Source organism: Dromiciops gliroides, chromosome X (genome assembly GCF_019393635.1).
Source record: "Dromiciops gliroides isolate mDroGli1 chromosome X, mDroGli1.pri, whole genome shotgun sequence".
Taxonomy (NCBI): domain Eukaryota; kingdom Metazoa; phylum Chordata; class Mammalia; order Microbiotheria; family Microbiotheriidae; genus Dromiciops; species Dromiciops gliroides.
Genome location: NC_057867.1, coordinates 44,796,517 through 44,868,605, shown reverse-complemented (window position 1 = coordinate 44,868,605; position 72,089 = coordinate 44,796,517).

The window sequence follows — 72,089 nt, the reverse complement described above, 5'->3', positions numbered from 1 at the left end:
TCAGGAACTTGGTCTCCCCTAATTCTAATAGGGGAAGACAATACATGGAGGAGAATGGTAGCCAAGAGGAGTAGTTTGATCAGGAAGTCACAGAGATGATGAGTGGGGTCATCCGGCAGTTGATTGCCTTGCTTTTTCCAGGAATGATAGTGTTGATTTGATTACTGTTCTGAGAGCTAGAGGTGGAAAGGGATAGGGAGTAAGGGGAGAACATGGCAGAGAAAGTGTCTGCAGAACAGTGTGGTGTGCCTGGAGACAACTACATGTGGCAATCTCTCACGAAGCAGAACAAGACCCTGGAGGTCAGTAGCTAGGGCACCAGGAAGGAGGTAGAGGTTGACACAGGTACAGGGGCATAGCTGGAAAAAAGCCTGTGTGTCACATACTTCATCTGAATCTTTTTGTGAGGGCACTAATGGCCTTCCATTAAGCTGGTTGAAAAAAATAGCTCACAAGACAGAAAACATTGGATTGAGAGGGGGTGGTTTGTTCATCAAATTCCTAGAACCTTGTTTTTTTTTTCTGAATCTGGGACATTTCAGCCCTGGTCCTCCTCCTATTCCTCAGCCCTCTCCTCCTTTCTTCTTTTTCTTCTGTTTCCTTTCCTCCTATTCTTCCTCCTGCTCACTCATTGACATCCTCATTTTATCCCTCTTCTCGCTTCTTCCTCCTTCTCTACTCCTCTCTCTCTCTGTCCCCTTCTCCTCCATTTTCTTCACCCTTTTCTCTCTTACTGATCTTCCTATTTCCTTTCTACACTTCCTCCTCTTCCTCCTTGGCATTTTTTCTTTCCCTCTTCCTTCTCTTCCTTCTTTCCTCTTCTACTCCTCTTTCTTCTCCTCCCAATTTTCTACATTCTTTCTCTTTTTCCTCCTCCTCCTCTTTTCTTTACTTCTCTTCTTTTTTCCCCTCCTCCATCTCCCCTTATTTCTTTCTTTCCTCTTCTCCTATTCTCATTCTTTTCCTTCTTGTTATTCTCTTCCATCCCCCTCCTTCCCCTTTTCCTCTCCTCTCCCTCCCCTTCTCACTCTTTTCCTTCTTCCTTTTCTCTAATCCTTCTCTTCCCCCCTTTTCTTCCTTTTCCTTTTCCTTCTCTCCCCATTCTGCCAGGCCCTCCTGCAGCCCAGTCTCAGGGCCATGTGCAGCTCCCCAGGGGGAGCTACTCAGATGCCTGAGGCACTCAAAAGGAAGACAAAGGCCTGTTAACCTTGGCAGAATGCATACTTTCCCAGAGAAATGCTCTCCAAGCCACTCAAGTGGCCTTCTGCTCATCACAAAAGCAAGCCTTTGATAGAGTCAAATGAAAGCGTCTGGCTTGTCTATTGTTCAAAATAGGGCCCTTCTGCTTGAGGTCACCCCCACCCCCATCCCCGCAGAGTCTTGTGCTTGTCAATAGATGGTACCATGTCAGCTGGTTTGCATCAGAGATGTTGTGGGCCCAAGTAGAGTGAGATAGGAAAACAGGAGTAAACAAGAAGCCATGGCCATGAGGCCTATGGGAAGGACATTGAGCACATCACAACTGTAAGCGTGTCTGCTCCAGGACACTTGGTGAGTATGGGGCAGTTGTCACAAACTCACAGAACTCAGAATGGCTCCATTGGCCGGGCCAATGTGTGTCTACCTATGTGTTCAGCAAGGTGACTGTCCATAGCTGGGGACCATGGAGGGATGGGGGACACATACATGACTGTTCCTCCCTGGGGAGTGTGACTAGGTTCAGGGCACAGTAGGAAGGAGAGGTAGGAATCAGGGAGTCTACAAAAGTGGACTGAGAACCATGGAAATCAAAGCCAAGCAGGGGACAAAGAACAGGGCTCAGGAAAGCTGGATGTCTGAGTCAGAAGGCAGTGTTAAATCAGGAATAGCAGATGGGACAGGGGGTCATCTGTTGCAGCTGAGATCAATTTCATCTTACTAAGTATTCTGCATATGCTGAGTATGAGCCACTGAGGTGATGTGACAGTGATGCCAGTAGCATGGCTCACTGGTGAGTGTAGTGTGTCGTACTGGGAGTCAGAGCACCTGAGTTTGAATTCTGGGTCTACCTACTAGCCATGCAGCCTTGGATAAGTCACCATTGTACTTCATGACTCCTTGATCTCTGAGATCCCTTTTATCTCTAGATCTATGATACTACAAACTCAAAGCCGCTGTTTTGATGGACTTAGATTGTTAGCACAGACAAGGAGGCAGAGCAGTTGAGCTAGGGCATAGGCAGGAAGGCAGCAGATGCTGCCAATGGCCATGATGATGGCAGTGGCTTTTTGTCCTCTTTGAGGCTGCCTCTAGCTTAGAATCCAGACTTCCTGGCTGTTGGCCTCAGACTGCTCCTTAAATTGTAGCTGTTCAACTTGAGTATTCTGAAGGTAGGTGAGGATGAGGGGAAGGAGCAAGGGAGTGAACTTAGTGCTCTTTGTGGCCAACAAGTGAGGATTTCAGGTGTTTGGTTGCCCAGATTGTGTTCTCTGCAAGTGTTTGTGCTCCCCTGGCCTTTGTGTATCTCCAGGGATGTCTTGTTTGCTAGGCCGGGCTGCCAGTGGCACAGAAGGGTTGGACAGTGATGACTGTCTGCCACACAGTCAGTGACAACTGTGTTTTTGACAACATCCTTTGAGCAGATAGGTTTGGCCCAATGCAAGGAGAAAATTCCCAACGAAGGTGAGTTATCCAAAAGTGGGATGGTAAGAACATGCTGAACGGACGTTAATATGGTGCCTTGTATTCATTATTTCACTTGAGCCCCAAGAGGTATTCATGAAAAGGCTGGGTGGCCACTGGTCAGAGTTTGTAGGACACACTGACCTTACTTGCCAAAGACCACTCTGCTGCAACGCCTGAGCTGTGGCTGAACAAGAACACAGGAGAATTCAAATAGGATGAGTCGGCTGTTATTTGCAATGTTAATGGAATTGGAGAAAGTAATATTAATAACGGCAGTAGCAGTGACACAGTGGACAGGGCCTGGCTCCAGAATTATTGATTCGTCTCGGAGACCCTCCATTTGTCTACCCTCGTCTGGCTTTGTCCGGGTTTTGTCTGTGCCCTTTACCGTGCTGCTTCAGCGTAGGGTGGGGGCTCTGCCCATTAGAGATAGGTGCATTGTGAATGACTGATCCCCGAGCCAGCAGTCTGCATTTCTTTCTCTGACCCAGTGGAACATGTCCCTCTGTTAGTCTTCTGGTTTTTGACTCTCATGGTAGATTGGGTTTGAAAGAGAGGTGCCTCCTCTACTTGTGAGGGAATTCTGTTTTTGGGGGCCCCAAACTAGACATCAGGAGACCTGATGTGAAGTCCAGGCTTGCTGTGTAGCCTTAAGTCATTTCCCTTTGCTGGGTTTTCTCAGCTGCAAAATGGGGATCATGACCCCGGCTCTGATGGTCTTCCATGCTCTTGGGAGGATAAAATGAAATGTTGGTTATCAAGGTGGCTTGAAGCACATAAAGGGTTATAAGTGGTAGAGTGGGGAAAAACAACGAAACATTAAACTGATTGGGAATCAGGGAAACTGAGTCCAAGTCTTCTCTGACACTTGCTAGCTACGTTTTTGTTTTGTTTTGTTTTGTTTTTGTTTTTTGTGGGGCAATGAGGGTTAAGTGACTTGCCCAGGGTCACACAGCTAGTAAATGTCAAGTGTCTGAGGCCATATTTGAACTCAGGTGCTCTTGAATCCAGGGCTGCTGCTTTATCCACCGTGCCACCTAGCTGCCCGCAACTCTGTTATTTTGAGCAAATAGCTAAGCCTCTAACTGTTAAATTCCCTAATCTGCAAAATGGGGAGAGGGTAGGAGTTGGACTCCATGGTCTTTAAGGTTAGCTCTGTCTATCATGTTATAGTTGTCATTATAGTAATATTCTTAGAGTTTCAATAGGAAGTAGCATGAGACTTGGGCACAAGCCCTGCCTCTGCTACTTACTAGTTGCATCATCTTAGGCAAGCTTTAGTTTCCCCTCTGTAACATTTGGATTTTAACTTGATGGGCTCTAAGTCCTATGATCCTAATTTACTTTACCTCAGTGTCCTCATCTATAAAATGGGGATAATACCCATACTACCTAACACACTTCAACAAAAAGGAAAGAAAAATAGTTCAAACAAACAAACAAACAAACAAACCAGTTTTGCCCATACAAGGTGGATGCAGCATGATTCAAGAGTAATTTTTCTGAAAAAAGAGCTTTAATGGACTGCAAGCTCAATATGAGTCAACCATATGACATGGAAGCTAAAAAAGCCGATTCAATCTTAGGCTGCATCCAGGATTAGGGAGGAGTGAATCCTACTGAGTAATGTGTTCAGTTCTGGGTGCAGCCATTTAGGAAGAACATTGGCAATCTGGAGAACATTAAGAGGAAGGCAGCCAGGTTGCCTTTCATAGGAGAATCAATTGACAGAACTGAGAATGATGAGTTAGGTATGTTTAACTAGGAGAAGACTCAGGGGGAACATCACAACTGTCTAAAATACTTCAAAAGCTGTCTCATGGAAGAAGTGTTAGAAGTTTTCTGCTTGGTCCCAGAAGTCAGAACTAGGAGCAGTGAGTGGAAGGCAGAGAGAAAGAGGCAGATTTTGACTTGAAGTAAAAGGACTTCTAGGAAATTAGACTATATCTAATCAGCAATGTATGCTCTCGTGCTGATGAAGTCACTGAGCAGACCAAGCAGGGTGGTGGTCTGTGATGAAGCTTGACTCTTCTCCATCCTTCCATGCCTTTTCCCCAACCCTCATTCATTCTTTAATTTCTTCAGCACCTTGCCCTCTATTATCCAAGGAGACTGTTCATTCTCTTCTAAATACTGTGTTCAATTAATAGCCTGGGCAGCTAGGTAGTACAGTGGATAGAGTGCTAGGCCTGGAGTCAGGAAGATTCATCTTCCTGAGTTCAAATCTGGCCTCAGACACATACTAGTTGTGTGACCCTGGGCAAGTCACTTTACCATGTTTGCTCCAGATTCCTCCTCTGTAAAACAAGCTGGAGAAGGAAATGGCAAACCACCCCAGTATCTTTGCCAAGAAACCCCAAATGAACCCCATTTGGAACAAAGGATCAGACATGATTGAAAAGACTGAACAAAAACCTAATATCCAATGGTGTGTTAATGGCTAAGGTGTTTCCCCTCCCCGAGGTGGATGTATTCAACAGGGCCTTTGGGAGACATAGTGCTTTAGCATCAAAGGAAGAATTATCTTATGGTGTCAATCTTCTTTTGGCAGGCCAGTGGGGAAAATGGTTTGGGGATAGGTGGGCTAATTCCCATAAGATATCATCACAGTGTTTCCTCTCCACTTTCTCTATTCTGAACAAAGGCAGAGCTGACTCTACTTCCCTTGGGAAGTAACAGCATGGCATTGTAGACTTGAAGTCAGAAGACCTGGGTTCAAGGCCCAGATCTGTTGATGACTAATTTTGTGACCTTCATTTCCTGCCTCAAAACCTCAGTTCTCATCTGAAAAATGGAGACAATAATAATGACCCTATTTCACAGACTTGAAAATTTCTTTGGAAAAATGTAAAAAGCCATATAATAAAAAAACCAATGATGATGATGATGGCCATTTAGAAAATTTCAAACTTTGCAAAGTGCTTAATATAAATGATCTCATCAGAGCCTCTCAACAACCCTGTGAGGTAAGTAGATACTAGTATTATCCCATTTTATAGGGAAGAAACAGGCTCAGAGAGTGACTTGTTCACAGTCACATTGCAAGTAAGCAATACTTCTTGTGTGACTCTGGGCAAGTCACATCATCTCTCCAGGCCTCAGTTTCCTCATCTGCAAAATGAGGTGATTGGCCTAGATGGGCCCTGAGGTGACTTCTAGCTTGAGATCTGTGATGGTTTTCAGAGGCAGGTCTTCCTGACTCAATCTAGTACTTCTCCAATATAGAAATCATTATTAATCAATTAACTCCCCCAAATTCTTGGCCTCTGTGGCCTTAGGCCTATGTGCTTCTCTTGGTATGGGCTCTGCCCCAAGGCCATCACACATAACTTGGGCCTTTGACCCCCACCTCTCCCTCCAGGCAATCCAAAGTGTAAACAGGACAAATCATGTGAGCACCCTTACAGGGGCTCTTTCTCTTTCTTTCTTTCTTTCTTTCTTTCTTTCTTTCTTTCTTTCTTTCTTTCTTTCTTTCTTTCTTTCTTTCTTTCTTTCTTTCCTTCTTTCTTTCTTTCTTTCTTTCTTTCTTTCTTTCTTTCTTTCTTTCTTTCTTTCTTTCTTTCTCTCCTTCCTTCCTTCCTTCCTTCCTTCCTTCCTTCCTTCCTTCCTTTCTTTCTTTCTTTCTTTCTTTCTTTCTTTCTTTCTTTCTTTTTCTCTTTCTTTCTTTCTTTTTCTTTCTTTCTTTGCTTCCTTCTTTCTGCCTTCCTTTCTTTTTATTTAGCACTCATTTTCTTTTCTTTTTTTGTTTTCTTAATAGTATTTCATCTTTTTTCAGTTACACGAAAAGATAGTTTTAAACATTTATTTTTATAAGATTTCGAGTTCCAAATTTTGCTCCCATCTTCCGTTCGCTTCTCCTTCCTGAAGATGGCAACTACTCTGATATAGGTTATATATGTACAATCTCATTAAACATATTTCCACATTCCTGGAGAGGGTTTCCCTGACCTTCAGCCCAAATCTGCATTTTTCAACCAGCACCTGTTGTGCCTCATTCTGCCCTCTAGGGCCAAGCTAAACAAATCAACCTACTTCTTCAGTGGCTGCTCTGGAAGCACTTGGGCTCATGTCTTCCCTGCCCCCAAGTCTTCTCTTCTTTAGACTGAGCACCTCCAAGTTCTTCAAATAGTCCTCATATGCCATGATGTCCTATCCCTTCCCAGTCCTCTTTTTGGCCTCTAAATGTCCTCTCTAAAACGTGGTACCCAGAAGTGAACACAAGACTGCAGATGAAGTCTGATTGGGACAAAGGACAGGGAATGCCCAACAACGTGGTCCTGGTTATCCAAGATTGTCTTGAACCTTAAGGGACCCATCACTAGTTCCGCCACAGCAACTGTGGAGAACTCTGTTATGCCCCAGAAGGGTCACAATCTGTATTGCCCATATTGATGAAATTCCAGGTACTAGCATGTGACTGTTAATCTTTTTAAATTTTACTTGGGGGTGGTGGTGGTGGTGGTGGTGAGGCAATTGGGGTTAAGTGACTTGCCCAGGGTCACACAGCTAGTAAGTGTCAAGTGTCTGAGGCTGGATTTGAACTCAGGTCCTCCTGACTCCAGGGCTGGTGCTCTATCCACTGCGCCACCTAGCTGTCTCTTGACTCTTAATCTTGTTGACTACACAGACCCTGAAGCTATTCCCAGTCCCCAGCAAAAATGGAAATGATGCACTGAGTGTTGTCCTGTGTGGGCTTCTTCTATTTTCATGCAAATGTTGGCTAAGCTAGATCCCCTTATCTCCTAGAGGAGTCAGTCTTAACCTTTTCCCATCTGTGGTACTTCTCTGATTTTCCTGGAAGGCTCACTCCCCTTCACACTCCTTCTTTATGGGCTCATCCTGTTCCCTCTGCCAGGAATGTTCTCTCCCACAATCCCCTCCTGTGGTAAAATTACTCATCCCTTCAGGCCCACCTGCTCTGTGTAACCTCCCCTGAGCCACCCCTCCCACAACATGGTTTCTAACTCTTTCTAGTAATCCAGAAATCAGCATATTTTTATAAAGCCTCTTCAAAGTCTTCTATCCTGGTGTTAATCTCTCACTCAACAACTAGCTACATTATTCCTGGCTAAATTCCTTTTCTTTTTCTTTGGGCCGCCGGTTCCCCATCTGTCAAAAGGGGATAACATCTGCCTCAATCATGTCACTAAGTAGCCTTCCTTGACACTGCCCACCTCCCCGGTACTTTTCTCGATTCAACATATATCTGTGAAATGTCTTCACTGTGTTCTATGCCCTCTGCTCTATGTTAGGAAGACAGAGGTAAAAAAAGGACATGGACTCTTCCCTCAAGGGGTTCACAACATGTATCCAAATAATCAGCCAACCAGTTAAGTGGTTAAACACCTACTCTATGTCTAGCACTGAACTAGGATCTGGGCATACAGAAACAAAAGGGAAATCAACACTGCCCTCAAGAATCTTACAATCTAATAGGAGAAAATAAGTACAATATTAGGTACAGTGTGACATGGACAAGGAGAGATCTAGTTAGAGGGTTCTGGGAAAATTTGATATGTGCCTTGTCTACCCCCTTAGAATGTGAACTTCTCAAAGTCAGTAACTGTCTCTGTAACCCAATGTTTAGCACAATGTCTGACCCAGAGTAAATGCTTTTCATTAATTTGAAAGTGAGAGATCAATCTCTTAAAGCTGGGGTGGATCAGGGAAGGCTTCTTGGAAGAGGTGGTACCTGAGCTGATTTCTGGGCAGCATTGTGGAGAGAGCATTCCCCAGACGTAAGTAATGGCCTCATGAATGGCTAAAGACTGGAGATGGCATGAGGAAAATAGGGATAGTTAATAGTTCACTTTGGCCAGAATGTAGAGTACATAAGGGATGGTAATAAGGTAGATGGGAACCAGAGCGTGAAGGCTTTTAGAGGCCAGGCTGAGGAATTTGCATTTTATTCTAGAGGTAATAGGGAGCCACTGAAGTTTTCTGAACAGGAGAGGGCCATAGGCTTTAGGAAGACTGGTTTTTGGCTTGCCCTGAAGAATGGATTAACAAAGGGAGAGACTAGATGTAAGGAGAGTAATTAGACAGTCAGAGGTGGAGAGTCACAGGAAAGGGGATGGAAGGAGGTCATGTTGTAGAGGCTGAATGGATGGTAAAAAGCATTTATGTAGTACATCAAAGTTTGCAAGTGCTTTAAAGTAGTTTTGAAGTAGTTGCTGTTATTATTCCCATTTTATAGGTAAAGGAACTGAGGCTGAGAGGAGTTAAGTGACTTTCCCAGAATTACACAGCCAGTTAGTGTCTGAAAGAAGATTTAAACTGAGGTCTTCCTGCTTCCAAGTCTAGCATTCTAGTCACTATATAACCTAGCTGACCCATCTAGAAATTGAATGGACATATTCTTTTTTTTTTCTTTTTTTTTTTTTAGTGAGGCAATTGGGGTTAAGTGATTTGCCCAGGGTCACACAGCTAGTAAGTGTTAAGTGTCTGAGGCTGGCTTTGAACTCAGGTACTCCTGACTCCAGGGCCGGTGCTCTATCCACTGCGCCACCTAGCTGCCCCTGAATGGACATATTCTAATGTACCAAAAGAGAGTTGGTACAAAGAATACCAGAGCTAGAAGGGACCTCAGATCAAAGGCCTCCAGGGAGAGAGAACCCATTAGTTCATCATTGGTTCATGAAAACAGAGCTTGGGCAGTGGCTCTTAGTAACTCTAACGAGGACTTGTGGCTCCCTCCCACTCCGAGGTTGTCTGCAGGTGTAAGGTAAACGCAGCAAGAGCCAGGGTCTACAGGTTGGTGTTTCAGGCTAGCTTGTTTATAATTACAGATATTGGACTGTATATGTTAGAAGGAAAGAGAAAGAGAACCATGATAAAACCTCTTCACAAGAGCATTGTAACTCTTGGCTTTCCCTACCTGTCTGTATGTAGATTGTGCTGTGTTGAGTGTGCTCATGGAAACCTCATCCTGTGCTGTAGGATGCCTGAGGTCTTGGGCAAAGTCTATTATACAAGTCTTATGATCATAGGGTCATAGCATTTAGAGGTATGCTCAGGGACATACACATGCATACACGCACACATACACACACACACAACATAGGGGGACATAAACAAAGACAACCACAGAAAATCACTTAAGAAACACTGCTTCTTCCTTACTTTTGTTTCTTGCTCATTCAGTGTTATCCAACTCTTCATGACCCCATGGACCCTACTGTCTATGGGGGTTTCTTGGCAAAGATACTAGAGTGGTTTGCCATTTCCTTCTCGAGTGGATTAAGGCAAACAGAGGTGAGGTGACTTGCCCAGGGTCACACAGCTAGTACGTGTCTGAGGTCACATTTGAACTTAGGTCTTCCTGACTCCAGGCCCAGTGCTCTATCTACTGATCCATCTAGCCGCCTCTTGAGCCTTATTACTCTACCATAAAGAATTCCTTCCTGACTTTCTTGGTCTCCCTACTTCCCTTATTTCTCATACACTATCCGCAGCCACCTTACAGGGAGCAATTTAGGGAACACCACCGGGGAAGAGAAACCTTGCATGTGATAGAGGGGCTGGTGCCCTCATCAGAGCTATTGGCAGCAGCTGCTGCCTTCCTGCCCCACCTTAACTGGTCTGCCTCCCCATTTTGGGTAATCAGTAGTCTCACTGCAGTGTCTAGGCACGAAGTGAGGAGACAAGATTTAGTAATCTGGGGGACAAGGATGGAGGAAGGAGCAGTGACCAGCTGTCGCATTTAATTGTAAAATTCAATCACATCAGGAACCCTTTGCTTGTCCTTGAGAGCATCCAGCCACAGATGAGTGACTCCTGCTCTTCTCCAAACAGCCCTTTAAGAAACTTTGCTGCTATATTTGGCTCCCCTTGGAAAGCTGAGGTGAGTCCCAAATGCATCACTCTTGATTATTTTGTGAATCGTTTTCGAGGCACCAAAATTCCTCCGTCACATCAAGACCAGTTTTGTTCTGGTGAAACTTTACAGCTTCTGGATGGTCGAGAAAAGGTTGACTCTTCGTCCTCTTCTACTGGTGTTGGAGCAAAGGTGTCCTATGTAGTAGATTCTACTTCCCTCCTCTCTTCTCAGTGTGTTCAAGTATCTAAAAAAATGTCCCATGCCCCAGTTGCCTTTTCCTAAAAGCTTTGTGCAGCTGGGTGAAGGACGGAGCTTTTCAATGTAAAGGGTAGAGATGCAAGGTTTTTCTTCCCCAATGACAGAATTCTCTCCTTAATGGGCCAGGAAGTTTGTCAGTGACTTGAAGCTTTTGTTCCCAAACCCTCAGAGAATCTGAGGGAGAATTCAAGGTTTACATACTACTTCCCTCCCAACCACCTTGGAAGGGGGCTTAGCAGAGGTGTGTTTATCCTCACTTATAGAGGGGGAAATGAGGCCCTGAGAGCTTAAGGGAGAGGCCCAGGAATCAAACAACTAAGAAAGGTGAAAAGTGGCTTTCCAACCCAGGGTTCCTGTCCCTGACGCCAATGATTCTTCTATTGCTCTAAGCTGTCTTTATTTTATGGGGCAATGAGGGTTAAATGACTTGCCCGGGGTCACACAGCTAGTGGGTGTCAAGTGCCTGATGCCAGATTTGAACTCAGGTCCTCCTGAATCCAGGGCTGGTGCTTTATTCACTGTGTCACCTAGCTTTCCCCTATGCTGTCTTTCTTAATTGGTGCCAATAATGTCTGTCCCCTGTGGTCAATATGGTTGAATATGGCAAGGAATTCCCTAAAGGACTGGAGTTTCTTAAAAAGCTCCTTTGTTTTTACATGGCTCTCACTTTCTCCTGACTTCCCCCACCACTCCCCGCCATCCTCTGCAATAAACAAGTTCAGGTAATCAGAAGGAATCAACACATAGGTCATATTTGGCCATGTGTGCCTCATTCTGTGAGGCAGCTGGTGGTTCAGTGCGGGTTCTGGAGTCAGGAAGACCTGAGTTTAAATCTGGCCTGAGACACTTACTAGCTATGGGGCCCTGGGCAAGTCACTGAACTTCTGTCTGCACTTCTGTCTGCCTCCGCCTCAATTTCCTCATCTGTAAAAATAGAGGTAATAGTAGCCCTTGCTTCCTGGGGTTGCTGTGCTTACTTAGCACAGTGCCTTGGCACATACTTAGTAATATAGAAATGCTTATTCCCTTACCCTAAAAACTCAGTGAAGTACATAGGTTCTTGGGTTGCCTGTCTGAAGGTGAGGAAACTGAGGCCCACAGAGAGGAAGGGACTTAATGGCATGCTTTGTTTTGGTGGAATGTTTCCCACTCTACTTTGTTGCTTTATGCCTGCACTGGCTAGTACTATGTGCTAGCAATCCCTATTGAATTGAATTAAAAGATGGCTTTGTGGGTATTTAAGAAAAAGGGAGGGGCAGCTAGGTGGCACAGTGGATAAAGCACCAGCCTTGGATTCAGGAGGACCTGAGTTCAAATCTGGTCTTAGACACGACATTTACTAGCTGTGTGACCCTGGGCAAGTCACTTAACCCTCATTGCCCCACCCCAAAAAAGGAAACAAATATCTGCAACAAATGAATACATTAGTGGGTAGTTATTCACATTTGAAGAAGCAGCTTTGCCTTACAGGAAGATTGACAGCAGGATTCCTTTAAGTCTCATCTCAAGTATTTAAATGTTTGTTTAAAGATCATTAGCTTACTTGACAGGCTGGGGTAGAAAGGAGAAAGACAAGAAGTTGAAGAATTAAAAGACAGTTTCTATTCAAGAGAGGCTGCTCATTAGAGTAGATGTACAGGGTTTGGGAGTCTAAAGCAGAGTTGTAACTAGGGTGGGACAGTAACGGTTTTGTCCAGGGGCACTGAAATTCAGAGGGTGCTAAAAGCATTTTCAGTCCTTCAGCAGAAGATACAACAAGCAGGCCTTACCAGTTAGCCAGCAAGAAATACTTAAGATGGGAAACTATCGGGTAGACCACTTTTTTCCATTCCACACACCTGGTGAGATCCCCTTGTCCTAGGAATGTCTTTTGGAGGCATAAAAATGGCTAGTTACATATCTGGCAAAAAGATCCAGGCTCTCATTCTGGCTCTACTACTTTTAAGCTGTATGATGTTGAGTAAGTTATTTTACCTTAATTAATCTCAGTTTCTCTTCTGCAAAATAGAGCTAATGCTATCAAGGGAAGATGAGAAAGACTTCTTTAATCCCAGATTCCCAGCATGATGGGTAGCCCTTTGTGGTGAACTTAGGGGAAGACATATAATAGATTCACATAATGATGGGCAAACATGGATGGGTTCCAATCTGCATTGTTGGGAGGAATGTCCATATGAATAAGATCATGGATTCTTTTGGTATCAGAGTGTGGACAGATCCTCTGCTCAGGAACAAGTCCCAAGAGCAGCCACTTTGAGAATCAAGTTTCCCATCTTTCTCTCTTGCAATTAAAACAATGCCCAATGGGGGCAGCTAGGTGGTGCAGTGGATAGAGCACTGGCCCTGAATTCAGGAGGACCTGAATTCAAATCCAGCCTCAGACACTTGACACTTACTAGCTGTGTGACCCTGGGAAAGTCACTTAGCCCTCATTGCCCCACCCCCAAAAAACAATTAAAAAAACAATGCCCAATGAACTTAGCATCCCCTGATCCCCCTGCCTTCCCAGTGGTATTAGAGTCTTATTGTAGGACTCTAAGCTGTTTGTAGGCAACATCCGTTTCCTGCCACTGCCTTGAATGTTGCCCAGCACCTGCCAGCCTAGTGAGGCAAGCTTGACCAGCAGTGGTGATGGTGCCTTCATTCTGGCATGATGATACCATCAGCACAGCTCTTCTACCCCCCCACTTCCATCATGAACTCCCTCCCCCAGTGCTGGCTCATGCCCCCAAGCTGTGAGGCTACTTGTGCCCTTGCTCCCTTGCCCCAACGTGTTCTCTTTTCTCATGAGAACACAAGAGGGAGCTCAGAAATTTGCCATTCAGATGTAGAATCTGTCAGGACACCCTCCGCACAGTTCCCAGTACCGGGATTGATGCATTGGGGGAACACTAAGACTCCGAACACTACCCAATACTGACACATATATTCACTCCCACCAAATCACAGTGTGCCCTCTTTGACTGCTAACCCCAGCCTTCACATGCACTGACTCTCTCATCCATCACACAGGTTAACTCTCTCAATCTTCACACACTGAAATTGTTGGATGTTGGGCTCTATGCTTTTTTTGGATATCTCATCTCTTTTTCTTTCCCCCCTCCCTCTCCCCTCTTCCTCTCTCCCTTTCTCTCTTTCCTTTATCTCCCCTTTTTTCTTCTCCCCACCCCTGCCCACTTCACCCACCCAGTGTGATACATACTCTCTATTCATTCTCTATTCTAAATTTCAAACTGACTAATTCTTCCCAAATCACTCTTTCCTCTTGAAAATGTGCTCTTCTAGGGGCAGTTAGGTGGCACAGTGGATAGAGCACCGGCCCTGGAGTCAGGAGTACCTGAGTTCAAATCTGGCCTCAGACACTTGACACTTACTAGCTGTGTGACTCTGAGCATGTTACTTAACCCTTATTGCCCCACAAAAAAAAAAAAAAGAAAAAAGAAAATGTTCTCTGTTTCTTGCTGTTCCTTCCACTCCCTCAGGGGCTGGTTTTCACTAAGATACTTCCAGCATCGGCAATGAGTGTGTGCCTTGCTATGTCTGAAAAACACTTGGAACCTATGTGGTGTCTGTAAGCACCGTGCACAGCTCTCTGCCTTCCTTGGAATGCTCAGAGCATACCTTGGGGACTTCATTATTAACACCCCCACCCCCTCCTAAATGTAAAAGCTTTGGGCAGCTAGGTGGCCCAGTGGATAAAATACCGGCCCTGGATTCAGGAGGACCTGAGTTCAAATCCAGCCTCAGACACTTGACACTTACTAGCTGTGTGACCCTGGGCAAGTCACTTAGCCCCCATTGCCCCGCAAAAAAAAAAAAAAGTAAAAGCTTCATTGAAATGAAATACCACTCTGCCTCGTGAAACAGTGAGATTTGTAGGTGACCTGGGTTCAAAAGTTGGCTCTCTTCTGTTTATTAGCTGTATGACTTAAGCAAGTCACTTAACTTTCCAGGCCTTGATTTCCTCATCTCTTAAAGGAAAGGGGGTTGAAATAGATCATCTCTAAACTCCTTTACAATTCTGAGATTGTTCCATGTTCCAAAGTGCCTTTGAGATTTAATTGTCTTTATTCTAAGTTCTTATGTTCCTTAGCCTATGTTTTAAGGTTCCACCCACACCTGCCATTCTGTGTTCTAAGCATCCTTCCAGCACTGACATTCTTTGTTTAAACTTCCTTTCATCTCTTACAGTTCATGTTCTTTGTTTTAAGTGTCCCCTCCCATGTTCTGAGGTTCCAATGACCCTTGAGAGTCTATGTACTATGTTCTAAGGTCCCTTCCCTTACATTTTGTGTTCTATTTTCCAAGTTTTCTTCCCTCTCTAAGAGTCTTTATGTGTTGAGGGCCAGCTAAATTTTGACATTTTGTATTCATAGGTTGTTTCCATCTCTATCTCTGACATTTCTTGGCTTTCCACAATCTGGCATTCTGTGCTCTAAAGTATTTTCTACTTCTGGCACTTTCTTGTTTATGTTCTAAGGTCCCTTCTAGGTCTATAAATTGGTGTTCTATGTTCTTAGGACCCTTCTAGCTCTGATATTCTATGTTTTGTTCTCATTCTCTGTTCTAAGGGCCCTCCTAGTTCTTACAAGCTCTATTGTTTTTATTCCAAGAGCCTCCTTAGCTTGGACAATCTATGTTCTGGGGCCCCTCTCAGCTCGGGCAATATATGTTCTCTGCTCTGATATTCTATTTTCCGGAGCCGCATCTAGTGTTCAGTCTGTTCTTTGTTCTAGGGCCCCATATACCTCTGACAAGTACAGATTCTCTGTCCTGAGTTCCCACTGACCTCTGACCTATGTTCTAAGGTCTTCTTGAGCTCTGACATTTTCTGATCCCATGTTCTGAGAAGAGCCTTGTCCCAGGAATTGGACTGTCTAGTTCCATTTTCTACAGTCAGACAGATCTGGATCTGGTGCTGTTCTCAAGACAGGAGCGATTTCCATGTGTCTTTCTTCTCCTGCTGTCAGGAGAGGTAGATGGTTATTGCTGTTCAGACACATCCCTGGCAAGAGAACCAAATTTAATTTGGTTTAAATGTCTTCCCCGATGAGACAAAATAAATAACAAACTCAAAGGAAAAAAATAATCAGACTATGTCAATCCAAATCTCCCAATGTCTAATAAAGGCCTGGCTAACGATTGGCTTCCGTAATGAGTTTGGGGGATGGCAGTCTGCCGATTAATGTAAACTTTATTTAAAACAACTTGTTTTGAGGCAAAGCAAGTTCTAATAATGATTTTCTTTGCCTTTACTCCAGCAATTCACAGCAAGTCAACTGGAGGAAGGTTTAGCATAGTGGTAATATCCTTTCTATTACCTCGACACAATGGGAAATCCAGCTCTTCCAAGAAATCATTTTGCTCGGCAGTTGGTCCATAATTTCTTATAGATCTGAGGGACAAATGGATAAAATGCACATTTTAAGCAGGCAAAGCCTTTCTGTATGGAAGGCTGGCTCCTGTCTGTGATTGACTTTGAATTTCACATGCCGTGCAAGGGGCCATGTGAAGGGCCATGCCTGGGGAGAATGGCCTTTAGTCAAGGATGGTCTAGCTGACTGGGATAGATCTCAAAATGTTGTCAACCTCTCTGGTTTTCACTTTGCCCTTAAGGCTGAGGGACACCTACCTGGACCCTCATCCTCTGCCCCTTGGCACTCTCCTTTCAGGGACAGGAACCCAAAGGGTTGCCCTTGCAGCAACTCCCAATGGAGTTAGCCATTGGGATGTTGGATTTGGAGTGATTTGGATCCTGTTTCTGCCACTTAGTACCTGAGAGACCTTAGGCAACTTCCTGCCCTGCCCTAAGCTGAAGGTTCTTCCTCTATAAGAATGAAAAGTTGGTTTAGACGGCCAGGCAGGTCCATTTCAGCTCTAGAGCTAAGATCCCTTGTGTAACCTTGAGTAAATAACTTCCTTTCCCTGGACATCAGTTTCCTCATCTCAAAAATGGAGGTGTTGAACTAGATTACATCTGAGGCCCCTTCTAGTTCTACAGATGAGGCAAAGGACCTGAATTTGAATCTCACCTCTGTCACTTACTTGAGGCAAATCCATTCACCTGAGCCCCAGTTAATTCATCTATAAAATAGGGCCAATAATACCCACAGTATTATCAGGCTCAAAAGAAATCATGTGTATGAAGTGTTTTGTGAGCCTTAAAAAGTGTTATAGAAATGTCGATTGTTATTATTTGTATAATAAGTTCATGTATGTATAATAATGCTAAAAGAGGCAGTGTGATATAATGGATGGATACATGGCATTTGGAGCTGGGAAGACCTGAGTTCAAGTCTCATCTCTGACAGATACTGGATGTATATAGCCTTGGGCAAGTCAATTAACTCTTCAGGGTACCAGACACATCTTTAAGACTCTAAGTCGCAAGGAGGGTGCTGACCTGCATTGGTAGGAGGGATTTGTTTATTTAGGGGGTTACCTAAATGACAGGTCTAGCCCCTGTCTCCATAATGATCCTGGGGGAAAATGAATGTGATGGAATTAAGTGGCTCTTGAGTACCCAATAGAGATCTCCCCCAACATCTGTTTGGCAGCCAGACCCATGAGCACCTGGCCACACAAATGGCTGGTGGAGATGGCATCGATAGTGAGCTCTTTCAGCCGGGCCAGTGTCTCTCAGCCCACACATGCAGACCTTCTCTGCTGTGCCCCCCAGTGGGCAGCACAGCTGGAGAAATATTTAACTTTGACATTAGGTAGAAATGATTGAATGCTTCTCTGCACCTGCTCTGTGTAATCACTCTCTTTTCCAGATGATTTCTTGGCTCTGCTCCCTCTCTTAGACTAAAGGGCTCTTCTACTGCCCCTAGATATGCTTTATTTCCATAGGCTGTCACTATCTTTCACTTTCCCCTTTCTACTCCCCTCCCCCAACTCCCATAAGCTGTGCCAGCCTGGATTTAGTACTGGGAGGGAATCTTGGAGGCCATCTGTACCAACCTCCACTCTATTTTTGTTGTTTAATGGAGTTCATTGATACATTTTTTCTGGACATCACAATATTTTCTGGAAATACTCCTCCCCTACACCAAATTGAACCCTCTCATAATAAAGAAAAACAGATAAGCAAAAACACCTGATACATTGACCTCATTTGGACAACATATGCACCTTTCTTCCCTGGTAGTCCTCCACCTCCCTGCCAAGAAATACATTTTGAAATCTGCTCTCCAGTTTTCTTATTTTCTAGATGAGGAAACCATATGGTCATATAGGGGGAATAAATCAAAATTAACAAGCATTTGTTAAGCACCTACTGTGTACCAGACACCGTGCTAGGGGATTCAGAGACAAACAACTGAAACAATTTCTGTTCTTGAAGAGCCAAAGTTGTACAGGGAGAGACAAGAGACAGACACTACAATGTCCCCACCTTCCTTCAGGTCATTGTCATTTCTCTCTTGGACTATTGGAATAGCCACTTATTTTGGTCTTCCTGCCTTCATTCTAGTCATAATAATTAGGAAGTGCTTAACACAGTGCTTGGCACATAGTAACCCCTTTACTGTTATTGTTGTTATTATCCCATCTCCCATCCAGCTACCAAAATTATCTTCTTAAGGCACAGGTATGACCAGCCACCCCCCTGCATCCAGTGCCTCTGTCCTTGGTACTGGGATTTTATGCTTTTTTCCAAAGCCCCTTAACTGTGGCCCCCTACCCAGATAAGACTTTGACCTCTGGATCAGCCTGTCCTGTATCTTACACTTTCCAATAGCATGGTACAGGGAAAAATATACTGACTCTAGAGTCAAAGGTTGTTGTTGTCCAGTCATTTTTCGGTTGTGTCTGAGTCTTCATTTGGGGTTTTCTTGGCAAAGATACTGGAGCGGTTTAGCATTTCCTTCTCTAGCTCATTTTACAGATGAGGAAACTGAGGCAAACAGGGTGAAGTGACTTGTCCAGTGTCATGTAGCTAGTACGTGTCTAAGGATGGATTTGAACTCAGGAAGAGGAGTCTTTCTGATTCCAGGCCTGGTTCTCTTTGCACTGTGGCATCCATTACCCAGGTCCAAATTCTGCTTCTGTTGCTTGTGCAAAGGTTTTGTTTTTCATTTCTTTTTTATCAGTGGGAATGGGAGGTAGGGTGCTAGAAGGAGATGGGAAGGAGAGAAATTATATTTTTAAGAACAGGAAAAAAAACTCCACAAGAATGTATCTTGCCAGACTCGCCTTATTTCCTTTTTTCTTTTTAAACAGGATGACGAAGACAGTAAATCAGGAGAATGTTATAGATATAGATTACTTTGTTGTTGTTATTCAGCTGTGTCCAATTCTACATGACTCCATGGACTTTGTACATAAGTTTTTCTTGGCAAAGATTCTGGAATAGTTTGCCATGTCCTTTTCCATTGTGTCCCCATTTTACCGATGAGGAACTGAGTTAAGTGACTTTCCCAGGTTAGCACAGCTAATAAGTGTCTGAGGCCAAATTTGAATGCAGATCTTCCTGATCTCAGGCCCGATGCTCTCTCTCCTGCACTACTTAGCTGTCCAAAAGATTACTCAGATTTTGTCCAAGCCTTTGATAAAGTCTCTCATGCTGTTTTTGTAGAAATTATGGAGGGATATGGGGTAAACAATAGTATTGTTAGTTGGATGCAGAACCATGGAACGGCTGGACCCAAAGAGACAGTGTTCAATGTCAATATGGAAAGAGGTCTATAGTAGATAGACCCAAAGGTCTTCATTTTTATATCGGATCTTTAGTATATCTTTATATAGGTGGCATCATCATTCTCATTATTGTAATAGCTACCATTTATATAGCACCTACTACATGCCAGTCATTGTGCTAAGCACTTAATAAAAACTATCTCATTTGATTCTCACAATAACCCTTATTGTACAGATGAGGAAACTGAGGCAGAGTCACATACCTAGGGTCACATAGCTAGTAAGTGTTTGTGGCTGGATTTGAACTCAGGACTTCCTGAATTCAGGGTCTAGTGCTCTGTCCACTGTGGTGCCACTTAGCTGCATATCACATTTGCAGATGACACCAAGCTGGGAGAGATAGAAAGCAAGCATTTATTAAGTGCCTGCTATGTGTCAGGTGTCACTGAATGAAAGAGCCAGAATCCAAAAATATTGGAAACAGGTTAGAACCACATTTCCAAAGAAGAATGGTGAACATATATAGCATCATCTTGCTTACTGCCCACCCAAAAGACTTCAGTGCACTGACTTAATGGAATGGGATTGCTATTGCCTTTACCACTATTAGGAATGAATGGAGTGTGTGTGTGTGTGTGTGTGTGTGTGTGTGTGTGTATAAACATAATATGTTAAGTAAACAGGATTTAAAGTGTACACCACTAGCTGTGTGACCCTGGGCAAGTCACTTAACCCCAATTGCCTCACCAAAAAAAAGTGTGCACCATTTGTATTTTTAAATCTTTGTATTGCCAAGAAATATGTGGAGTAATAAAATTATTTTAAAAAGAAGAAAAAGAAAATGAGGCACCTGGACAAGATGGCCTTGAAAATTCCCTCTAACTCTAGATCTATCATCATAAAAAAGAATATTGGGCCAAATCTAATGAGATAAAAAAAATGGAGGGAAGGAGTAGACCATCAGTAGAATCACTCATTTCAGTGGTATGGGACAGCTCTCTATATGGAAACTTTCCTCACTGTTGCATATTAGCTACTTGCCTATAACTTATAATGGTCTTGGAGAGTTGCCTGGGGAGCTCTGAGAAAAACAAAGGAGATGATATAGTCCCTCTGTACTTTGCTCTGGTCATACCACATTGGGAGTATTGCATCTAGTTCTGGGCAGCATATTTTAGAAAGTACATTGATCAGCTGAAGCATGTCTGGAAGAAGGCAGCCAATACATTAAAGGGTTTTGAATCCATGTTACAAGGAGATTGGTTGAAGGAATTGGAGATGTTTAGATTGGTGAAAAGTCAGATGTGACAGGACAGCTGGCTTGATGTCTCTGTTAGATATTTGTTCTGTTTATTCAGATTCAGAGTTGGATGCTACAAAGAGATGCATTTAGGCTTGATGGTTTAACAACGGGAACTGTCCAAAAGTGAGATGGGCTGCCTTAAGAGGTTGTGGGTTCCCCCTCCTTGGACATTTGGAGGTCTTCAAATAGAGGGTGGATGGCCACTTGCTGGGTATATTGTAGGGGGGTTATTTTTCAGGCATGAGTTGAACTTAGATGACCTGTGAGGTCCCTTCTGAGTCTGAAATTTGGTGATTCTTGTGTTCTACCTTATAGAAAGAGATGAGACTATTATGAAAATCCTCCTTTGGTAAGGCTAACTTCACCCCATTGAGTATGGTCGGTGGCCCAGTGGCATGCTGGATTCAGCCCTATAGTAAATGGTTGGTTTTAGAAAGAAGGAAAAGTTACAGGCTCTGATACTATTGCTACTATCCCCAATCTTCACTGAAGTAATATCACCATTTTGGGAGCTGTGATGAGAAAGAGCTAGCAAGATGGAGCTATCAGACTGATGTGGTTCTGATCTCTCATTGTCTTCATGGGAAAAGAGAGCTTATGTGGGGGGGAACAGTGCTGTAGAGAAGAGGGTACAAAATGAACTCACATTCTGGATAGGAGTGTAATTAGCATATGGGAAGCACTTTTGTGTGTCTATGTCAAGTGTATCCTTCCAGCAACTTTGGGGGTGCTTTCAAGTTTCATGTGATACATTAAAAGTCCAGTTATGTTTGAATCTGATTGGTCTCCTTCCTCCCAGGGACTCGTTCCCTCCAAGGTTTCTGTTGGCTTAATATGTGAGGAGTAATTTATTTGAAGAAACTTACACTCTGAGAATCTTGACTGGCATCCTTATGAGTATACCCTTCACTGATACAGATCTCTACACATTAGTAGCTGGGGCTCAAAGTATCATCTGTCACCAACCCTGGGTGGGGAAACTTATGATGATGAACCTCTCTGAACTACTGTATGTTGGTCCTCCAATGGCAGACATACTATCTGTTACTGAACCAGGCTTGTCTTCAGAGTTTTTCAGTCTTAGTAGAACCTTCCAGCACTTGTGCCCTGTTGGTATAAACTTTTGGAGCCCTGAGTCAGTCCCTTGTCATGCTGAGGCATCAGACAAGGATTTAAAATGGCAGACAGTTCATAAAATGTTTCACACCAACTTTCAGAATTATTTATGGGCTTTTTTAAAAGAAAAGAAAAGGGAACCAAGAGCCTGGAATCATCCAACTACCAGGGTCGAGGGCTTCCTGAGGTCCATGAAATAAACAAAGGCCAATTTGAGTGAGGGGCAAAGGGAAATGTTGTCCAGAAGAAAAGGGGGCAAAGGCAGAGACAATAAGCAGATAAGGAAACTGGGCAAAAGAGCAGAAAGAAATGGGGGTGAATTGATAGTAGGCATTTCTCAAGACAAAAAGGAGGCAGAGAAATAGGAAGGTGATTATAGGCCAGCTTCTCCTAAAAGGAGTTTCTCATAAAAAGAGGATAATGGCATATGAAATTGTCAATGGGAAATGAAAAAGAGGACAGCAGCAAGATGGTGTCAACAAAGCGCCCTGTTACGAAGGAACAAAACAAGGATTGGCAAAGAGAGGAGCAGACACCCACCCACCTGGCTGTTAGGGGATCTACTGGGATCCTCAAGCTATCTACAGTCATGGCCCAACTCACAGGTTGGGCAAGGGGAGGGGCAGATCAGGAGAAATGCCATTACTGCCACGATGCAATAAGATGTTTCCATGTGGTGAGTTGAGAAATGGGAAGCTTCTCTTCTAGGATCGTTGTTGGAGAAATGATCATGCCTCTAATTGTGAAGTGTCGATTGTTTTCTTTTGTTTGTTTTCTGTTTTTTTTTTTTTTTACTGGGCAATGGGGGTTAAGTGACTTGCCCAGGGTCACACAGCTAGTAAGTGTCAAATGTCTGAGTCTGGATTTGAACTCAGGTCCTCCTAACTCCAGGACTGGAGTTCTATCCATTGCGCCACCTAGCTGCCCCCCTTCCCGTGAAGTGTCAATTTTAGGTGAATGTGACAAAACCAAAACCAAACGCACTGCTGTTATTGAATTCATTGCTTGCATAGTTTCTGAGTTTGGACCAGGACTGGAGAAGGATTTAGGCATATGGTGAATAAGCCACTCACAGAATGGAATCACCCAGATGGTTAGTCACTGAAGGAGCTCTGGGGTCTGGAGGCTAGAAGTGGAAAGTTCCAACCAGTTGTTTGACATTGGCAAAAGCTCTATGCTTGTTCAATGAAATTTCTCTGACCTGCTAAGTATTATCTATCTCTCCTATTCTCCTCAGCCACCACACTGATTCCCTCTTTAGGCAAGATTCAGCCAACAATGTTTATCAAACACCCATCATACATTATACACTGTTAGGCATTTAGTTCCTCATCAACACATTGAGTTTCCTGATATCCCTTTATTCCATTATATACTATTGGCCAAATCTGATGAGCAGGGCAACCTTTCCCGACTTGATTTTGAGGATGAGCTATAATGTGGGTTTCAGAGGGTAGCCATGTTTTCTAAATGGGTTTTCTACTTAGAGACTGAATAAAGAACCTTGTACAAGGGACACACCCATATTACCATTGGCAGCTTTGGGGGAGGAAATAAGAGGTGCCGGGGCTGTGACTGTTCCTTGATGATAAAGTTTCAATTCCAAAGCATTTATTAAGTCCCTAGTGTATGCTAGGCCCTGGGCATAAGACAAAACAAAAAATTCATTCAGTTCACTTAATAAACCTTTATTAAGGACCTGTTATATGCCAGGCACTGTGCAAGGTGATGAAGATACAGACAAATAAAACAGACCCTGCCCTAAAAGAGCTTATATTCCACTGGAAGAAAACAATAGATATCCATCTGATTGCTCCTTTTCAGTGTCCTATGCTGTATTTCCAGCCATGTCATACCCACTGACTGTGAGTATCCGCCAAACAGTCCTGGGAGGTAGGTGATGTTATTGTCCCCATGTTACAGATGAGAAAACTGAGGCTTAAGGTGATGAAGTGACTTGATACTCAACTAGCAGGTAATTGGGATAAGATTCAAACTCAGGTCTTCCTGACTCTGAGTCCAGCCCTAAATGACACCAACTTTTCAAAGGTGGGTTACTGGGAATATGTTGGTGCCCTTGACAATAAAAAGGAATATAGGCTGGGAAGGAGGGCCAGAATTCTATTCCTCTTCTCCTGAGCCATTGCATGGAAAGCTCCACATTGGGCTGTGATAGTTTCCCATAAACACAGTGCACAATAAAACATGGTGTGTGTGGCTTTTCAAGAGTGTGAAGGAACTTGATGTGCTGAGCCAGCAAAAGGGCTGGGGGAGGCTGTCCCACTCCCCCAGCCCCTCCTCTGAGCGATCATCCGGGATTTAGGCAAATGTTAAGAATGATGAATGAGCTGGAGGAAGAGAGATCTCTGACTGTGGGCCAGAAGCTGGAAATGGATTAGATGGGGCAGCTGTGAGCGAATGGCTGGCCTGATACAGACAACCAGTCACTGCTGGGACCTAGGACTGGCATCTAGCTTTATTGATTAGCTGCTCTGAGAACTGTAGGAAAGTCATCATGGTGAAGTGCTAGCCAGTGGCACACTCTTTGAAACAAGCAAGTCGAGGTGTCCCCTTTCTGGTATCCAGCCCAAAGTCCCTGGTTAGCAGCAGCCTGATGTGAGAGAAAGTGCTGAAAAGTGGGGTCAAAAGAGACAGGCCCTATTTGGCTCCACCACACACGTGCTCTGTAAGTTCACAGATTGTCAGGGACATTAGAGAGTAACTTGTCTGTCTTTTGGTCCAATGAACTTTTCTCAATCCTCATCCTTCTTGATCTCTCTGTAGGCTTCGACACTGTTGATGACTCTCTTCTGTTTAGGTATCCAGGATACTATTCTCTTCTGGTTCTCCTACTCATCTGACCTTTCCTTCTCTGTCTGTCCCCTTTGCTGGATATTTGGAATTGGTAGGTGGTGCAGTGGCTAGAGCACTGGTCCTGACGTTGGGAGGACCTGAGTTGAATCTGACCTCAGACACTAGCTGTATGATCCTGGGAAAGCCACTTAACCCCAATTGCCTTAAAAAAACATCTGGGTCCATCTTCAGTCATTCTAATGTATGTCTTCTCACTGGACCCAGATGGCTCTGGAGGAGAGAGTGAGGTTGGTGACCTTGCACAGCCCTCCCTTACTTAAATCCAATTCAGTGCAAGTCAAGACATCACTCAGATGTCAGGGTTCTCTTTGAGAAGGAAGGACAAACAGCATCCAGGTCACACCTCCTAACCATAGATATCTCCCAAGACTGTTCTAGGACTTCTTCTCTTCTCTTCTCACTCTATACTATTTTACTTGGTGATCTCATCAACTCTAGGCAGATGACTATCAGATCTACTTGTCCACTTGTAACTTCTCTCCTGACCTCTAACTTTACATTTCTGGTTGTCTATTAACCATCTCAAACTACACATCCTGTAGACATGTCCAACTTGTTGTGTTCAACATTGAACTCGTTATCTCCCTGCCCCCCAAGCCCTTTCTTTTTTCTAATTTCCCTATTACTATTGAGGGTACCACCATCCCCCAAGTCATCCAGGATCACAAGCTGAGTGTCATCCTCAACACCTTACTCTCGCCCCATAGCCAATCTGAAAGCTTAGGTCAGACCACAACCGTTGCCTGCTCAATGAACTACAGTAGCTCCCTATTACTTCTAGGATAAAATACCATACTCCTCTGTTGGGCATTTAAAGTTCTTCACAACCTGGCTCCAACTTATTTTTCTAGCTTTATTTTACATTATTGCCCTTCACACACTCTTTAATCTAGCCAAACTGGTCTTCTTGCTCTTTTTCACCCATGACCTTTTATTTCCCATCTCATTGCCTTTGCACAACCTATCTGTTCCCCATGTTTAGAATGCACTTCCTCAGCTCTGCCTTTTTGTCATTGTTGTTCAGTCATTTTAGTATTGTCCTGCTTTTCATGACCCCATTTGGAGTCTTCTTGGCAAAGATATTGGAGTGGTTTGCTATTTCCTTCTCCAGCTCATTTTGTAGATGAGGAAACTGTGGTAAACAGAGTTAAGTGACTTTTCCAGGGTCACACACTTAGTAAGTGTCTGAGGCCAGATTTTGAACTTGGATCTTCCTGACTCCAAGATGGGGGCTTTATCTACTGTGCCACCCAGCTGCCCTCTCTGCATTTTCAAATCTTTAATTTCCTTCAAAGCTCAGCTTAAATTCCTATAAAATAACTTTCTTAATCCTCTGGCTGAGAGTTCTTCTCTCTGCCCAAATTACTTTGCATTTATTTATGCACATGCACATGCATATTCACATACATATGTGTGCATATATGTATATATACATACATATACACACATATGCATTCCCCAGTAAATAAGAGGTAAAAGGATATGAACAAAAAATCCTCAAAAGAATTGGGAACAGTTAACAACTATATTAAGAAATTATCCAAAAAAAAGAGAAATGATCCAAATAACTAATAATAGGAAAAAACATAAATAAAAAACCAGAGGTTTCACCTCGTACCCAGCAAACTGATAACGATGAAAAAAGATACGAAGAACTGGTTTTGCAAGTGTTTAAGAAAAATGGAAACATTGATGCATGGCTGGTGAAGCTGTGAATTTGTCCAACCATTCTGGAAAGCAATTTAGAGGTATGCAAATGAAGTGACTAAAGCTTTCATATACTTTGACTCAGGGACTCCACTGCTAGCTATGTATATATCCCAAGGAGATCAATGACAAAAGGAAAAGCCCCCCCCCCCCCATCAAAATATTTAAAGCAATACCTCTTGTGGTAGCAAAAATTACTTGAATGTAATGGAATATTCCTGTGAAATGATGAATATGATGAACACAGAAAAGCACTGAGAAATGTATATGAATTGATGCAAAGTGAAGTAAACAGAAGCAGGAAACAATATACACAATGATTCCAACAATAAAAAAGGAAAGAACAACAAAACAATTAAAATTGAATGCTGCATAATTGCACTGACCAAGCTTAGCTTCAAAGAAGGGATATGAGAAGACACTTCTCTCACCTCCCGCTTCTTTGCTGAGGTGTGGAATAGCAGGTATATCTTCAGTCTTTTTTGGATTTCTCAGTTATACTGATTTTCTCCCACCTTCCTTTTGTCTTTATTTTAAGGGGTTGGCTCTCTTGAAGGGGATGTGGAAGACATATTATGAGAAATGTAGGACTTCTGGACTTCCAACCCATGTTTCCGCTGTTGTCTAATCCTGGAATTTCTCTCAGTGCTGGGGACCTTCTCCCAGGAATATCCAATTATCCCTGTGGCTGTCTTAGGTTGGAATTTCCCTCCATGAGTTTCATCTCCTTTTTCAAATGGCAAGTTCTTCCTGGGACCACTATTTTGTAGAGGGACCTGGTCCTGCTGACATTCTCTTCTTGGCCCCTTTCCTCACTTGAGAACTTTAAAACCATGCCTCCAATCTGGGTACCTTCATCTCTCCCTTCTCCCCCCACTCCTCTTTTCAGCTTCCTTTGATGTGTTGTCTTCCTACATTAGAGCCTAAACTCTGAGTGCAGGGGCTTTCTTTTTGCTTGGGTTTATATCTCCATTGCTTAGCACAGTGCCTGGCACATGGTAAACACCTAATAAAGTCTTGTTTCCTTCATTCCTAAAAGCAGAAGATAACAATAAAACATTGGGTTTTAAACTTAAAATGCTGGTTGATTGATTATTATGATTGTAGAATCCTTCTCTTCCTTCATGTCAAGCACAGCTCAGATACCACCTCTTCCATGAGGTCTTTCCTGTTATTAGCATTCTCTTTCTCTTGAAATTGCTTTGCAAACTGTTAGTCTTTACTTATTGCCAATCTCTAGTTTTCTAACATTATGGTTAACTGGCAATTATTATTTGGAGGGTTTTTGGAGCCGACACTTTTTTTTTTAGTGAGGCAATTGGGGTTAAGTGACTTGCCCAGGGTCACACAGCTAGTAAGTGTTAAGTGTCTGAGGCCGGATTTGAACTCAGGTACTCCCGACTTCAGGGCTGGTGCTCTATCCACTGCACCACCTAGTTGCCCCCGACACTTGTCTTGACCAGCAAATATTTCCTCCTGGCCTAACTTTGAGCCAGATGAGTCTCAATCTTCAGATCTCCTTAGTGGGAAATGGAGCCTCACCCACCCCTCAACCCTGGGCTATATGATTTATCATTATGTTGATGCATTTTGATATGTACCTGATATTAATTAGAAAAATTCAATTTAAACATTTTATTCATTTAGACTCTTTTTTCCCCCAAATGGTTCCATTTCAAGGAGGAGGTCCAGGCCAACCATGTCTTCATTTTTCTCTAAACTCTGAAATGGAGATTCTTTTGCAGGGCAATGAGGGTTAAGTGACTTGCCCAGGGTCACACAGCTAGTAAGTGTCAAGTGTCTTAGGTCACATTTGAACTCAGGTCCTCCTGAATCCAGGGCTGGTGCTTTATCCACTCCAGTGCCACCTAGCTGCCCCCTGAAATGGTGATTATTAATAATAGTAATTCAGATTTCTATAGCATTTAAGCTTTTCCAAGTTCTTATTTCACAACAACCCTGTGGGGGTACTGTATTATACTGTAAGCCCTTGGAGGCAAGGACCCTCTTATTTTTGCCATTTTATTCCTCATTCCTGACCCAGTATGTGGAATATAGCTCATAATTGAATTGAAATCCTCCATTATCTCCATCATTACCACCATCATTAGTAATATTGTTATAGTAATTTCACTATTGACCCTTTAAGATTCAGGCAAGGTTCCTGGGTGTTTTCTCCCAAGGTTGTGACATTTGATTACCTTGGGCTGCTCTCTGGTTATGCATCTGCTACTGTTTCCAGGAAGAACTATTTTGTTCTGCACTCCTAGTAGGAAGCTCTTTTCCTGGGGGGTCTGGATGGGCTGTTTTCCATATCGGGCTCATTTGATCTTTCTCACATTTAGACACTCACATAAGCCATAAGGGACCCATCCCATAAACCATCTCACTAAGAAGAGAGCATTAGGTTGTCTTCATTGTTCTTATTTACACCTTGGAGAAAGTGGCAGGTGTTTGCTAAGGGATTCAGTGCAGTTTCTTTGCCAGTTATGACTTTGGAATACAGGAGAGAGGGAAATAATGATGACAATGGTAATCATAGATTGGTTGCCTCCATATTATGCCTTCCCCTATCTCAAGGAAGGGGGTCATCTTGGGCTTTTCCTTCACAGTCCCTTTCAGCTATGTGATTTTATTATCCTGTTGTGTAATCCTGGACAGATTTCACTTCTATATGCCTCAGTTTCCTCTTCTGTAAAATGGGGGTGATAATTTTAGAATGTCTCACAGGGTTATTGTGAAACAAACATTTTGTCAACTTTAAGGCTATATAGGTTTATGTGATTAATAATAGCCATTTTACCATAAATGTTAGAAAACTACAGATGGGTAAGTGTCTGGATTTTAGGGGGGGAAACGGAAATAAAAAAAGATAAAATTGTAATCATTACGTATCGACTGTCAGGGTTAGGAATTATAATATTACCTGACACTTAGGTAGGACTACAGGAGATGGCCCTGGATATTTGAGGCAATTGGAAGCTGCCCCTCTTGGGGGTACTTCTTTGTCAGTTATGGGGTACTATAAAAACTACCTTGGTTCAAGGTCTTCTGTATGTCCACACTCACTCAGAAAGTTCACAAACTTCCAGCAATGTGTTTAGTTTTACTAGTTAATGAGAGGACACAATTCAGAGCAAAAGCATTAAATGAAACAGTAAATTGAGAAAAGTAGCAATAGAACATTTCCCCCATTAACATGGGGCATACTCTCTTACAATTTGATGTACCCTCAATGAAAAGAGTTCACGTGGGGGCAGCTAGGTGGCGCAATGGATAAAGCACTGGCCTTGGATTCAGGAGGACTTGAGTTCAAATCTGGCCTCAGACACTTGACACTTTCTAGCTGTGTGACCCTGGGCAAGTCACTTAACTCCCATTGCCCCACAAAAAAGAAAAGGGTGCACGCATCTAGGAACACAGGTGGAATGGCACACACATAAGGAATGCTTTAAGACAAGCCATATGCCTAGAGAAAATACTGACCTCTCTGATATCTTCTAGTAACATCCCTGTAAGTGTAAAGTGTCTGAGGCCAGATTTGAACTCAGGTCCTCCTGAATCCAGGGCCGGTGCTTTATCTACTGTGCCACCTAGCTGCCCCTTATCTGAAGTTTTAATCCATCATCTCATTTTGTCCTCACAACAGCCTAGTGAGGTAGGCACTAGAGGGATAATTAATACTCCTATTGCACAGGGCTCTTGGAGGGATCAATGGAAATAATGTGTATGAAATGCTATAAAAATGTCAGCTGCCTGGTATTTCTATAAACAGCATAGAGAGTTGTTTGTAAAACTAATAAAGGGGCAGCTAAGTGGCGCAGTGGATAGAGCCCCGGCCCTGGATTCAGGAGGACCTGAGTTCAAATCCGAGCTCAGACACTTGACACTTACTAGCTGTGTGAGCCTGGGCAGGTCACTTAACCCCAATTGCCTCACCAAAAAAAGAAAAAAAAAAGCTAATAAGACCTGGGTTCAAATCTAGCCTCTGGCCTCAGGGACTCACAATGTCTCTGAGTCTTCATTTTCTCAACTAAATATGTAGAAAATAGTATCTCTAGTACCTACTTCATATGGTTGTTGTGAGACAAATGAAATCATGTCTGTAAAGTGCTTTGCAAACATTTGCTCTGTAAATGTCAACTTTTATCATTAGCATTTTTGTTTTTGGACTAGATCTGTAGTTTCATTGGAATGGTGAATGTCAGATAAGGAAAGTTACTCCACTGATGCAGGTTGTCACCTTGTCTGCAAATGATAGTCTTAGAGGGTGACTCAGGGCACTGTGAAGTTAAGTGACTTGCTCAGGGTCACACAGCAACTAGATGTCGAGGGAATACTTGAACCCAATCTTCCTGGCTCTGAGGCCAGCCCTCTAGCCACTACTTTGATGTTGCCTCATTTTTATTTTATGGATGAGAAAATAGGTTTAGACTTGTCGATAGTCAAACAACTGGTAAGTTCCAGAGACAATTGGAATTCAGGTTCAGGATTCCTTCTACCAAACCACATTAGCTTTCAAGAAGGGCCTTGGGACAAAGAACATAGTAAGTCAGAACTGAGAATGATGTTAGAAATCATTTTGTCTCTTGTCCTCATTTTACAAAGGGGGAAACTGAGACCCCTAGTGAGGTTACAAACTAATAGTTGAAGTTTCCTACAGATAGCTAGTAGCAGCAGCCTTAAGCCTAGGATTTCCAAGCTCCTTCTCTTTCCAGGAGAATGGTTTATGATACCCAAGTTGGACCGGCTCCTCCATATACGAAAATGGTTTCAGGCTATTGGGAGTGGCTCTAGGAATGTACTTGTTGAGGAATGAGGAGCCAAACAAGCTCCCTCCCAGACCCATTTCTGATCAATTTGTCTCAGAACACCTGTCCCCCCAAATCAGAGGCCTTCATCATGGCCAAGCTCCGGTTTGGGGAGCAGAATGTTGCCTGGTATTTTGTTTTTTGTATTTTGATAACACTCTACGGTTCAGACAGTGTGTTGACTTCCATTTGAGCCTGGCAGCATTCTGGGAGGGCAGCCCTGCAAATGTCATCATGCCTCCTGAGCAGAGCAAGTCCCTGGGGCTCTAAGTGGGAATGACTTGGCTAAAGTCACGCTGCTAGTTTTGGGTAGAGCCAAGACTCAAACCAGTTCCTAGGAATCTGAGGGTAGTGCCTTTCTTACTATCCCCAAAGCATCTGTGTCTGATGCCAAAAGAAACCAGTTGGATGAAAGTAGAAGTTTTTCCAGTTGAAGGAAGGCCTCACACCTGAACTTGGGTAGTTTGGAACCTTATCCAAAACAGCCAGGAGAGCTGTAACTAGTAACTGTAACTTTGCCCAAGAGGTACTGATATATAGATGGAGATACAGATAGAGATAGATATGTGTGTATATATACACACACATATATACATATACATATACGTGTGTATATATATATACACATATACGTGTGTGTGTGTGTATACACACACATATATGTATGTATATGTGAGAATTGGAATGACACCCCCTGCTGGGAGGAATATAGTGAGTTCTGACCTGAAAAGAAACCATGTGACTTTAGCGTCCGGAAGTGACCTTTTCTGGGATTTCAAAGGTCAGTTCGGTGTCAGGAAGTGATGTTTGCTCGTGGGTACTGTCAATCAGTGTTACCAGCCAATTAGCTTGGAGCTGTGTGTATGGATGGCTATGTTTCTGGTTTCTCATCAGGCTTCGGGGAGAAGCCCCGGGGAGAAGAGGCCTTTCGGTGGGAGACTTTGGCAGGGGAGCAGGAGACAGGCAGGATAGGGAGAGCAAGCAAATTTCATACTTGATCCATGTGTTTCTCTTTACTTACCACTAATATACTTTAATAAATATTTAATGCCCCAAAATTGGTGCTATATGTTTTCTAATTTAAAGTGACCACTCATTAGATTTTAGACATCATAACTAGAATTTTAGCCCCTTACATATCTCTATACATCCACCCCCCTCTCTCTCAGTGTTCTTCCTCCTCCTGGTGACCACCATTTCTATTCTTCCCCCTTGAGGTACTCTGGAAATATGGGGTGTGATGGTCTTCACAGGAATCTTGGAGAGGGGGTGTCCCACCTTCCACTGCTGTGACTAGATCATCCTTTGGTCCCAATCCTCTGCCCTTTAGATTGTCCCTGCACTGATATGCACCCATCTCCATCATACTCACTGCACCCCAGCTCGACTGAATTTGCCCCAAGTGCAGCTCCAACTAGTTAGTTATGGCCCTAGTTAGTTTGGTCCCCATCTAGAATTGTGGAAATCTCTCACCCTCTGAAGCTCTCCAGGGCCCACTTGTGTCAGCAACTCATGGGTGTACCCAGACCAGGATAGGGATGACTGTCCTTGCTTATCTCTATGAGTCCAGCGGTGCCTCTGGAGAGGAGTCTTCCCTTTGAGCCTCTTTGACTGAGATGCTGCTAGCTGTTGTTAATGGGATGGCTGATGTTCTCCATTCCCTAGCAAATAGACTCGGGTCTTAAGGAGGTAGAAGAGTACAGACCAGCTCAATGCACCAGAGAGCCAGGACCTTAATGACCAGATCAGATAGCCCATACACGGAGATGGCTATCTCTTATCCCATAATGGAAGAGCAGTCCCTTTATGTACATTTATGAACACTGGGAGATTAATTACCCAGGAAGAGCTTCCCTCGACCCCAGACCATCAGCAGGCACAATAATGAAATATGAACCACCAATTTGAGAAATCTATCAGGAGTACATTTCACAACCCACCTTAACAAGCTCCTTGTTTCTAATTTTGGAAGGGGAGATAAATGGCTCATTTATTGAAGGCAGGAACTGCAGGATGCATTTGGCCAAAGAAAGTTTTTGTTGTCATGAAGGATGGATCAGTGCCTCCTGGAGCCAGCATAGCTCATAGAGGTCATATGGTCCAACATCTGCCCCTCTGCTGTATCCTCAGCAAGGAGCCATCTGTTCACTCCCAGAAGAGTAGAAAATCACTATATTTAGAGTCTGAAGGCCTGGGTTCAAATCCGATGCTGCCATATATCAGCTGTATGAATTTCAGGAATCTGCTTAACCCTTCTATGCTGCAGTTTTTCTCCTCTGTTAAACAGATCACGTCTACTCCAACTCCCCCATCTGATACAAAAGGAATCTGAGATCTACAGAGGTGAAGCTACGTGTTTAAGGTCACACAGGTCAACAAGTAACAGAAGTAGAATTTGAAGTCAGGTCCTCTGACTTCAGAGCCATGGTGCCTCATCCTGGGAATAATTCTGGATGATATTTGTACTCCCTGTCTACCAGAGTTGCTGTGAGAACCAAATTAGAGGTTAATAGAGCATATCTTAAACTATAAAGCCAGGGGCAGCTAGGTGGCGCAGTGGATAGAGCACCGGCCCTGGATTCAGGAGTACCTGAGTTCAAATCCGGCCTCAGACACTTAACACTTACTAGCTGTGTGACCCTGGGCAAGTCACTTAACCCCAACTGCCTCACTAAAAAACAAAAACAAAAACAAAAAACTATAAAGCCCTATGTAATTATCATCTGTCCAGAGACATCATGGTATAGATAAAGAAGAGCCAGCCTCCTCATCACGCAGAGGTGGGTTCAAGTCTTGCCCCTTCAACACAACAGCTTTTTAACCCTGGCAACCCTCCATAAATATGAGATACAAGTGAGCTGCCCATCTAGATGGGTGGAAGGATTCCTTGCACTGGGATTTCTTCATTCAGGTGAAACCACCGGTTCAGACAAAACAAAACTGAGCTGAAATCAGCTTTTGATTTCCCCCCTTTGATTTTTTTTCCTGATTGCTCCTAGTTCTGTCCTTTGTGGACAAGCAGAGCCAGATTAATTCCTCTGTGTTTGAACCCCAGTCCTTCAGATATAGGAAAGACCTTGATCTTAAAATCTATTTTTGTTCTTTATGGTCTGGAGCTGTGATTTCATCAACATAGAAAGTACCCAGGTGAGCAAAGTATTTTTAGCAATGCAGATCCCTGCCTGCTCTTTGGAAATTTATTCTTTGAGAGCTGCCTGGGGCCATGGAGAAGGGAGGTGGCTTGTTCAGTGTCACACAAGTATGTGTTAGAGACAGGACTCGAACCCAGATCTTCCTAATTCTAAGACTACCTCTCTATTCACTGTGCCTACATAAATGTCAGGAATTTGACATCTATGATGCACTTTCAGCATTTCTCCTTTGATCCTCATAAGAGCCCTGTGAAATCGGGGTGTCCTCTCCATCTCTCTGTCCATTTCCCCATGCTGCTCCTCCCCATGATCATATCTTCTCTAAATTGTCTCTTCTCCTGCATAAACATCTCTGGCCTCTTTAGCTTCCCAGAACAGAGTAGTAAGCACCTACTTCATTCTAGTCAATCTCCTCTGAACTTGAGGACAGATGAGGAGTTGGTGTGAAGAAGGTCCCATCATCTCCCCCCATCACCAAAGTTCTTTTTACTTTCCTGTTTGACTTCCTTTATTTCATGCATGAGAAAGATTGCATTAGTTAAATTCAATTTGGTTTGTGTAGGGTGGGGGAGGGAACTTATGTGGATTTTTTTTCTCTTAAAGCAAATGTATAATTACATCTTTATGTTATAAGAGCTTGAGGAATTATATTTGTCTGTTTCCTAGCAACTGAAGGGCTTAGGGATTTTTTAGAGAGAAAGAGAGACAGAGAGAGAGAGAGAGAGAGACAGAGAGAGAGAGAGACAGAGAGAGAGAGAGACAGGAGACAGAGAGACAGGAGACAGAGAGACAGGAGACAGAGAGACAGAGAGAGAGATCAGTCCCAGCCTGCTATATCTTAGAAGTAGAATAAGATAGTTATTAGTAAAAAAAAAACAGTCCATGCTGTAATTTGGGCAGAATCATACAAGGAAGCAAAAGCAAACATGATGTCATTGGGATATGTGTTTATTTTTCCTATCAATAGAAAGCTATGTGGGTGGTGCCCATCACCAAGCCAATTTTCAGCCTGTGTAATTAATATCCACATTCACCTTATCTTATGCACAGCCTTCATTACTCATATTGAGAACTTTGATAAGACATCTGAATCTTGGGGATATGAAAGGGGGGCATCCCATGAAGATAGGAATCAGATCAAATCTAGTGTATCTATGTTGTTATTTTTCAGTCATTAAGTCATGTTCAACTCTTCAAGACCCTATGGATAATAGGATGCCATGGGATTTTCTTGGCAAAGAATCTGGAGTAGTTTGCCATTTCCTTCTCCAGTGGATTAAGGCAAAGAGGGATGAAGTGACTTGCCCAGGGTCACACAGCTAGAAAGTATCTGAGGTCAGATTTGAACTCGGGTCTTCCTGACTCCAGGCCCAGCACTCTATCCACTGCAGTGACACCTAGCCACCTTCAGTGTATCTATGGGTGCCAGCTTGTCTCTTCCATGTGCTCCTGACCCACTGGGCTGGCTCTTGAACAGTAGAACAGTATGGAGGAGCTCAGTCTGGCTGGGACTTATGAAGGATTTGTGAAGGAGAGTCATGTGAACCAAAGCTGGAAAAGGAGGAGGTGAAAACTGATTGAAGAGGGCCTTGAATGATAGTCTTGCAAGTTTTATTTTTTTTTACTAGAGCAGTGGTCTTTTATTTTATTTTTATTTTATTTTTAGTTTTTTAGTTTTTTTATTTTTTTAGAGCAGTGGTTTTTAACCTTTTATTGTGTCATGGACACTTCTGACAGCCTGGTGAAGCCTATGGACCCCTTCTCAGATGAATGTTTCTAGATACACAAAATAAAATCCATAAGATTACAGAGGAAACCAATTATAGAGAAATATACTTAATAAAATATATACTTAAAAAAAAAGTTCATAGACCTCTCAGGTTCAGATCCCATCTTGGAGGTAGTAGGGAGCCACCAAAAGTTTTTGACCAGGAAAGTGACTTGTTTAGTCCTATGACTGAGTAATCAATCAAGCAATGGACATATTTTCCTTGAGTTCAGGGACTTTTTTCTTGCTTTTCTTGGTCTTCCAGGGACAGCTAGGTGGCACAATGGATCAAGTGCTTAGATGTGTCATTAGGAAAAACAGAGTTGAAATCTAACCTTAGATGCTTACAAGCCATGTGACTCTGGGCAAGTCATTTAACCCATATGTGACTCAGTTTCCTCATATGTAAAATGGAGATAATAATACAATCTATCTCACAGGGTTGTTTTAAGGATCAAATGGATTGACATATGGAAAGCACTTTGTAAACCTTAAAATGCTATATAGGGACAGCTAGGTGGCACAGTGGATAAAGCACCAGCCCTGAATTCATTCAGGAGGACCTGAGTTCAAATACAACTTTCTCATTTTACAGATAAGAAAACTGAGTCCCAGAGAGGGGAAGTTATTTGTCCAAGGTCCTGCACAGGATCCCAGATCCAGACCTGGAAGGGATCTGACCTTTTGTAGCTCAGAGAGGTTGTGACTTATCCAAAGTCACACAGGTAGTGAGCATCTGATGTAAGATCTGAACTCAGGTCCTCTGGCTGCAGAACCAGTGATACATGCTACCTCCCAGGTGGTTCAATATAGCAAGGCTGCAGCAGGCAGAAAATTGTTGTCTTTTTTTTCAGGCGAGAAAAATAAAACCACTTCCTTGGCATCTTTTATATCTCTTAGTTGGAAACAAGCTTTCCCTTATTGCATTTTAGTTGCCCCTTTCTAACATAATTTATATCACAGTTATCTGTGTTTCAGGTCTCATCCCCCTACTAGACTGTGAGTTTGACGAGAGCATCAACTGAGTCTTTTCTAAATTTGTTAAGTTGCTTAGCACCTAACCCAGGGTGATGCTTTTGTTGTTCAGACTCTCTGTGACTCTATTTGAGGTTTTCTTGGCAGAGATACTAGAGTGGTTTGCCAATTAACCAATTTTACACATGAAGAAACTGAGGCAGACAGAGTTAAATGACTTGCCCAGGGTCACACAACTAGTAAGGATCTGAGGCCAGATTTGAACTCAGGAAGATGATTCTTCCTGACAGTAGGCCTGGCCCTCTATCCGCTGTCCCTCCAGGGTCTGACATCTATCCCAATGTATCACCTAGCTGCCCCAAAATGAGATAGGCAAGGATGTTCTTACTAAGTACTTCATAAATGTTTATTAACTTAAACTGAATAGAAGAGGTAGTGCAGTGCAGTGGGAAGAGAAAGGAATTTGAAGTCTGAGCACCTGGTTTTAGAACTTGTCTCTGCTCCATCCTACCTGTGTGACCTTGGGCCAGTCCCTTCCCTTTTCTAGGCCCCAGCTTCCTTGTATATAAAACTAGAGCCTTGGACCAGGTAGCACTGTGAATTTGGAGTCAGGAGGGCCTAGGTTTTAATGTGCCTGCACTCATGCAGCCTTCTCACCTTCAAAGATCCATTCACCTCTGGGGCTCCATCATCTGACTGGTCAGTTCCTACTGGACCCTCCATTACTGCAGAAGCACCCCTGGCCATCCATGTTGATTCCTTCACTGTTCTCCCAGTTCCACTCCATTCTCTGGAATTTTCTCTACCATTTCCCAGCAACCTTCTCACCATAGAATATCCCTTTCCCAATGTTGCCCCCTTTCTCTGATTGGTTAATTCCTCCCTGAGCCTCCATTTTAAGGAAGTGCCCAGGCCAGCCATGTCTACTTCTTCATTCTTCTCCTGAATATTTAGACTTCTTTCTCTACCACGCCCCCTCACAGGTTCCTTGCCTTATCTCATTTTCCACTTCCTTTTATATATCATCTTCATCCATTAGAATATAAGCTCCTCGAGGTCAGGACCATCTTTCTTTTTGCTAATATTTGTATCCTCAGCACTTGGCACAGTGCCTGGCACATAGTAAGTGCTTGATAAATACTTTGTCAACTTGATGACAAGCTGTGTGACCTTGGACAATTCCTTTCACTTCTCTGTAAAACAAAAAGGTCACTCAATGACTCTAAGGTCATGTGGACCTCAAGGTCCCTTCGAGTTCTATCTTGGCTATCTAATGATCTCTGAAATCTCTTGCCAGCCTTAAGCTTATGGTATGAATATTGAAATGATAACTGTCTAACAAGCCTGGCTCCACAAGTCAGAAATCAGAGAGTGGCTCCCATCAGGGTGTGACTTCCTTCTGTGCAATCAGGCCTCACAGAGAAATCTCCAGGCTGCCTGTCTCTCCGTGTGCTAGAGTATACCAGAAAGGCATCGGGTATGTGATGAAATTGTTTTTCCACAATCCTAGCTCCCCTGGACATTTGCTGAAAGCTTTCCAAAGCTTCTGTGCACCCTCACCCCAAATCTGGCTAGGCTTAAACAGTCTTCTAAAGCAGCAGCCTGTTTACCGAGCATTTTCCTAAATGACAGAGGAGGAAGAAAACCAGTAAAAATATCCTCCTGTGCTCTGTCCCCGCTCAGCCCCCAACCCTTGTCTGGCTGTGTGTAATGAAGAATGGGGTGGAGCTCCCCCCATGACATGATTGGGGACTGTTCTCTCTCCCCAGGCTCCTAGGCAGTGTTGATGATACTGATTCTGAGGTGCCTGGAGGGGGTGAATTACATTCCAAGGCGGAGGGAGGTGAGAAGGCTGGTGAATCCTGATGAGCTCTCTTCTTACCTGCTCACAAGAGGAGAAGCAGCAGCTCCAAGGGAAATTCTCTTTCTCCTCCCTGCCTAGGATCCTTTATTGTTACAGACCTCAGAAGCCATCTTGTGCCACGCTCTCGTTTTACACATTGGGAAACTGAGGCCAGTAAGACTAAGCTAGTAAGTAGAAGAGCTAAGGTTTCAATCAAAGGATCAGAGTTTTGCAACCCCTCTGGTCTATTGCCCCAACTCCTACATGGACTGACTGGCCATACCACTGGAGGGCAGTTCACTACTCCTGGCCTTGGGATTCTAGTGGTAACCCGGAGGGGTTGTGGTTTCTGATACTATTGCTCATGAGCCCTCATCTGGTGTGCTACTCCAAGGACTGATTAATCAGTGGATATGGATTTGCTTTTTTAAATGTTTTTTATTATTTTCCAGTTACGTATTACATGTAAGGATAGTTTTCAACATTTGTTTTCACTGGATTTTTAGTTCCAATTTTTTCTTTTCTTCCTCCCTCCTTTCCCTCCCTCCTCCCCAAGACGGAAAGCAGTCTGATATAGGTTGTATATGTACAATCACATCAAATATATTTCTACATTAGTCATCTTGTGAAAGAAGAATCAGAGAACAAGGGAAGAACCCCAAACAAGAAGGAAAAAACAGTCCAAAAGTAGAAACAGTATGGTTCAATCTGCATTCATAATTCATAGTTCTTTTTTCTGGATGTTGAAAACATTTTTTATCATGAGTTCTTTGAGACTGTTTTGGATTGTTGCACTGCTGAGAAGAGCCAAGTCTATCCCCATTGTTCATCACACAATGTTGCTGTTACTGTGTACAATGTTCTCCTGGCTCTGCTCCTCTCAGTCAGCATTAGTTCATGCAAGTCCTTCCAGGTTTCTCTGAACTCCTCCTGCTCATCATTTCTTACAGCACAGTAGTATTCCATTACATTCATAGACCACAATTTGTTTAGCCATTCCCCTATTTATGGGTATTCCCTCGAGTTCTAATTCTTTGCCACCACAAAGAGAGCTGCTATAATTATTTTTGTACATGTGGATCCATTTCCCTTTTCTATGGTCTCTTTGGGATACAGACCTAGCAGTGGCACCACTGGGTCAAAGAGTATGAAAAGTCCCATAGCCCTTTGGGAACAGTTCCAGATTGCATTCCAGTATGGTTGGATCAGTTCATAGCTCCACCAACAATGCATTAGTATTCCAATTTTTCCATAGCTTCTCCAACATTTATTATTTTCCTTTTTGTCATATTACCCAATCTGATAGGTGTAAGGTGGTACCTCAGAGTTGTTTTAATTTGCATTTTTCTGATCAATAGTGATTTAGAGCAGTTTTTCATATGGCAATAGATAGCTTTGACATCTTTATCAGAAAACTGCCTGTTCCTATCCTTTGACCATTTCTCAATTTGGGGAATGACTTGGATTCTTATAAATTTTATTTAGTTCCCGATATATTTTAGAAATGAGGCCTTTATCAGAAATGCTGGCTGTAAAAATTGTTTCCCAGTTTTCTGCCTCCCTTCTAATTTTGGCTGCATTGCTTCTGTTTGTACAAAAGCTTTTTAATTTAATGTAATCAAAGTCTTCCATTTTGCTTTTCATAATATTTTCTATCTCTTGTTTGAACATAAATTGTTTTCCTCTCCATAGATCTGAGAGGTAAGCTATTCCTTCCTCTCCTAATTTATCTATGGTATCACCCTTTATGTCTAAATATTGAACCCATTTTGGCCTTATTTTTGTATAAGGTGTAAGGTGTTGGTCTATGCCTAGTTTCTGCCATACTATCTTCCAGTTTTTCCAGCAGTTTTTGTCAAATACTGAGTTCCTATCCCAGAAGCTGGAGTCTTTGGGTTTATCAAACAGTAGATTACTATGGTCATTTACAACTGTTTCTCCTGTGCCTAACCTATTCCATTGATCCACCACTCTGTTTCTTAGCCAGTACCACATAGTTTTGATGACTGCCACTTTATAGTATAGCTAGCCCACCTTCCTGTGCATTTTTTCATTAATTCCCTTGATATTCTTGACTTTTTTTCCAGATGAATTTTGTTATTATTTTTTCTAGCTCTATAAAATAATTTTTGGTAGTCTGGTATGGCACGGAATAGGTAAATTAATTTAGGTAGAATTTTCATTTTTATTATATTAGCTCGGCCTATTCATGAGCAATTTTTATTTTTCCAATTACATAGATCTGATTTTATTTGTGTGAAAAGTATTTTGTACTTGTGTTCATAGAGTTCCTGGGTTTGTCTGGGCAGGTAAACTCCCAAGTATTTTATATTGTTTACCGTTACTTTAAATGGAATTTCTCTTTCTATCTCTTGCTGTTGAGCTTTGTTGGTCATGTATAGAAATGCTGATGATTTATGTGGGTTTATTTTATATCCTGCAACTTTGCTAAAGTTGTTAATTGTTTCAAGCAGTTTTTTAATTGATTCTTTAGGATACTCTAAATATACCATCATATCATCTGCAAAGAGTAAAAGTTTTGTTTCCTCCTTGCCTATTCTAATTACTTTAATTCCTTTTCTTCTCTTATTGCTATAGCTAACGTTTCTATCACAATATTAAATAATAGAGGTGATAATGGACATCCCTGTTTCACCCCTGATCTTATTGGGAATGCCTCTAACTTATATGGATTTGCTTTTGCAAAGGGCAACTTACAAAGAGAGTGGAAAACAAGGATAGAAGTTGCAAAATTATTCTCCAAACTGGGGGTGCATTCATCCTTCTGTACCTACTTGGTCCCTGGGGAGAGTAGGCTCAATCTTTGTTTTTTTACAGGGCAATGAGGGTTAAGTGACTTGCCCAGGGTCACACAGCTAGCAAGTGGCAAGTGTCTGACGTTGGATTTGAACTCAGGTCCTCCTGAATCTAGAGCTGGTGCTTTATCCACTGTGCCACCTAGCTGCCCCAAGTAGGCTCAACCTTAAAACACAAAGGCCAAACACAGGTAGAGAGGATATGTTTGGGGTGTTCTTCCTTTTAAGGATCCCCCATCAAATTTGTTTCAGGAAATAGCATTGGAAATGGACATGTAGTTCTCTTTATCAACTGATCTAGTTCCTTATAGGTCAATTGACTTCTGAGGTGGTGGCTGCCCAGGGCTGGCTCCTCCCCAGACTCACTTATTCCTCTTCTTTGCTCTGGTGGTCTCTATTACTTACTGCAGTTGCTGAATGGACCTCTGATGGTCCTGACCTTTCAAAGGTCACAGCATTATGACCTAGTCAGTTCTGTTTTGGGATCTTCATTCACCTAAGACAAGGGAAGTTAGACACAGAAGAAATAAGTACCATACTCTCAGAGATATATGGTGGTTAAGTGGAAAGTAAGGTAGCCTGTCCCTCCCTCACCAGGAAACTCACAGCAAGCCTCCTCATGCAAACATAGGAAAATAGGGAGAGATTATCTGTCGTCCCCCCTCCAAAGACCCTTCTCTGCATACTCTCAGTTCTGACTCTGTGGCCAATTAGAAGATTATCTGTCACCATAGTACATACTTCTTAGTTACTTATGGCCAGAAGTAGGGTCACATACTCATGTGCTATATGAAAACTAGGTAGTGAATATGGGGCAGCTAGGTAGCACAGTGGATAGAGCACTGGTTCTGAAGTTGGGAGGACCTGAGTTCAAATCTCACCTCAGACACTTACTAGCTGGGTGACCCTGGGCAAGTCACTTAACCCCAGCTGCCTTAACCATCCAGGGCCATCTCAAGTCATCCTGATCTGTATCTTGCCACTGGAGCCAGATGGCTCTGGAGGAGAGAGTGAGGCTGGTGACTTTGCAAAGCCCCCCCTCACTTAAATCCAATTCACTGCAAGTCATGACATCACCACGATGTCATGGCCCTCTTGAAGGATGATGGACAAACAACAACAACAGGTAGTGAATGTTGCACATGCTCTGTATGATGCACAAGGAAGTGTAAATATGGGCAAGTTCTAAGGACTTGTTCCTCTTTGGCCAATTCTTGCATTATAATAGGATTCTAGATTTAATTATAATAGCTAGCATCTATTTAGAACTTTAAGATTTTCAACGTGCTTTTCAAATATTATCTCACTTGACTCTCATAACAGCCCTGAAAACTAGATGATATTAATGGCTCCATTTTGCAGTTAAAGAAACTGAGGTAGACACAGATTAAGTGACTTGTCTGGGGTCACACAGCTAGTTTCTGAGACTGGATTAAAACTCAGCTCTCTCAGATTCCAAGATCAGTACTGTATTGACTACCTCATTCAGAAGTGGAGGAGGTAATGCTGTTCATGCATCAAAGACATGCAACCCAGGGACAAAAGGGAATCCATTGGAAGAAGCAAAGTGGTGTAATGGTCAAGAGCAGAGGGTCTGGAGGCATGGCTCTGGTTTCACTTCCAGAAGTTGTTACTCAGTAACAAGATGACCTTTGGGTAATTACTTTCCTTTTATGGGCCTCTGTTCATAGGGTTTGGAGTCAGGTGTGAACCTTAGGCTAATGGCTATGGGCTTACTTACTCACTTGGGTGTTAAGTTGATGCCATTAGTAAATATTTAACTACCATATCTCCCCCAAAAAACCAATCACTCACAGGACACACTTTAAAGTTTAATCTGCATTCTTAACATCTTGCCCATCACTCTCTGCAGTCTAGATAATCAACAAAATGATAAATCATGCCCACATTTGTAACATTTGCTAATTCCAAGGTGCTAATTCTCACATTGAAAATATATCAATTGCCTCTGGATAGCCAGAGCAGGTAAGAGCTGCCTCCAGCATCTCCCCTTCATAAGTATGAAAGCTGGTGAGCACTCCATCTCTGACATTGGTCTCTGATGGTCTGGTTAGTTTTTCCTGGATGTAACTTCACAGTGAAATACAGATTATAACTTAACCACAATGACTTCGCTTCTACCTTTGCAATCTTGGTACAATGAGGGCCTGAATCCTAGTGTGGCCTTTTTCTGAGACAGCACTGAGAACAGCCATGGGGAAAATGAATTAGGTCACCATTTGGGCAAAAAACTACACCCTTTTCTCTCTTCTCTTTTCTGCTCTTTTTCTCTTCTTTTTATCCTTTTCTTTCTTTTCCAACAATAGTAAACATTTATAAAGTATCTTGTGTGTCCATAGCACTGAACTGGGGAGAGATACCAAGGGTAGTTAAGACCTGGCCTCCCCCTAAAGTAGTTTACAGTCTGGTGTGTTCTTCCAGCCTGGTCCTTCCTGGCACGAAGATTAAGGAGGAAAGATCTCACCAGAACTCATAACCTGCAGAAGGTTGGTAGCATTTAATCAGAGCCATTTCATTATTGTTTGCAGGAAAGATAAATCTGGTCTAGGGAGTGGGGATAGGCTGGGCTGGTCCCCAGCTTTAGGCAAAAGAGCAAACTCAGTTTCGAGTATTTGCAGAGTGATAACTCAGGATTGACGGATGGAAATCTGATAATCTACAAACGTGACCCAGCACAATGCCTTCCTTATTTCCAATGTGAGGATTAATTCTGCTATCCATAGCCTCCATGACAGTGAATATACAACATGGCACACACTCATTTGCCCTGTAAACAAATTCTGAGCTTCCCTAATCTTCCCATAGACCTTCAGTCAACCTTTACTCTGAGTGGCCTTTAGTGGGTTCTAGGATGTAGCTAAAATTAACCCAGAAAAATCACCCAGGAAATTAATCCAATACCAAGAGAAAAATCTTCAGCTATCTCCCCTTCCCCTACCCCTTTACTTTCCCTTCTCTCTGATTAGGCAGTGTGGTATGGTGGATAGGGCACTAGATTAGCAGTCAGGATAATCTGGGTTCAAATGCTGCCTCAGACACTGACCAGCTATGTAACCCCTGGGTAGATCACTTAACCCCTCAGTCTTCTCATCTGTAAAATGAGTGCCTTAGACTAGAAGGCCTCTAAGATCCTTTCTGGCTCTGGCATCTCTGAACTATGAATATAAATGTGGGAGGCCTCCCCTGGTGTGGCCCCACACAATGAAACTATGGAGACATGAAATTCCATGGGAATATAGTTTGTTCTAATGACATTATATAAGACTATGACTGATATTTTACCTCAATGATTTCACAGAATAACAGCTGAGGTGAAAACTTTAAATCCAGTACCATCTTCAACCAGATCTAAGGCAGAGCGTCTGGGTTCAAATTTCCAGTGTTCTACTTAGTTGTCTGATTTTGAGCTGGTCAGTTGTGAGTGGCAGTGTACTCATCTGTAAAATGTAGGGAGACATTATGGCACAGTAGAAAGAGGGCTGATTGGCCCTGGAGTCCAAGGACCTGGGTTCTAATCCAGATTCTTATACTTACTGCCTGTTTGACCCTAACAGGTCACTTCATGCCGCTTGACCTTAAGGCTTCAGGTCTTCACTTGAGCTCTGGTGTTGGGGAAAGCCCTACTATTGAAGGGGAAGACCTTCAGAGATGGGGGAGACCTCAGAGTCAAAGAAGGCTTTCTGTAAAATGAGTCGGCTGGACGAGATGGCTATTTGATCCACCTCCTAGCTCCTTCCCTTCCATCTTTGAATCCTATAACCCTAAATGCACACCAGCTCTTTCTGTGGAGGGGGATAAAAAGCTTTGTGTGACAAATGTTGCCTGAGGTCTAGTCCCAGATATGCTTTGCTGAGTGACCTTAGGCAATTAGCTGCCCTTCTCTGGGGTTCATTTTCCTCATCTTTAAAATGAGGGCTTGGATTTGGATCTCAGAGGTCCCTCCTAACTATGAAATGTCTTAAGTTTATAAATGGCTTTATGACAACCAAATGACAAAGGTGACCACTATGTAAGAGTCATCATTTCCCCCTTCCTCTCCCTCAGTTTCTCCCACAATGACCCCACCCTAGTTCAGGCCTCATCACCTCTCACCTGGACCATTGCAACAGTCTCCAATTGGATCTCCCTGCTTCATATCTCTACCCATTCCAATCCATTCTGTAATCTATTATTCAAATTTTCTCACAAAGTAACAAGTATGACCATGTAACTGTCCTGCTTGTCACCTTCAATGGCTCTCTATTTCCTCTAGGATAAGATATTAACTCCTCAGCCTAGCATTTAAAGATGTCTTCCCTGAGGGATAGGGAGAGGTGGGAAGGAGAGAAAAGAATTGCTAGTTAATTGAAATGTCCCTACCGTGGCTCCAATCTTAGCTCATATTACTCCCTTTCCATAATATATGTGCCAGGTAACCTGACCTACTCTGAATTCCACTTGGAATACAGTGAAAGCAAGGTATGGTGAAAAAAAGCATTTGATTTGGAAACAGAGGACATGGGTTCAAATCCTTGCTCTGCTGCTGATTACTTATGTGATCTTGGTCAAGTGACTTAACCTTTCTGGACCTCCATTTCTTAAACTTCCAACAAAAGAGGTTGGACTCAATGGTACCACCAGTTTGATGAGATCTCCCAAGTGTTGAGCACTCTGTCTCTCCTTTATATTTGTTGATGTGTCTATATCTATATCAAAATTAATATCTTTATTGCTATTGATATCTTGTAGCCTTACTATAAAATGTAAGCTTCTAAAGGCCAGGGACTATTTCATTTTTATGCCCCCACTGCCTTACACATAATAGGTTCTTAAGTTGCAAAGGGGTAAATTTAGACCTCATAGAAGGAAAAGCTTCCTAATATTAGTACTATCCCAGAGTGGAATAAGCATCTAGGTAGCACAATGAATATAGCACACTGGACTTGAAGCCAAGAAGACCCGAGTTTAAATCTTCCCTCACTTAATTAGCTGAGTTCCTCACTGGCTCTCAACCTCAGTTTCCTCCCTCTTCAAAATGAGGGGATCTGGACATCCAGGTCCCTTTCAGCTGGAAGGCATCCAATGATGTGGCTAGATCTAGTTTGTTAACTAGAATTTATTTATTTTGTTACTAACATGTTAAATTTCATATGCTCTCTTTGAAAATAAACTATGAGGGAGCAGCTAGGTGGCACACTGGATAAAGCACTGGCCTTGGATTCATGAGGACCTGAGTTCAAATCCAGCCCCAGACACTTGACACTTAACTAGCTGTGTGACCCTGGGCAAGTCACTTAACCCTCATTGCCCCACAAAAAAAGAAAAAGAAAAAAAGAAAAGAAACTGTATGACAGTTAAGTTTTCATTTACAATCATCTTTTGGGGTTGTTCTTTGTATACAGGAATGTTTATTTCAGCTGACATGTAAGTGTACCACCAATTGCCTTTTGGGTATGTCAAACTGAATGTCCCATGGGCATCTCAAACTCAATATGCCCAAAACAGAACTCATTGCCTTCTCCCCATCCCTAAAACTTCCCTCTTCCAAACTTCCCTATTATTGTACAGGGCACCTATATCTTCCCAGTCATTTTTTTTGGTGTGTGTTTCTTTGTTTTGTTTTTGCAGGGCAATGAGGGTTAAGTGACTTGCCCAGGGTCACACAGCTAGTAAGTGTCAAGTATCTGAGGCCGGATTTGAACTCAGGTCCTCCTGAATCCAGGGCCTATACCTTATCCACTGCACCATCTAAGCTGCTCCCCCCTAGTCACTCTTTTTTTGTGGGGCAATTGGGGTTAAGTGACTTGCCCAGGGTCACACAGCTAGTAATTGTTAAGTGTCTGAGGCCGGATTTGAACTCAGGTCCTCCTGAATCCAGGGTTGGTGCTTTATCCACTGTGCCACCTAGCTGCCCTGTCCTTCATTTTTAAAGAGGACCAATGACATCACAGGATGATGTCTTGACTTGAGTACAAGGCAGAGTCATGCAAAGCCAGAGAAAATGTTTCAGAGTTGGAAACAGAGAGACCTATTGGAGGAACTTCAAGGAGGCTCATGTCACTGGATCACAGAGTCTGTGTGTGGTGGGGATGAATAAAAAGTAGGAAGACTAGAAAAGTTGGAAGGGATGAGGTTATGAAGGGTTTTGAAGACCAAACAGGGGAGTTGACTATTTGGTCCTGGAGGTGATAGGGAGCAGCTGGAGTTTATTGAATAGGTAGAGGGTGACATAGTCAGACCCATGCTTTAGGAAGATCACTTTGGCAGCTGAGTAGAAGATGGACTGGAATAAGGAGAGACTGGAGGCAGGAAGACCAATGGGCAAGGCCAGAGTCCAGCAGCATGAAACCAGCATAGCAAGGGCAAAGGTGAAAAGGCATTGTCCTCAGCCTCAGTCAGAGTTAGTGGCCAGAGTGTCTACAGAATAGCAACAAGGCCTGACTATTTTAGTTTTTAGTTTTAGTTTTTGCAGGGCAATGAGGGTTAAGTGACTTGTCCAGGGTCACACAGCTAGTAAGTGTCACGTGTCTGAGGCCGGATTTGAACTCAGGTCCTCCTGAATCCAGGGCCAGTGCTTTATCCACTGCCTCACCTAGCTGCCCGCCCCCCAGGGCCTGACTATTAAGGGTTCAAATGTTCCCTGAAGTCTACAGGTTGTGGTATCAGCCAGTAGAACTCCATGGCAGTAGATGTTCAAACAGCTGCAGTTTAAGCTGGAGCCCCTTAGGCTCTGCTATCTTCAGTTTGACTTGTAAAGACCTTAGACCTTGGCCCCGTCCTACTTTTCCAGTTTTTTGGCTCATTATCCCCCTACAGGGCAGAAAAATGGAGTGGGCCAAATTTTCCATGCTAATCATACTGACTCCCCACTGAGCTTTGAGTAAGATATTCTCAGCCAGAAAAGACTGTATTATGTCCATTAGACTCAGTTAACCAAGTCAGGAAAAAGTAAGATTTGAGTAATTCCGTATTTCACACTTAACCCTAATCAATCATTCCAGAAACGCGGAATTCCAGGACTAGGCAAACCCTTAGGGACTATCTTATCTAGCTTCTCCCTTTACCACACTCCAACAAGCCATTGTCCAGACTTCACAAGAAGAACTCTGGTGTTAGAAAAGACCCCTAATGTTGGATGAGGAAGACCTCCAGAGATGGGCAAGACCTCAGAATCAAGGACGACTTCTCACATTAGGAAAGACTTTCAGTGATGGGAAAGACATTCCATGTTAGGGAAGGCCTCTGGTGATAGAGAAAACGTTGAGTGATTGGAAGAATCTCTATTGGAAGAACAGTGAAGACCTCCATTACTAGGAAAACCCCCTCGATGGCGAGGACCTCCGGCATTGGGGTCTTGTTCCTATTTTCCTCAGTTGCAAAAGATTTTCAGCAACAAGGGTCAGAACACGGGACGGCTAGGTGGCACAGTGGATAAAGCACTGGCCCTGGATTCAGGAGTACCTGAGTTCAAATCCGACCTCAGACACTTAACACTTACTAGCTGTGTGACCCTGGGCAAGTCACTTAACCCCAATTGCCTCACTTAAAAAAAAAAAACAACCCCCCCAAACTCCCCAAAACACAAGGGTCAGAACAAAGAGGGGTTGGGGGTTAGCCATATCTTCTGTTTCTCACATATTCTGATTAATCAAGGTTTTCCAGTGCTTAGAGCTCTTTTCTAAAGCATCAAACAAGCCTCTCTAAGAGGGGCCTTTCCTGGTCACTTCTAATTTCATCAATACCTTTGTGGCTGATTAAGGTCTGGGGTTGGTGCAGGCCAAGGCTGGGGCGTGGGGAGAATTGTATTCATCTTCTTTTCCTGTCTGGGCAATTATTGACCTTCTTTCAAGCCCTCTCTTTGATGCTATTTAACCTTGTCCCCCATGCTTTGCTGTCCAGTTTCTGGGATTGGTTGTTTTTTTTATTGTGTGTGTTTTTTAACCCACTCATTTAATACTATTTCATAACACTCTGACTACTTCTCTGGTCCTGTGATGGGTCAACCATCTTCTTTGCTGTGGTTTTCTTTCTTTCTTTCTTTCTTTCTTTCTTTCTTTCTTTCTTTCTTTCTTTCTTTCTTTCTTTCTTTCTTTCTTTCTTTCTTTCTTTCTTTCCTTCCTTCCTTCCTTCTTTCTTTCTGGGCAATGAGGGTTAAGTGACTTGCCCAGGGTCACACAGCTAGTAAGTGTCAAATGTCTGAGTCCGGATTTGAACTCCGGTCCTCCTGACTCCAGGGCTGGTGCTTAATCCACTGCACCACCTAGCTGCCCCAAGGAGCCTACATTCTAATCAAGGAGATAATGTGGAATTAGGTATATGCAAAGCAGATTAAGGTAACTTTGGGGACTGAGGTGAGAGGAGGGCTCTGGGGAGAGGGAACTTGCCAGCAACTAGGGACCAGGAAGAAACTCCCACAAAAGATAGCATTAGAGCTGAGTTGTGAAGGAAACCAAAGATTGCAAGGTCAGGGTTGGGTGCATTCTAGGTATGGCAGCCAGCCAGTGTAAAGGCAAGGGGAGGGGAATGTTTAAACAGAAAACCACTCCCAATAGGAATGAACAAATTATTAAATTCATTGAGTAAAGCAGCCTGTAAAGTCAGGGATTGAGTCAATAATCTCTGGACCTCTTCTAGGTATATAATAAATGTTGGTCAAATGAATGAATGAATAAGGGCCTTATTTAAGGTAACAGATGATTACCATTCATAAGAGAAGAGTAAGGGAAGCCCTGACTTAAGTGTATTAATTGTTCCACCCTGCTGAGCAAATTAGTGGCTCATAACTCTTTGAATGGGGCAAAGATGTAGCAGATGCCATTTTTACCTGTCCACCTTGTGTATTTGGCATGATTGCTTCTTTGACCAAAACAGATACCATGCAAGGGACCCTGGGACCCACCTCATAGACAGACTCAAAATGTCAGAGGTGGAAGGACTCTTAGAGAACATCAAGGCCAACTCTCTTACATTACAGAGGAATAACTTGAAATCTGGAGAGGAATGGGATCACACAATGAGATAATAGCAGAACTTCCCCATTCCCATGACTTTTAATTCCAGTGTTGCCTTTCTGAGTCAGCCAAGGGGTTTGGAAGAGGGCTTAGGAATGAACCCAGAACTCTGGGGTCTGTCATCATGGCCCAGGGGCTGAGGGGTGGACCTTCTAAACCCACGATCCACCTCATGTTGTGGCAATGAGATTGGCTTGTTTCCAGACAAGACTATTTGATATTAGTGGCTTTGGAACTGGCAGAGCACTCATGACCCTTTCTTGCCTGAGAAAGTTTTAAGTGATCCTGGGTATATAGGTATATAAAATAGGTATACATAACCTTTTACTGTTGCCAAATTTTTCATGACCTTCACATTCAGTTATGTGACTCCATATGGGTTCACTCCTCAAAGTTTAAGAAGTTTTGGGGGTTGGGACAGCTAGGTGACACAATGGATAGAGCACTGGCCCTGGAGTCAGGAGTACCTGAGTTCAAATCCAGCCTCAGACACTTAACACCAGCTGTGTGACCCTGGGCAAGTCACTTAACCCCAATTGCCTCACTAAAAAAAAAATAATAAAAAAAAGAAGAAGCTCTGGGGTCAGTGAGGTGGTACAGTAGATAAAGCACTGACCCTGGATTCAGGAGGACCTGAGTTCAAATTGGGCCTCAGACACTTGACACTTACTAGCTGTGTGACCCTGGGCAAGTCACTTAACCCTTATTGCCCTGCAAAAAAAGAATAAAGCTGATTCCGTATGTAAGGAGGAGACATTAGAAGAACTCACCCTTCTCCAACCTAGCTTCTCTGAAAAGGGTGAGAAGAATGAGAGGCTCAACACTGTCTAGTTGAGGAGGGAGAGAGCATGAGGAGAGGGAGAGTGGGTTGAGAGAGGGAGAGGGGAGGGAGAGGAAGGGAGCAGGCAGGGAGAATAATTTTAGACAAGGCTTCTCTTCCCAAAGAGCAAGGTTCACAGAGAGGTTTGGATGCCTTCCAAAGAGCACAAAGGCTATGAATGAATCCAATGAACAGCTTGTAGAGAAAAGCCAGATGTGAAATCTAATCCAATCTATTTGCAGCTGCTTTAACTCCTCTGAATGATTGACAGCCTTGCAAGTGCAGTTAAAACAAACAAAAAAATTCCAAGTTTAAAAATACCAAATTACTGAAGTCACACTGCTGCCTACTTAAGGTAAAGCTTACTGCTAAATTAAGACTTGGAGGTGTGTGTGTGTGTGTGTGTGTGTGTGTGTGTGTGTGTGTGTGTGTGTGTGTGTGTGAGAGAGAGAGAGAGAGAGAAAGACAGAGAGAGACAGAGAGACAGAGAGACAGAGAAGGGAAAGGAGAGAGAGACACAGGGGGAGAATGAGAGAGATAAAGGGAAAGAGAAAGGAGAGAGAAAGGAAAGAGGGAGAGAGGAGAAGAGAGAGAAAGAGAGGGGGTGGAGAAAGAGGAAGGTAAAGGGGAAGAGAGAGAAAGGGGAGAGACAGAGAAGAGAGGAGAGAGGGAGAAGGAGGAAGAGGAGGAGGAAGAGGAGAGAGAGAAAATGAGAGAGAAAATGAGAGAGAAAATGAGAGAGAAAATGAGAGAGAGAATGAGAGAGAGAATGAGAGAGAGAGAGAGAGAGAGAGAGAGAGAGAGAGAGAGAGAGAGAGAGAGAGAGAGAGAGAGAGCGAACGAGCACAGGAGCCCCAACCCTTACTGCCTGGGCCTTGCTTTATTTAGGGCTGGTAACAGGTCTCTCCCCACCTGGTCCTGGCCAAGGGTGTATGTGTGTGTATGGGGGGTGTCAGAGGCAGCATAGTACAGGACAAAATATATTGGCTTTTGAGTCACAAGACAGTTCAGATCCTGCATCTGATGTTTACTTTGTGACCTTGAGCTAGTCACTTCCCCTCCTGGGCCTCAGTGTTTTTCTTTCTTACAAACAAGGGTTCATTGGGGATCAATTTAAGGGGAAATCATTTTAGAATAAAAAATGATAGGTAACAATAAGAAATATAATGAAATAAACCCAGTATCTCCCCTGAGCCCAGTGCAGGCCCTACCCCCATTCTTCTTCCTTCTCTAATAGCAGAGCATAGTCTCTGTGTTCACTTTGTTCTCACAGGCAGAACTGCCTTGTCCCACTGGCAGGCAGTGTGGTATAACGGATAGAGTGCTGGTCGGGAAGACCTCAGTTTGAATCTCATTTTCAGTACTTACTAGTGTCTCTGGGCAATTCACTTAACCTTGGTGTGCCTCAGTTTCCTCATCTGTAAAATGTGAATGATAATAGCACTTACCTCATAGAGTTATCCTGAGGATCCAATGAGATACTTACTTGGGGTAAAATGATTTCTAAACCTTAAAGTGCTATTTCTAATTCTCTGTTATTATAAGAAAGCAGCCTGGTGTAACTGTGTGGTGTAACTGTGGTTGGTGTAACTGTGACTCGGGGAAAATCACTTAAGCTGGTGGTCCTCCAGGGCCTGGGCAGCTCTAAGACTATTAGTTGCAGAGCAGGTGAGACCTGCATCGGTAGAAGGAATTTCCTCATCTGGGAGTTCCCTTTGCCAATGAAATCATAGCTCTGGTCCCTGTTCTATTACTATTATTATTTCCCTCTTGGAGAAGTGACTTTATGAATGTGGGTCTTTTATGAAAATTTAATGAAGCTCTATACCAAGGGGAATGAAGCACATTTGCTTTCTCCTTGAAACAGCAAGGCCCCTCTGCCAACTGCCTATTAATAGCCTTTTGTTAGTGCCCTCCCTTCCTTCTAAGGCATCCGCTGGAGAAAGGCCTCTGAGACAGTAAACACCTTTAGGCTCTCTATCTGGGCTTTAACACTTGGGGTGGAGGCTCTGTCAGAAAGTCGAAGGGGAACAGCTCACTACCACTGCAGCCAGGGGAATGGGAGTTAGTGTGTGCTAATAAATTTTTAACAACCAAGTGCATGAGAAAAGGAGTGGGGGGTGGGGTTGCTAATAAATGTTTAACAATCAGCTGCTGGCCACACCTTTAAGTTTAATCTGCATTATCAATATTTCCCCAAACACTTTCTTAAGTCTAGGCAATTGGGGCAGCTAGGTGGCACAGTGGATAGAGCACTGGCTCTGAAGTTGGAAGGACCTGAGTTCAAATCTCAACTCAGGCACTTGCTATGTGATCCTGGGCAAGTCACTTAACCCCAATTGACTTAAAAACATCCGGGCCATCTCCAGTTATCCTGATATATCTTGCCACTAGACCCAGATGGCTGTGGAGAAGAGAGTGAGATTGGTGAACTTGTACAGCCCTGCCTCACTTAAATCCAATTCACTGTAAGTCATGACATCACCCTGATGTCATGGTCCTCTTGGAGAACAAAGGACAAACAACAATAACAAGTCTAGGCAATTAATAAAATAATAATTTATAATAAATCAAAACCTTAATTTGTAGTATTTGTTGATTTCTGAAATGTAATGATCACATGGATAATTTAATCATTGGTCCTGGAGAGCTGGTCAAAGCTGGCTCCAACACACCTCTTCCTTCAGAGGCTGTACTTCTGATTGATCACAAAGAGAGTTGCCTCAAAGAGTTGTTCTGAATAGGTCAATGTCAAGTTGGAGGTAGGGTCCTTGGGTGTCCATGGCACCATTATATTAAACAGTAAGGTATAGACAGAGAGATGGGGAAGCATAGCTAATGAGTTGAATAAAAGAAATAGCCCCCCAATACCCTAACTAACAAGAACAATGGCTGGAATCTAATAAGATGAAATTTTATGGGGATAAATGTCAAGTATCAGAATTGGGTTCCAAAAAAATCTGTTCTACAAGAATCACAGAGAGGAGGTACAATTAGATAGGAAGAAGAAGCTCCATTGAGTCTAATGACTTTAGACTCATCAGAAGGCAACAGGTTTTATCTTGGGCAACCATTGTTAACGTGAAAGACAGATGTTAGCAGAATCCATGGTGCTCCACCCTGGTCTGGCCACATCTGGAATATTATGTTCACTACTGGACACCACGGGATATTGATCAGCTAAAGAGGGTCCGTAGGAGAGTGGTGTGGATGGTAAAGGCTTTTATTATAGGAAGATTGGTTAAAGGAACTGGGGTACCTAGGTTGGAGAAGAGAAGACTCAGGGATGCATGTGGTATCCAGCTTCAGGAAGCTGAAGGACTGTCTGTCACAAGGAAGAGGGACTAAATTTGTTCAGTTTGGTTCCAGAACTAGGTGCAAGGGACAGAGGAGGAAAGAAGCAAATTTAGGTTTGAGGTTAGGGAAAATAAACAGACTTCCTACCGATGAGAGCTGTCCATGGTGGAATGGGCTGACTTAGGAGGGATAGGTGCTTGTTCCTAGGATGTCTTCGAAGCGGAGGTTGAGTGGCCACTTGGCAGATACTGTGTAGTGGGGGTGGGGGGTGGATATGCATGGAATTAGATGATTGCTGAGGTCCCTTCTGACTCTGGAATTCAGTGAATTTGTGAGGCGAGGCAATGATCACTGGGTTATAGTCCCATGGGTTTGAGCAGACTGTTGACTCAATTGAATTCAATAAGTATTTACCAAGCTCCACCTATGTTTGAGGCATTAGGGATACATAATCAAAAAGAGACAGTCCCAGACATCAAGAAGCTTATGTCCTATTCAAAGAAACAACCTGCACACAGGAAAGTGAGTGAAAAAATATGCGAAATAAATACAAAGTGACATTAAAATTGGCAATACCTACAGCTGAGTAGATGTATGAGGAGGCAGCTCTTAAATTGAATTTGGAATGAAGTTAGAAAGTCCAGGAGGTGGTGGGGAGGAGGGAGAACATTGGACACCATGGGACACCCTGTGCAAAAACATGGAGTGGGGAGATGAAGTATTGTGAAAAGGGAACAGCTAATAGGTCAGTATGGCTGGAATAGAGAGTGTGTGAGGAGGAATAATGTGAAAATCAGGCTGGAAAAAAATGATGCTGAAGGACCGTGAAGGGCTTTAAGGGGCAAAGAGAGGAGTTTGATCCTAGAGGCAATAGGGAGCCACCAAACTGAAGAACAGGGGAGAGCCTGGAGGTTGGGAGGCCAATTGGGAGGCTAGTGCAATAGATTGCAGGGATGCATTTAAGGGTTTTCCCCTGTCCATTCTGATTCACAAAGATCGATTAAGTATTCATCGTGTACAAAGCCATGAGCTGGGCTGTGGGGCAGATACATTTAACTAAGTCACGGTCTCTACCCTCACAAAACTTCCAGTCTAGCTGTGGCCATGGGCCACACTGAGCCATTCATTTTGCAGTCTCTGATATATGGATCAGGACTAGAATAATAAATGATTACTGACATTTGTATAGACCTTCCAAGTTGACAAAGCACTTTAAATCCAAAATCTCATTGGACCCTCAAATAACCCTGGGAAATAGGTAATGCAGGTATTATTATGTCCATTTTTGCAGGTGAGCAAACTGAGACTCAGAAGTTTTAGGATTACAGATTTAGAACTATAAGGGACCTTAGAGGATGTCTAGTTTGAGCCCCTCATTTTACAGATGTGGAAACTGAGGCCCAGAGATATCACATGACTTGTTCAACGATATGCAGCTAGTAAGTATCTGGGGTGGGATTTGAACCTGGGTCTTCCCTGATTGGTAAGTCCAGCATTCTAAGACAATATACCACACTGCCTCATGTACTTTGCAGGTGTGGGAATAAAACAAAGCTAACTGGTCTATCTATAGGGCAGCTAAGTGGTGCAGTAGAGTACTGGGGAGTACTGGGCATAGAGTTAGAAAGGCCTGAGTTCAAATTTGGCCTCAGACATGTAGTAGCTGTGTGACCCTGAGCAATTCACTTAACCCTGTATGCCTCAGTTTCCTCATCTGTAAAATGAGCTGGAGAAGGAAATGGCAAACCCCTCTAGTATCTCTGCCAAGAAAACCCAAATGGGTCACGAAGAGTCAGACATCACTGAACAACAAGAACAACAACAAAAATTGGTATATTTAGGGATGGACCCCAATATTTTGCCCTGTCCTCTATACCAAACTGAGCTCATGGACTGAAAGGCCTCACCTTCCCCCCAATAGTATAATGAGGATTAAGAAGCCTGTGAAAGTAAGAAATTTGCCATCCAAAGCCAAATTGCTCAAATTCTGTTTTGCAATGCTACTTGCCCTTCTTCCCCCTTTGCCCTCCCCCTCCCCAGTATTCCAGGGCCAGTTAGAACATTCCAGTCAATGTGGCCAATACTGCAGATTCAGCAGCTGTGAGATAAACCTTAAATCTTTGTAATCATTCCTTGATTGGCTGGGACCCTTCCAACTCAGAGGCCATTGGAGGGCTCCTCTGAGAGCTTCACAGCTGTTCCAGTTTAGTTCATGGATATTTATGTAGCTGGCTTTTGAACTGCCTCTAACAGTGGTAGGAGAACTTCTCTTGACACTATTATTTCCCCCAAAGGGCCAAGGTTCTGGGAACAGCCATTCTGTAACCTATATGCTGGCTGTGATGATGCAATGACTTTTGGGACCAATTAAAGGCTAGCTGCTGTTTCCTGTTCTCTGCTTTCAAAAGGCCCAATGCAACATAGCCCTTGGCCAGTCAGGCTATCAGATGCATTGTCATTCCTACAAAGATCAGGGAAATATGGAGAAACTGGTTTTAGGATTCATTTGAAATTGTGCATGTCAGAATCCAACATGGATGGCTAAATGAGAAAAGGCATGACTATGAGGAGTGGGCAGGAGTTGCAGAGACAGAGTTTGACTTCATATTGGTGTAACTTTTATGTAAGAGGCTCCCTCCTAAGTCAAAGAGCCTGAAAAAGATTTGGGACCTTTTACTTATTCTCTTTGGCTTGTCTAGTCCCATTCAAGTTGCACCTGGTAATAGTGGTATAGAGCACTCCCCAAAAGGATGATCTATCTGCTCCCCTTACAAGCCTTCAGGCTTACAAAGCATCAAACATAAAGCAAGTTTTATTTACACAGTAAAGAACACATAATAGACTTGCATCTGGCAAAGCAGGAATTTTGGCTTCATAGGCAATGAAGTAATTTCTTTTGCTTTTCATGTTGTGCTTATGCTTTCCTTTAGAAATAAATACAGTCGGGGCAGCTAGGTAGCACAGTGGATAAAGCACCAGCCCTGGATTCAGGAGGACCTGAGTTCAAATCCAGCCTCAGGCACTTGACACTTACTAGCTGTGTGACCCTGGGCAAGTCACTTAACCCTCATTGCCCCACCACAAAAAAAAGAAATAAATACAGTCTTCAAGAGTACTACCTTTTGTGGGACCCCAAACAAGGGAAAAGAACTCTGTTTTCTAGAGAGTCAAGGGATGACTGTTTCTGATGAGCTAATTCTCCCCTAGGGACTTTTATAATGTATGTGACCTCTCATACTTTCACGGTTAAACATTGTTAACATTTATTTAAGTCAGAGGCAGGATTTGACCCCAGTTTAGTAGTGCTCTTTCCATTATAGACACTGCCCAAGAGTCTCTATTCTACATTCTAAAACCTCTTCTGGCTCTTGACATTCTTTGTTCTATGTTCTAAGGCCCTTCCCAGCTCTGGTGTTCTACATATTAAGGTTCTTATCAGTTCTGACATTCCATGGCCTATGTTCTCAGGTCTTTGATAGCTCTGACATTCTTTATTCTAAGTTCTCTTCCAGCTCTGACATTGATTATTCTCAGGCCCCTCCCAGCTCTGCCATTCTCCATCCTAAGGTTTTTGTCAGCTCTGCGATTCTCTTTTCTATGTCCTAAAGTCCCTCTCGGCTCTGACATTTTATGATTCTATATTGAACACACATTCTTTTTCAGATGAAACATGCTTTAGAAATCCATTTTAAAATCAGCATAGTGTGAAGTCATCTCTCTAGAGACAGGTTTTCCTCTTTTCCCTTCATTTGTTTCCAAGGTAATCAAAAGCTCCTGACCTGTAGCAGGTCCCTTTCATGCCTCCTTTCTTGATTTCCCTCGGCCTTCCTGGTCCTGTCCTGGCAACATCCATAAAAATGAAAGCCCTACAGAGGAGGGCTTCTGACAGTCTGCCAGGCACAAAGGACTGGGGATGAGGACATGGACCAAGAATGGGGCCTTGGGCTTTTCTTTGGGAAACTACTTTGGGTAATTAGAATCAGTCCATCAAAACAGATAGTGTTCATCTTTTGGGGACTGATAAGCCTTATTATACAGGCTGATAATTGACCTACTGACTTCAAGTAACTAACTCTCCTTCTTAAGTCTTAGGAAATGAAGTCCCCATTCCACTTATATGATCCATCTATTGGCCCCATGGGGACCAAGCATTTTGCCATTTACTCACTTGGTAAAAGGTGAAAGGAGGGTCATTAATTTGTACTGTTCAGGAAAGAGAAAACGTCCTTAAATTGAGAGTCTATTCTATTTCTCCTTGCGACCCAGCAGGATTAAGCTAGAGTTGTTGTCTGTCCTTCATTCTTTTTTTTTTCTAGTGAGGCAATTGGGGTTAAGTGACTTGCCCAGGGTCACACAGCTAGTAAGTGTTAAGTGTCTGAGGCCAGATTTGAACTCAGGTCCTCCTGACTCTAGGGCCGGTGCTCTATCCGCTGTGCCACCTAGCTGCCCCTTGTCCTTCATTCTTTTTTCTTTTAGTGAGGCAATTGGGGTTAAGTGACTTGCCCAGGGTCACACAGCTAGTAAGTGTTAAGTGTCTGAGGCCAGATTTGAACTCAGGTCCTCCTGACTCTAGGGCCGGTGCTCTATCCACTGCACCACCTAGCTGCCCCTTGTCCTTCATTCTTAAAGAGGACCATGACAGATATCATGACTTGCAGTGAATTGGATTTAAGTGAGGCAGAGCTGTGCAAAGTCACCGACCTCACTCTATCCTCCAGAGCCACTGGGGTCCAGTGGCAAGATAGACATCAGGACTACAGGAGATGGCCCTGGATATGCGAGGCAATTGGGGTTAAGTGACTTTCCCAGGGTCACACAGCTATAAGTGTCAAGTGTCTGAGGCCAGATTTGAACTCAGGTCCTCCTGACTCCAGGGCCAGTGCTCACCACATAGCTGCCCCCAAGGCAGAGTAGGGTGGATGCCAAATGACCGTGAGAGTGGGTGTGGCCAGACAGTAGACCCCAGCTGGGTTACTCAGGGCAGAAAGTAAGCTCTGATTGACTGCCTCAGAAGTGCAATTGGGTCAGATAGCAAGCTTCAGTTGGTTGAATCACAGTGAGGGCCATATAGGGTCCCTGTTGGTTGACTAGTGAGGTATCTAGTACACCCTGAATATATGGTGAAGGGTTGTTGGCACTGAAAAGGCCAAAGTATTGAAAGTGATTCCTTTGGATTTCCTATCTCCAAACTGTGCTCATTTTGTTCCTCAGGGTTGTTGTGAGGCTCATGACATCATAGCTGTAAAAAACACTTTGTAAACTTTAAAGCACAGTGCTTTTATTATTAAACACGTGTTATTATTGCTATTGTTATTGTTGCTGTTATTATTAGTAGTAGTAGTACTGTTAATATTAGTGTTATTAGCAATGTCCCTCATAACCCTAATATTCTATGTTTTAAGCTCTCTTCCAACCCTGACATTCATTATATGGTCTCTGTTCTAAGCTTCTTTAGTTTCTATTGTATATCAAGGCTCCAGAGTCACTTGGCTATTATCCACTGGCCTGGCCTTCCGATGTTATCTTTTACCTTCTAGAGACTCTCCCTTCTCTTACAGTTTCTCCTGCCTGGTGATCTCCTTAATTACAGGCACTTGATACCCATCTTGGACAGGGATGAGTAATTAACTGGAGATCGTTGATGACCTTGGGTGATTTGAATAATCTCATCCAAGTGCTAAATAGAGAGCTAACAGAGAAGGAATGAGGATATTTTGCTGGTTCCTGAACCATATTCCCATTCATCCATTTATTCACCAAGCATTATTAAAGGCCTACTATGTGCATCATATTATCATATTATTCTAGACACTGGGGATAAAAAGACAAAACATCAAACTAATCTTTTTCCCTTGAAGAGCCTATATCCTAGTTTGGGGGGGGACAGGAATTGGGTGGATGATAATAGTAAATACATCACATATAAAAAGTAAATACCTCAGACACTTAACACTTACTATCTGTGTGACCCTGGGCAAGTCACTTAACCCCAATTGCCTCACACACACACACAAATTTAAAAAAAAAGTAAATACATAGTATTTTTCATGGGGGGCTACACTAACATTTTGGGGCTAATCAGGAATGACTGAGGCCCTTGAGTTGAGCCTTGAATTAAGGTCAGGATTTTAAGGGGCAGGTTGAGAAGGCAATTGGGGGACAAAGGGATAGCCCATGCAAAGGCATGGAAGTGGAAGGCTAAATATTAATTCCCTTGAGTGGAGGATATGTATCTGGGGGGGGGGTAACAACTGAATTGAACCATGAAGGAAGCTAAGAATCCTAAGAAGTGGAGGTAAGGCCCACAGGGAGGAGCTGGAAGGCCAATTTCAGCAGAATAGAAAGTCTGTGAAATAGCTCTGGGAGTTAGGTTGAAATTGGACTGTGAAGGGCTTTAAATTCCAAGCTGATGAGTCTGTATTTAATTTGAGGAAAAAGAAAGCCATGGAAGTTTCCTGGAGGTGCTGTGGGGAGTGACAATTGATTGGATATATGAACAAGAGTTTGGAATCAATGATTGACTCCAGGGTTGTGAACTTGAATGACTAGAAGGATGGTGATGACCTCAGCAGACATATGGATATTCAGAAGAGAGTTTGGTTAGGGGGGAAATATCATGAGTTCTCCCTTGAAGCTTGAGATGGCAATGAAACGTCCAGTAGATGACATGGTGATGCAGGACTAGAACTCAGGAGAGACTAGGGCTGGATGTATACATCTGGGATCAGCTGCTTAGAAATTATCATGGGGGGGGTGCAGCTAGGTGGTGCAGTGGATAAAGCACCAGCCCTGGATTCAGGAGGACCTGAGTTCAAATCCAGCCTCAGATACTTAACACTAGCTGTGAGACCCTGGGCAAGTCACTTAACCCTCATTGCCCTGCAAAAAAATTATCATAAAACCCATGGGATATGATAAGAAGGAACATTCAGATAGGACAGCCAAGAGAGAGCAGAACCAGGAAAGCTGAAAGAAGAAAGTGTACAGAGGAGGAGGCACTTAGGGTGTCAAAGAATGAAAAAAGATTCAGATTTAGCAATTAAGGCATCATTGCTTACGTCGGAGAGAGTGGTCTCAGATGAGTGAGGCAGAGAGAAGACAGATTGGGAGGAGTAAGGAGAGGAGAGTAAGTGGAGGTAACATGTGTAGACAACTTTATCTCAGGTCATAAGGTTACAGAGCTAGACTGGGAAAGAACCTCAATGGTCATGTAGTCCAACTTCCTCAGTTTACAGATGTAGAAACTGCCCAAGGAGGTTGTGACTTGCCCAGGGCCACACAGCAGAAGACTGAGAATGCTTTGGTTCAAATCTATCCCTGAGACATGCTTTTTTGCATGAGTACCACAACCTAAAGCAAGCCTCTTTGATGGCATGTATGTCAGTCTCCTCACTTCTGTCTGCACAGCCCTATCTATTCACGGCCTTTATTTGGCCAAATACAAGTGAGCTCAGCCCCCTCCCTCCTGTCTCTGTTGTCTGGGCTTTTAAGAACTCATGTTCTCCATCAATGCTGTTCTAAAGCAAGCTGACCGAGTTTGGAAGGACAGGATACAGTTGAGAGCCGGCCCTGACCTTTGAGCAGCATAATGCATTTGTGATCAATATCGTGGCAAATTCATGGGGACAATTTTTTTTTGAAATCTCATCTGCACCATTAGCAATTACATCTCCTGTCTGCCCGGCGCCCAGTACTGCCCAGTCAGGTGACCAGGAAGATCTAGGCAGATAAAAGAATTCAGGCCAAGTCCCCTGGGGGGCCGCCAACCTCTGTCTGAGAGCCATCAGCCATTTGGAGGGGATTGTGGGTGAGAGAGGAAGCCGTGGTTGGAGAAGGTGGGGACCGGAGGGGCCTGGACAGGCTAGCATCATCCCAGGCCTTTCTGTGGCTGCTCACATTTTACAGAAGCACTTGTACATATATTATCTTGCTTGAGTTCTCTGAGCAGTGAAGCGCAGGGGGAAGACTTCTCATCTTGGAGCCAGGAGATGTATGTTTGAGTTTGGGCTCTTGGGCTTACTAGCTGTATGACCCGGGGCAAGTGTCTTATCCTCTCTTAGCTCAGTTTCTTCAGCTGTAAGGTCAGAAAATAGCATTCCCCCAACCTATCTCAAAGGGTTTTTCTGTTGTCAGAGAAGTGGTTTTCAACCTTGAAGGTCTATAAAGATGGGAAATAACCTTGAGCTTCTAAGTAAGGTACAAAGGGCCTTCTGGGGCTAAGCAGAGCAAGTCTAATCTCTTTTCCTTCAAATGCTTGCCATGCCCCTCTTGACGGATAGAGCACTGGACTTAGAATCAGAAAGACCTGAGTTTGAATCCAGCCTCCAACTCTTATTAGATGTATGACCCTGGGCAAGAATTGAGAGGTCATGGTGCAGTGGATAAGGCACCAGCCCTGGATTCAGGAGTACCTGAGTTCAAATCCAACCTCAGACATTTGACACTTACTAGCTGTGTGACCCTGGGCAAGTCACTTAACCCTCATTGCCCCGCAAAAACAAACAAACAAAACAAAACAAAACAAAAATCCAGAAAGGTCAAATGATTTACTCAGAGTCACAGGCAGTATGTGTTTGAGGCATGATTAGAACACAGGTGTTTCTGGCACTGAGGTCAGTTCTCTGTCCACTTACCAATTATTAAGTAGCACGATGTGACCAGAAGTTCATGGGTTCACATATACTATTTTTTTTGCTCTTTATATATTTAAATGTTTGTGTTTATTGACTTAAGTTCGTAATGAACAAGAAAAGTTTTCTGAGAGGAAAAAACTCTCATTGTTCAAGCCTTTTTCAGTAGGCTCTTCTCATTCTCCCAACTGGAGGTCCCTTAGCCCCTGCTTCTCTTCTCAAGGTACTGTTCTGGTCAGCATCCATACATCTAGTACCAAATTAGACTTGACTGAGAATCTGGCAGGCTCCATTCCTCCAAGCTCACTGGCAAGGCTGCTGGGGACCAGATGCTTGGACCCTTCTACTCACCTGATAGGTATATATCAATTTCAGTGGGCTTGTACCAATTTTGCACCTCTTGTATGTGTTCCCTTCTGAGCTACCTTCTCTTTTCTGTGCATTTCATGTGTTTTGTTGATACTTTTTTTTTTAGTCAGGCAATTGGGGTTAAGTGACTTGCCCAGAGTCACACAGCTAGTAAGTGTTAAGTGTCTGGGGCCAGATTTGAACTCAGGTACTCCTGACTCCAGGGCTAGTGCTTTATCCACTGTGCCACCTTGCTGCCCCTCTTGGGTTTTTTTTGGTATCACTATTCCTACCCCCACAATGCTCCTCCTTCCCCCAATAAAAGCCCTTGCTTGTAAAAAAAAAGTATCATCAAGCAAAATATATTTGTGTTGTATTGGTTGAATCTTAAATGTGTATCTGATTCTTCATTTATGGTTCGTCACCTCCCTGTCAGGAGGTTGGTAACTTGTTTCAACACTGGCCCACTGGAGTTGTGGTTGGTCATTGCAATGATTAGAATTCTTGGGACAGCGAGGTGGCACAATGGATAAAACACTGGCCCTGAAGTTAGGAGGACCTGAGTTCAAATCTCACCTCAGACTTACTAGCTGTGTGACCCTGGGCAAGTCACTTAACCCTGATTGCCTTTTGCCTTAAACATCTGGGGCCATCTCCAGTCATCCTGATGTGTGTGTGTGTGTGTGTGTGTGTGTGTGTGTGTATACACATACACACACACATATATATACATATATACACATGCACATAGATACACACACATAGATACATACACACACAAAGATGATAGATATAGATATAGATACAAATATAGATATAGATAGATATAGATATGGCCACTAGACTCAGATAGATCTGCAGGAGAGAGTGAAGTTGGTGACCTTGTATAGCCCTTCCTCACTTAAATCCAATTCACTGCAAGTCATGACATCACCCCAATGTCATAGTCCTCTTTGAGAACGAAGGACAAACAACAACTACAAGATCAGAATTCTTACAGCTTTCAAAGTTATGATTTACAATGTTGTTGTTTATGTATAAATTCTTCTCTTGGTTCTTCTCATTTCACCCTGCCTCGATTCATACATGTCTTCTCAGGTTTCTCTGAATCTGTCCCTTTTGTAATTTCTTATGTTGCAATAATATTCCATTTTCAATTTTCTTCTTAAACTGTGGTGCCTAGAACTGAATAGACTATTCCAGATGTGGTCTGATCAGAGTATAGGGGGATGTCGGCCCTTTATTCCCAGCATCTATCCATCAATCAATTGATTAATCAACTTAATTAACTAAATAAATTAATCAATCGATTGATTAATCAACTAAAGGTCACTTATTAAGTGCCTATGACCTGCCAGATACCATGTGATACTAAGCTCTTTACATAGACAATGATCCCATTGGCTTTTTTGGCTGCCATATGACTCTCTTGGGTTGAAATTCTTCCTGACTCCAAGTCCAGTGTTCCATCCAACGCATTGCCTCAACAGGAATAAAATGGGGACAAAACTATTACACTACCTCCTTCAAATGGTGATTGTAAAGAAAACACTATAGAAATGTGAGTTCTTACCAAGGGGACCCAGGGGGCTAGATTTGTTGAGTAGAGACTCATAGACTCTCAGAGACAGAATGACTTAAGAGGTCATTAAGCATGAATTTCTTCTCTAACATCTATAAAATAGGCATCTGGCATCTGCCAGAAGATAACCAGTGATAGATTAGATACTTCTGATTGCTAAGATTTTCATAACAAGACACAATCTTCCATCCACTGACCCTGCTCTGACCCTTGGTGCCAAGTAGAGTACATCCAAGCCCTCTTCTCCATGACAATCTTTCTAACACTTTAACTCCTGTGATCTGAGCTGAAAGGGACATCAGAGAGCATCTACTCCACCTCCCTGAACTCTTTCATTTTATTGGCAAGGAAGCCAAGGCTAGAGTAAGTGAAGTGATTTAGCCAAGTCCTGCAGGTAAAAAATAGCAAAGCTGTGATTTGAATTCAGGTCCTTGGACTCCAAATGCAGAGCTCTTTCCATTATATCACATATCCATGCTTTCATGATAGCCCTCAGCCATCCAACAACCTGTGTTCTCCCCTGGCATGACTTTCCAGAAGGCATGGCTTAAACACCCCCACCATTCACATGGAAATCCCTGGGTCAGATCATCATGCTCTTAATTAGACATGCATGATGGCAATCAATTAAGGATGGCATAAAAGCCAATTGAAGTAATGCAAACCCCATTAGGGATTTCTCATTTGTTATATGTGCATCTATGGGGTGAATTCCCATTAAGGCACACAGGCCTATTATCGAAGCCATTTCAGGATAGCCCTGGCTTATCTCTCCCGTTGACATTGATTGTACCTGGCATAAAGGTTAAAAACAATTATGTCCGCTTGGAATATTTATTATCTTATGGGATCCAAGCTGGGTCATTATATTTGTTTTGATTCTCCTTATCAGAGCTTGGCTAGGGAAGAAGGCTCTTTAATGAGCTCCACTGAAATATTAAGGAAATGGGCTTTTTCCCTTCCCAGCACTGGGGGTTACTGTAAAGAAGAATACAGGCAGCTAGTGCACTCCATAAAAGCCAGGCTTGTGAGATTTGGGCTCAGTCTCTCTCCTAAGCCTGCTGTCCCTGGTTCTGGGAACCAGCAGCCACTTTAGGGGAAAAGTCAGGTCAGAATCTCAAGGAGAGGGGAGGTAGGAAAGTGTAAAGAGCTATAGCCTGAGTCAGGAGATCTGGTTTGAATCTTAGCTCTCTTTGTCACTGATTGTCAGTATTGTATGACCTTGAACAAACCACTTTCCCTCATTGGGAGAAACTTTAAGGTTGTAGTTTACTCTACTGAGCTACTTTTTTTGGTAATTCACAAAATCAGCACACCAAGATCTTGCATTCTCTACTGCTGTCAACTGCATGACTGTGGAGATAGGCAGGGGAATACAATGGAAAACCCACTGGTTTCATAGAGGACTTGGGTTCAAATCCCACCTACAATATTCTCTGTATGACCTTGGACAAGTAAGTCCTTTTCCTATCCTGGGCCTGTTTCCTCCTCTGTAAAAATGAGGGGGTTAGACTAGAGGGTCTCTGAGGTCCCTTTCAGTTTTAGCGCTGAGACTATATTTGACCCTGGGCAAGTCATTTCCCCTCCATGGGCCTCAGTTTTTTCTCATCTGTAAAATAAATATAAAATAAGAGTCTCTGAGGTCACTTCCAGCTCTATGTCTAGGATCTTATGAGAGCTAAAGTATCGAAGGGGTAAAATCTCATAAATGGTGTAAATTATTGGAAAATAATTTCCAAAAAGTTATTAAAACATCAAACCCCTTCGTGACTTTTGGTCCACCCTGTTGAAATCCATTTGCGGAAGCCTGCCTGTTCTCTTCTTATGTTTTCAGTATTTACAGGTTTTAGTAGATAGCAAGCTCAATGGGTCAATAGTCTAACATAGCAGGGGGAAAAAACTAATGAGCTCTTAGGCTCCATTGACAGGCATAGTGTCCAGAACGAAAGAAGCCACAGCTGGACTATTATGGGCATCACTTACAAGTGAAAAGCATCAATAACTCAGTATAGAAGAGGGGAGGCCAGGACTGGAAACCTTGCCTTCAGACCATTAGCAGGATAAGTAACTGGAGATATTTAGCCTATAGAAAACTCAGCTGGGCAGGAGGAAGAGGAACCAACATTATAGCCACCTCTAAGTATCTGAAGTTCTGTCATGGTGACGGGATGAAGTTTTGTTCTGCTTGGCCCACAAAGGCAAACTGAGGAGCAATGGGGTGGAAGGAAGTTTCAGGGAGGAAGATTTCAAATCCACAGAATGAAACCTTTTCTAACAGCTGAAGTTATATTTAAATGGAATGGGCGGCCTTTGTAGGTGGTGACTTCTCCCTGATTGAAGAACTTCAAGACAAAGGTTTCTTTGTCCCTTCTCCCTCGGTAGATAAATATGGATAATCTAGTTCTCTTTTCTTTCCCCATAGCTCTCCAAGTCCTCAGGTATACTAGATTCTTCTCTTCTTTTCAAGTCAGTGGGATGGCTTTGACTCAAAGGATTTTTTCTTAAGGGCCCCAATGCACTCAAATGAATCCCCAGTCTTAATGATTTCTCTCTCACTAATACCACCCTCCCCAAGGGAAGAATATCACATGAAGCAATATACAACTATTAGGGTGTATTGTCCCTCATTCCCAAGTCCCCTGGCTACTCCCAAAGGTCACAAAACCCCATTTTTCCTTTATATCTACTGTGCATAGATTTTGTTTCTCCAGTTCAAAGCCAACTTTTGTCACATCCATCCAGGTATAATGCTACTAAAGAGGAGAATGCTAATTTCTCTTATCCTTTCCTCCCAACAGTCGTGAGGCAGGTAATGTAAGAATTGCCATCCCCATTTGACATATGAGAGAAATGAGGCTTAGAGAGGGTAATTGACTTGCCTAAGGTGATCCAGCAAGTTAAGTGGCAGAGCCTGGACTGGATTCCAACACAGGTCCTTTGAATTCACTGTATGTTGCTTCCTTCTCAGATTCTAATACCCCTCCCTTCTGGAACCTTTCAGGCTACCAGGCTACTCAGCTTTACCCCTCCTATGTGCTTAATCACTTCCTTTGTGGGGCAGTGAGGGTTAAGTGACTTGCCCAGGGTCACATAGCAAGTAAGTGTCAAGTGTCTGAGGCCACATTTGAACTCAGATTCTCCTGAATCCAGGGCCAGGGCCTTATCCACTGTGCCACCTAGCTGCCACTTAATCACTTTCCAAGCTATGTACATTTCCCCCATCTAGTAGACTGTAATCTTCCTGATGGCAAGGACTGCATCATACTTCATCTTCCTAGCCCCAGTGCCAAATAGAATCCCTGGAACATAGCAGGTACTTGAAGAACGTTAGTTAGGCTGAGTTGAAATCCTGCACATCTTGCACAATACTGGGCACATGATAACTACTTCCTATGTATTTGGTGGATTGGATTGAATGAGATTTTCCCTGTTCCTAGCACCATGAATTGGAGTCTGCAGTATTTCAAGCTGGTTTGGGTTAAACTTTAAAAGGAATGCCTGGTGGAATTATTTCTGTCAATAACAAGTGGAATTAGTCTCCTGTGGATCTCAGAGTGAATGATTCAAAATCAGAAGCAAATCAGAAGCCATCTACTGTGACCTTTTGGGGCTGATGGTCCCCTCTTTACCATTTAGTGAAGTTGTAAATGGAGAGACATGAGACATGTCCACAGGCAAGCCAGTCAAATACATAATATGAAAAGGTCAGCTCAAAGTTTCCCCTCTCCACCATGATCCCAGGCAGCCAAGACAAGCTAGTGTATGACAGGCACTGAGACCTAGGGGAAAAAGACCCAGCACCCTGGACCTATTTACTCATGGGAAAAGGACTCCCTCCAGTCAAGGAAATCTCCAGACAGAATTTGGTTCCAGTGCTATCTGCCCTTCCTCCTGCCCTGATACTGTACCCTTGAGATAAGGGTCCATGAACTCCTTTAAAAAATTGGATACCTATTTCAATATAATTGGTTTCCTTTGTAATCCTGTTTATTTTATGCTTTTAAAAATGATTATGGGGGCAGCTAGGTGGTGTAGTGGATAAATCACCGGCCCTGGATTCAGGAAGACCCGAGTTCAAATTTGACCTCAGACACTTGACACTTACTAGCTGTGTGACCCTGGGAATGTTACTTAACCCTCACTGCCCTGCTCCCCCCCCCCCCGCCAAAAAAAAAGATTATTAAAAAAAATGATTCTGAGAATGGATCCCTAGGTTTTACCAGACTCCCAAGGGAGTCCAGGATCTAAAAAAGGTTTAAAAACCCTGCAGTTAAGACTTCCAGGAGCTCTCTACCCACCCTTCAGTTGGATCCTCCAATCTATGCTGTTTCCCTCAGGGTGTGACTTCCTTTAGAGTGAGGATTGTAGTTTTCTTCTTTGCAACTGTTGTACATAGCTCATAATAAATATTTATTAAAAGACATTTAATTAATTCCTTCATTCACATTGACAGTGAGAGCACAACTCATACAGAATTCATCTTTGCCAAGCCTGGGGTCATGAAAAGTCAGAAATGCTTGAAACGACCAAATAACAACAACCTGTGTGACCTTGGGCAAAGCTCTTTCCCACTCTTGTCCTCAGTTTCCTCCTTTGTAAAATGAGCTGTTTAGAACAAATTCTTTCCAAAAATTCCTTTCCACTGCAATTTCTTCTATACAAGTAGGCAATTACACTGGCCTGGTAATACCCTTTTGCAGTATCCTGCGTACTCTGCTGCTGCTGCCTTCCCTGCTCTGATGATATCTCTCTTCCTACTCCCTCCCCTAGATGGAGGTCCCAAAGGAATAATAATAACAACATTTATAAAATATTTGGGGTTACAACACACTTTCCATCCATGAACTTCTCTGGCTCTCCAAAAAGCTTTGCTGAGCAAATATTATTTCTAGCACACAGAGGAGAACCACTGAGGCCCATGAGGGAAAGTCACCCATGGTTATTCAACTCATAAGTTGCAGTACTAGGATGCATACATACTAAGATATTCTGACTCCATCTATTTTTGAAATTATCCTGCCTCTAAATGTGATCACATAGCATTGGGTGGGAGTCCTAGGTCAATATTTCAGACTATTATGTGTATTCTATATGTATTCAACTCATTGTGGCTTAGCAATCACGAATACTCTCCTAATTATCCCATGAATTCTTTAAAGCCCAGCTCAAGTCCCCCACATCCATGAAGCCCTCCTTGTTTTCTATAACCCACAGTGTTCTGGTCCTTCTCCGAAGTTATATAATGTCCTTTCAGGAATAGAAAGGAAGGAACAATTTGAATAAGTCGCTGTCTTTTTCTGCCGAGTCGTTTACCAAACATCAGTATCATATGTGTCCTCAATGGGGACCTAGTCTAATCCAATCTCAACAATCTCCTCTACAACATTTCTCACGAGTAAGTCAGTTAAATCATGAGATTGGGGGATGGAGAGAATGTCTAGGTGCTCAATGTTGGCATCTGTACCCTTGGTAAAAGACCTTGAAGGAAGTCTCCAAAGCATTGAGGAGATTCTTTGTGAAGGATTTCTGGGAGGACGTGGACAAGACTCATGTGGGATGAGATGTCATAAAGGGGGTTGCTATCTGTACTATCGGAGGGCAGGCCCACATCTATCAAATCCATTGAAGTGCAGAAATATTTTTATTAGGCATAGGCATATGCACATGGGTATTGTCCTGTCTGCCTGCACTGACTACATGGTGAGCTTCTTGAAAGTGGGTCCTCATGGTCCTGGCCTTGAGAGTAGTAGTCTCAGGTCTCCTAGTTCTTCTGATTACCTTCTGTGTGGCCTTGGGCGAGTCACCTTCCCCCTCAGACTCTCTGTAATATGAGAACAATGCAACTCAAAATACCTAATTTACAGAGATATTTAACAAAACAGTACCCAGGGATTGTCTCTGTTCCAACCTTGGGCTCAAGCATACTGAATTCAGTCTTGGGGGTGCCTAATTTTCAATAAAGGGGATATAATTTTATTTCTCACACAATCTAGGTCACTACACCGCCCCCCCAATTTGGACTGGGGAAAATCTCAAAAACAAAGCTTATTTAAGTATAGCTCATTTAGGGGGAAGTCTCCTCTAAGAGAATTAAAAAGGTCCCTTCTAGAAAAGTTATGCAGTATACAAAGTGGTAAATATTAGGTATGGGACAGCTATTTATTTTCTCCACCACAAAAACCCTTTAAACACAAAAGATACTATAACCCATCACTACAATGATATGCTCCCAAAACGTAGGAAAAAGTCATGGGACATTTATGGGACTTCTGAAAAGTTTTCACTTTTACCACTGTGTTAGCAGCAGTTCAAGGAAGGCCCATTTCTTCAGGTAGTGGTTTGGGATTTCAGGTTCAAAGATGATCTTGTTAGTGATCCATCTCTCCTATGAAAAGCAGCAGAGTTATGGGAAACAGTTCTCACTGCCAGTTTACTCCCAGGAGTGTCCAACTTACCCGTCCAACTTAGAGAGTTAAACCAGGACTGGATACATCCATCTGTCAGGACCCCTGTTTGGTCACCTGTAGGTTTGCATTCATTCCTGAGGAATTATGTGAGGGTGATGAGGGAATCAGGCTTTAATCACACTCCCTTTTTCAATATACCTCCCACCATTCAGTCCCAGGGAAAATCTCTTAAAGCTTAGATATAAATC